This window comes from Ambystoma mexicanum, chromosome 5q (assembly GCF_040938575.1).
Source record: "Ambystoma mexicanum isolate Mex_15411 chromosome 5q, UKY_AmexF1_1, whole genome shotgun sequence".
Taxonomy (NCBI): Eukaryota; Metazoa; Chordata; class Amphibia; order Caudata; family Ambystomatidae; genus Ambystoma; species Ambystoma mexicanum.
Window position 1 is genome coordinate 1,208,888,851 of NC_090933.1, and position 72,089 is coordinate 1,208,960,939.

The window sequence follows — 72,089 nt, forward strand, 5'->3', positions numbered from 1 at the left end:
TGTTCTGGACAAAAAGAAACCAACAATGCATCGCCGGACAGCAACCCCGCTGACCTTTCTCAATAAATCTACACTGCTCCACCCACATCTACTAGGTTTAGAGTTGTGGCAATCTCCTCAAACAAGGAAGTAAAAAACATCTCTTGTGAAGAATGGAACAATGAATCATCCTTTGACCTAAAAAATGGGGCAAGCTTAAGGACAAAACACGAAGGGCCAAAAACAAGGTAAGGAGTCTGACTCGACAATGCCCTTAGTTCACCCATTCTCCTGGCGAACTGGGTGCACTGCTAACAAATACACCACCTTCAAAGTGAGCATTTTCAGATGCACCCTACCAGAGGCACAAAAGGGTCTTTAATCAATGCCTCTAATACTGTCGGCAGATTCCACGTTGGAATGCCTGGCTAAAGGGAGGCATTTCCTTCTGTAATGACTGAAACAGTTCGGAAGCATACATATTGATTGTTCCCATCTGTGAATGGTGCAGTGAGCTAAAGTGGGGCTGCGGACGTGTTCGTTCTCGCAGAGGGGCTCATATGGACTATGTTGTGATTGTTTGTGGTGCACTTGATAAAATGGATTACTTCGGTGCCTGGTATGGGAGCATGTAAAGTTTACCTTATCTTTACACAAATGCCCTATAATAGTTAGTTGATGACCCTCCTCAGGGTGTTCCTTTAAATGTCTTAATAAGGTGAGGCAAAAACGTGACTGATAAATATATGTAAATGTCATATATTTTGTTTTGTTTATTTCTAAAGCAGTATTTAGATTTATGTCCCAATAAACAGAGATCTTGTACCATGGCTCTGAACGAGGCTCATTGTGCTCCATGAGCCATCCATGTGATGCTGCTGAAAGAACGGCACGTTGCCAACCTGGGCTCCTCCCCCACGCATACCTCCCCCTCCTACTTCTCTGATGCACGATAGCGCCAAACAAACTTCCTGACCGAGGACACAGCAAGGGTGTTTGGCACTCAACCTCAGCGCAACAGTAAGGTTCTCCAGTTGCCTCGTCGAGTGCGGTGGTAATCACCACACGCCACCTGCAGTACCGGCTTTCGTCTCCCACCAATTCTCCCCAGCAGCGCTTCAAGAATTACCCTTAACCGAGCGGGAAGGGGAAAAGAAAGTTTGTCGGGCCCTTGTAGGCCCTGGAGTGCTAAGAAGAGGCCACACAACCTCTGGGTGGGCTGGCGTTCCCCCCTTCGGCATGCTCTCCACCCAATAAGCTCTCTCTCTTGGGCAGGCTCTCTCCCTTCTCAATCCAGCAGGGACTACTTTTATTCCTCTATGAGAACTTCCATCCCCGTTACCAGTGGGGGAACTTTCAACCCCACTGAGGTGAAACCTCCTCAGTCACTCACTTACTCCCCCTGTCGGTGGACGATACCACCTCCATCAATGTTATCAACGGTCACCAAACCGGTGCACAAGGTGACACAAAATGAATGGCATGGGCACTCAATACACGGAAAGCAAAACCCTAGAAAAAGAGATTATATTTCCAGTTTAGGACAGAAACACAAACAGAAACACAACATCCACCTACAGCAGGTTGGACACAACCCGCAAACTTTTGTTCATAGGCATGTTGTATATTATATACCGTATTATGGTTTCCTTTCACAAATCAATGTCACATTTGAGAACTAGATCCAGCAGTGAATAGTACTTTAACAGCAACTTTAACAGAACAGTTACAGACGTCATTTGTCTTTAAGTTGCAGTATTGATCATTGATTATTGTTTGTGCTGATTATTGTTTATCCTGATGGTGCCAACGACAAAATTCAATTTCGTGCATATTAAGTGGGGCTGTGTTTAAATCAGCCATAAAGAAAAGCGTCACTAATATTGAGGTTGAACAATCCATAGTAGAACTATCGAACAGAAGTCTCCATTGCTCATTTTAAAGGATATCATACATCACACAGATATATATTAGAGTTTCCAGATAATAGGCTCCATCGGGCACACATAAGGTTGACGTTCAATCTAGTGGAATCACATGAAATAGTGGGAGTCTGGTGAAATACTCTTAAATTGCTACGGACATGCCACTTATATGTAACACACCTGATTACGAGTCTACCATAGATCTCAAAAGATGTGAAAGTCTTCTCATATGAAGGAAAATGGTATTGGAGCATGTACACCCTGATGATACCAGGAGGTGTTTGGAACGCTTATAGGAACTATTCCATGAGGGCAATGATGTTAACGTGATATTCTATTTTTCTAAGCTATGGGAATGGATACAGGAGCACATATATTTTTTTATGTTATTGTTGAGTTGTTTGATTTCTATACATGCATGCCTTAGATTTACAGAAAATACAATCTAAATTCTAGTTATTTTTTAAATCAACTGTAGTCGACTGAAAGTTCCTGAGCTATTTTCAATTTCTATGTATGTGTACCTTTCTTTACTTAGCTTTTTGTAGTAATGTAGCTTGTAGTGTTGTGATGTCATGGGTTGGTGATGTCAAGGAACGTGAGGGTCGTGGTGTTCGGTAGGGGTGGGTCAGGACATTAAAGCACAGTAAACTCACCTCGACGTCCTGACTTCTCTTTGCCACACTTTTCAACCTTTTAAATAGAACCGCAGTCCGGTTAAACAGCACAAGGACATTTAACGGAGGTTGACCATGTCCGGACAGTACTTTGGGGAGAAATTGTTGAGCGAGGCATTAGACGAAGACTTTAGAAGTTGTGTAAACGCTGTTCGATGCCATGCATAGAGTGTTGTACGGTGGAGAGGAGCAGATGCCTTGTTTGCGTTAATTGCAATAGAGAATTGCCATTCATTCAAACCCTGGTACATTTCAAAAGACTTCTCGGCTTCTCGGGTTCACATTAACATGTTAATGATGGCCAGGCTGTCGACCTGAAATTACCTTTTTCACTGAGGGTTTTACAGCAAAGTCAATATTTTAATTTAGTTGGCCTTTCCCAGTTAAAACAAAACTAATTACTCAGCCTTAATCTGCGCATTGAATAAAGATGCTTCTGAGCGAAGTTGTTGGAACAAAATGCACTTGTACAAATGGGGCAAATGGAAATGAGCCTGAAATGGGCCATTTATCTTGTTATCAGAAATCACTTTCTGAGCCTGAGCCGCTTTAGGGCTTGTGCACTTTGTTGTTAAAGCTCTCATGATAGAAAAAAAAAACCCCAGAAAAAAGCAAAACATGGCTGCTTGTTAAGAAATAGAGAAGCATAATAAAGTAACTCGTCCAAAGGGACACTGCAATACTGAACAACTATAAAAATGCAGTTTATTCAGTGTACCATTATGTTTTCAATTGCATTGCTTTCTTGGAAAATCGCCTTGTGTACTTTGCTTGGCATCCTGTTTTCAAGTTTTAATATAAATCTAATCTGCATTGCTAGGAGCCATTCATAATGAAAATGAGCTTGCGGAGTAAACATGGAAACACAGCGAACCAGTCTCGTTTCTGAAGCCTGCACCTTTGTTGACAGCTTTCTGCTCAATGCTTCTTACTGACTGGTCGATGGAAGCGCCCACGGAGTGTGCGCATTCGCGTTCATTTGCAGTGGATGGTTAGGTCCCTTCTGCGCTCGCCACCCCAACTATGCTCACCCGGGGCCTGATTATTAAAGATTTGCTCTGGTGCTAAAAAAAGGGAGCAAATGCTTTCATAATGCAAAATGGTGCAAACCGATTTTTTCACAATCCATATTATCTAAAAACATATGCACTAGAGCTAAAAATAATCAGAACGTTTTTTGCACTACATTTGCTGCATTGCATACGACAAATGGTGTCTACTACATTTCTTTTCATTTTACGCAGCAAATGTAGCTAATCAAACAGCTTGCTCCCATTTTCCACTGGTGAAAATCGTTTTAGATAGTACTGTTTGAGGCTTAACCTTGAAGACACACCCCTAAATGCTCACACCAGAGAAAAATATAACCCGCTAGTGAAAAAAGGCCCATGTCGATTTAGTAAGGTTGACAAGTTTTAAACACAAAATGGGAGCAACAGCAAAAAACTCTGCTGCCAAGAATGTTCTGTCGAAAAAGAGTACAAGAAGAGGTTTAAGAGCAGACACAATGTCATTGTGACAGAATACCATACAGTAAAAACCAACGTGCCTGGTTGGTATGCACCTATACAGGATCCACCTGCTCCATAAGGGATGCCAGGTCATAGGTTTCAGCCCAGTCTGTCCGGCTTCCATCACGTGGGTGCTGCAGAGATCATCTTCTCACTGACGAAGGTCAAACAGCAAATGTACTACTCGTCTATAACAATGCTACTTCATCATTATACTGTGCACCTGGCAGGCTTTAAGACTGGAATAAAGGAGATTCTGCGGCACTCTGACCTACACACACACACACACACATTTCACTCGCTCCACTTCGCGCCATTTGGCTCCAAGGTCTCCACCCTCGTTTTGCACTATAATGTATCCGTCCGAGCACCTTGCAATACAAATCATATGATTGTAGCTCACAGATGTGCAATGTCCGTTCTCCTTGAACATTCAAGACTTGTAACTTTAGGGGTGATGGTTGAAGGTCACCTTGTGGGATGTATTGACCCACTCTGCTATTTTATGCAGCATCACTTTGATAGTTATGGTGCAAGAAATAGCAACAATGGCGGCAAAACTCTTGTGTGTGCCAAAAATCTCCAAAACCACGTATTTAAACACAAAAAAGATGGATGCATCACCTGCCACACATGGTGCATATGTGATGGCATAGAGCACACACTGCAGAAAATGTGCCAGTGGGCTCCATGACCAGCAAACAGAGTGCAGAGAGAGAAGCAGTGCTTTGCAAATTAAACCCCAAAATGTGTCTATAAATGACATTTGCTTTGTTGCTAAAAACTCCAAAATGCCTATACACAACACTTCTTAACATTCAAAATCTTGCTTGGCGCTTACATTCATGTAATCTAATGAAGCATGGTGAATATACAAATCCTAAAGTGTAAAGAGCAAAACATTTCCTCAGACAAACTGGATTGTCTGTAAACTGACAGCTCCTGTCAAAATATGTGTGCGGTACACTGGGCACCTGTGAATGACAGCTGTCAGATGAGCTCCTGATGAAACTTTAAAGTATCTAAACTAAAATTCTGCTGTATTAGCAAACATAAAAGGAGTGTTGCAAAAAGGAATACAGATATCAGTTGTGTTTTTGATCCCACAGATGTAAAGCTAAAAAAAGTAATGTATTTATGTTTGATGCAAGAAGTTTGGTTTCTGCTGGACCTTAAGAAATTAAGAATAAATTAGCCTGGCTGAGCTGCAAGCGGTGGAAAAACAGGTTTCTCCCAAGGGGAGGGAAATCCTCTCAGCAGAAACTCACTGATAGATGAAAATTGTGGGTTAGGCCACACTCTTGTCTACAGAAAGAGAATGAACAATGGCAGATCCTCCAGCCCAGGTAACGGATGTGTGAAAGTGTCGTAAACTGCTCCTCGAAGGAATTCCCCAAAGGAGGGGGTTGTTCCTGAAGTCCAGGGAGAGACAAAGGGGCGGACCATTTGCTGTTAAGAATGAACAATGAACAATTATTAGAGACTCATAACTTGTGATTCAAAGTGGTGAAAAATATAAAAAGGACAGAGTTGTTAGTTTAATTTTTGGCTGTACTTTTCAAGAGGTGGTAGAACTGTGTAACATGTTCTGGACAGGAATGGCAATATATGTGGTTTTATGTGAACTGTATTAATACTAGAATTGTGAAAATGGACACACACATCCCTATGTTAAACGCACACATTTGTGGTAATTTGCAGACGATTTGGAAAATGTGTCCATGGTGAAAAGGACAACATTCTGTAGAAAAGTAAAACAAGATCCCACAGCTGCGGGATTTTGATGAACAGATGCTACATACAATATGGAATCTTTGTGTGTGATTTGTGTAGAGATTACAAATGTAGAAATATGTAGTTAGGATAAAATCCGATTTTGACACTAGTCGCTGAGAGGAGGTTTCTAAGGACTGTAAAGCTAAACCATAAATGTGACATCATCCGGCCTTGATCCAATCACTCAGATGCAAGGCGGAAATGAGGCCCTGATCCAATCCCAGTTCACAGGGTCAAGCTTAGTTAAGCTGGCCCATACACCCATTTTGTGATGTCATTTGATAGGATAAATAGAGATAGCTGACAATACAAAGGGACTCACTGATTCACTCACTTTCCTGATTCCGGGGAAGCACTCTGATCCAGCATTCTACATCCAGCCTTTAACATCCTTCCAGATCCAGATGCCAAGACTCTTGCCAAGCAGTAGAGAACTATTGACTTTCAGCAAGGCCTAAATCCTCAAACTCTCACGCTCTGGTGTGGGAAGGCATTTTGAACTAGTATTGTGAAACTTTCAGGCTTGCTACCACAAGGCTTGCCTGGGGAACTCGCTATCCCGCTGATTTAAAATACTCAGAAACAAAAAGGGCAGATCCTGTGCAAATCTGGTGACGGGCCTAGCTGATCCAGTCCCGCGCCTGATGTGCTGTCCTTCCTTGACAGACCCAATCCATGACCAGAACTGATGGTCCAATTTAATAATGTATTCTGTAAGTATTAAAAGGAAGAACAGTGACCCATAATATATCTGCATTGTATGATCCCAATCTCAAACCTATCCCATCTTTAATTCAGAACCATAGTATTTCTAGAACTATCTTTGTGCTGACTTTTCTCTCATCTGTGTTACTAAACCCTAACTTCATATTGATTTGATTAAGAAAAGTAATTCCCAAACCAAACGGAAACTAGAGTATCACACATGACTTGTTATGAGCAGCCGTGAATAACTGTTTCCGGTGTGGCATTCTCTTTTATGTAGTCCTTAACATAGTATAAACCCGAATTTTTGTTTTCCATTCTCGCGCCTATTTTGCAAAAATGCCTCTTACTAAAAACCTCTATAACTCCCTCAGTTCATATCATAGAAGGGAATTTTCAGCTCCTACTTGTACCTAACATCCTTAGCTATCCATAGAACCCTGCAGTGTGAAACAGTGCGATTGGCCCGTTATAGCAAAAATCTCACAAGGAAAAGTTTACCGCAATTTGATATTGTGAGAAGTTTGACACGTGTGAAATAGCTTTACATTTTTTCCCACTTGCACTTTGAGATTTCAAATGTTGTCTTCAGACTAAATCATTGCTTGTGTTTGTTTGCATCTGTTCAGAGTGGCTCCCACAGAAATGTAAAATAATTTAAGTATTTTTGACCACATTTGGTGTTTTTGCTCAGCTAATTCCAAAGACAATTTCAAAGCCATGCTGACAGTTGAAAAGTCAATTCAATTTTTCTCTTGTGTTTAAAAGGGGGAAGGTGGGAATGATATTCTGTTTGATTTGTGTTATTCCTGAATACCTGCTCTCTCCTCACATCTATTTAATTGCCTATTGGGGGGTTGAGGGGTGTTGCAGGGGCAACCCCTAACCATAAATGCTATCTGTCCTAAACCAGTCCAAAAGTATTCTTTTCTTTGTTGCATTGTTTTTGGTGCTCATTACTTGATTCCTAGTGCATTAAAGATATTATTCAGTGTTCTGTCACCCCATTGGTGATTGTTGTTACCTATTAAAATATATTGTGATTTAAATTCTAAATACATACATAAATATTTACCTTTGCAAACTAGCCTGATTCCTGGTTCAGAGTGACTGGGGGGGGTCTCAGGAGAAGGGTGTGATATGAGTCGTATATCATTCAGAATATTGAACTTATAGATAAATAAATAAGGGTTTAATTTGCGCACTACATGCTGGGCATGACTTGGGTGTGTGCCAGATTGAAATCACTTACAACCTTATGCCATGAAATTCAAAGATCTTGGGATGTAATCAGTTATATGGGCTATAACTCGTGGTAGCCTGGGCATGGGCGGGGTCAGGCTTTGGCCAGTGTCAGATAAGATGTACACCAGGTGCTGGTCTATAATCGCGCTCTTGTAGGAAACATTTCTTTTGGTTAGAAAAACATCTTTGCAACACTGTTCGAATAATGAATGAGCTTTATGGCAGTTGGGGGTGTGGGTTGTCCTCATGCCTGCTTGGGCATAGCTGGAAGGTTTCCTTGTCTCACAATTAGGTCCTAGTGCATGGAATGCCATATTTGCAGTGCAGGCCTTCTCTCCTAACTATTTTTTACTAACATCTATGCAAAATGGCAGTCTTTGCTTGTGCCCTGCACTACACTATGTTAGATTATTATATTGGGGTGGGGTCCTACCACTGTCGCCCATCCCGTTGGCCCATCATAGTGCTTCGAATTTTGCTCACCTTACTTTAAAGTGCTTAGGGGGGTGGGATGGGTTCGCTCCCATCCTGACATTCCCGCCTTTAATTACTTAAACAGTTACAAACTCCTTAATGCTCCTGCGTTCCCGTTGTCTCCTCTCTGCCTTCACGTATGGCTGTGTTCTCTTTATTGGCATCCAAGCCCTGTATACTGATCGCAAACTGCTGAGCTGAAGAGTCAGTTCTCTTTCAGCAAGCAATGTGCACGAATCTTTGGATATGTATTTCAATATTTTCTTCCTTTTTAGTTGTTGGAACTGTCCTTTCACTGGCAGGTCTTGTGTGGACAACAGGTTGTTTTCTTCTTTTTTGAAATGGGGGGGGGCAGTTGGCTCCTTGGCATGTAGTGCTCCCCCTTCAGGTGTTCTTCTGGGATAACTAGAGTGCCGAGTGCAGCGTGGCTAGCGAACAATAGCCCCTCCATGATGCTTGGGGGTGCCAGTAAGCTTGTTGGCCAAAGACATAGTAGTAATCCACCACAGCTGTCATTCCCCTCTTCATGTCTGGAATCAGGAGAGTCTGATTGCAATGTTCATTCTAGCCTACAAAGGCTGTACCCTTGCTGCCGGAACAAAGTTTACATTTTCTTCTTCTCTGTGCACTCGCACCAGCTTTTCCATTGTTGCGATCCACATCAGCTTTGTGATATGCTCAGTCCATATTTTGGCACAGAAATTGTAAACCCGTGCTATCACTTCCTTGTCATATGTTACCAGTGCTTCTGTCAGGCAAGGTCGTGTGGTGTCTTGCCATTTGTTATTGACATATCTACGCCCTTTCAACATCAAATAAGGTAGCTCCACACACTTGATTTTTTGTGGATTGTAGTTGCACTTCACAAGATCTGGACCCACCATTTGCAGTTGCACACTATTTCCATGGTCATGAAGACAGTGGCACAGGCATGAAGGGGTCTCATGCACAGGAGACCTGGGTGGACACTGTCTTGGTGCCTTTGGCACCAAGCTCATGAACAAAAGTAAACCGGAACATCCATTTAACACCAAAAAGCTTTTATTATGGACATAGCACTTCAGATGCATTAACCTTGAACATTCCATCCATTAAGCAGGATGCATTTACCTTGAACATTCCATCCATTAAGCAACCCAAGTGCATTCTTGGGTGTGGCTGCTAATGGATTGCCTTCGCACGTCCTCACTCTCTAGGGGTGGCAGGGTGTGGCTGGTAAACCGGCCCTAATGTGCGTGCCCACAATCTCAGCTATATAAAATGCCCCAATCCTCAATTTGCCTTATTCTGCACTTGCAAGCAGCATACTGCTCTCCATCGCCTAAGGTCAGACTTACCTTTGAAGATCCTAGTTCCTGGACATCCTGCTTCCTGCCAGCATACTTACCAACTGGGAGAAGCTGTTCTTATCTGTACATCTCTTCAGCGAACCAATTATTCATCTTTACACTTTGCAGAACGCCGAAATCTTCATCTTGGCACCGCAGCACGACACGCTCCATTGTCGACAGCAGCGCCTGCAAGGAAAAACAGAAGATAAGGTTAGACATTGAAAAAACTGTCAGTTTAAGGTTGCGCTTCGCCATACTTCGCGCTTTTCTTAAACCATCATGTACTTGCTGTCGAACAATGCGGTAGCATCCATCTTACATCCGGCCGCGTCTCGCATCTCACAGCTGCATTGAGGCCGCATTTGCATCTAAGGGAAGAAAACCGAAGAGAGACATTATTGCAGGCATATATAGGAGAAACATATAAAGACATTAAACAGAACAAACAGCATCACAAGAGCTCAAGAAAGATTTACCAATCATAAGGAGAAACATAGTTGCATCTGGACTGGACTAATCCTTATCAGGGATCAGTGAAGGAACTAGATCCCATCCCATACCATCTTGGGAGCCCCTGACATATGTGGAATGAGTGAACACACATGACAGCTTCCTTTCACTACCTTTCTTCCCACCCCACCCATGTCAGTATGCCAACTGTTGGTAAGCTCAGGGTGCTGTATATCCTCAATCACATCCAAACCCAGCCCATGATATGTATCATACTTCTTCCGTACTTCACTTTTCTTTATTCTATTCTTGCTCTCAGGGGTGCCGGCCTTAACATTTCTATCAAAAATGTTATCATATTGTTTTGAATTATTAATTCTGAAGAGTCATCTGGAAGGATGTGCCCCCACTCCACCGGGGCAAAGCGTGGACACCCTTACCGAGCTGCATTGATTGCAGTGACCAGGAAACTCCATTAAGATGTCTGACAGCGTTTCTCATTCTGCCTGACCACTTCTCCCTGCCTGGAGAAGCACACCGGAGTAAGCAGCATTCCCATTGGCCATCTGATCTAGCAAATCAGAGGGTCCATGGGAGCCGAGAGGTAATCCAGGGCCTACACCAAGGACTTAAACTAAAGGTCCTGTCTTTCCCTGTCTTTACTGGGAACCGGTCCGATCCCATCTCTGCTACCACAATCCTGTCTCTACTACCTTGCCGCAGGTACTCATTAACGTATCACTACTCTTTAAAATCCTTTTCACATGAGTAGCCAGACGATCGTAACCATGGTTACCCACATACTGCCCTCTGAAACACTACTACTGCCCTCAGTTGCCTCGCTTTGTATAATTTGTATCATGCTCATACTGTAAAGATTTCACTGTAATGCTAAGTAATACTGCCTTAGCCGGTCCCTGCTCCATGATGTAGTCGCGTGTGCTCCCATCCCTCTGCTCATCTGTATGTAGTGTAAGTGTCCTCCCCCAGCCCCATGAACACATGCACTACACAAGTGATTGAGTAGTGCAGTGTCCACCCTCATGGCCGCCTATGCGCAGTGTATGTGTCCCCTCCTAGCCCCTCAGGGTCAGTGTGTAGTATGTGTGTCCTCCACCTGACCCCCTTGGTTGCTTGTGTAGTGCGTGTGTCACCCCCAATCCCCTTCGTCGCTTGTGTAGTGCATGTGTCCTCCCCCCACCCCCTTCGTTGCTTGTGCAGTGTGTGTGTCCTCCCCCACATCCACTTGGTCGCTTGTGTAGTGCACTTGTCCTCCCTTCCACCCCTTGGTCACTTGTGTAGTGCGTGTGTCCTCCCCCTCACACCCATGGTCGCTTGTGTAGTGCATGTGGCCACCCTCATGATCACCAGTGCGTTTGCTATCCCCCACCCCCTTGGTCGCTTTTGTAGTGCGTGTGTCCTCCCCTCCATCCCCTTGGCCACTCTCTAGTGCATGTGTCCTCCCTCCCACCCCCTTGTTTGCTTATGTAGTTCCTGTTTCATCCCCCCATCCCCATGGTTGATTGTGTAGTGCGTGTGTCTACCCTCATGGATCGCCTGTGCATAGTGCGTGTGTCCCTCCCACCCCCTTGGTCGCTTGTGTAGTATTTGTGTCCTCCCCCTCCCCCTTGGTTGCTTCTGTAGTGTGTGTGTCCTTCCCCCACCCCCTTGGTCGCTGTGTAGTGCCTGTTTCTTCTCCCACCCCCATGGTCGCTTGTGTAATGCATGTGTCCATCTTCACCCCCACATGGTCGCTGGTGTAGTATGTGCATCTCTCCCCACCCCCATGGTAGTTTGCATAGTGCATGTGTGTTCCCCCACTCCCATGGTGGTTTATGTGTAGTTTGTGTGTGTCCCCCCACCTCCTTGTTCGCTTGTATAGCACCTATGTCTTCTCCCACCTCCATGGTCACCTGTGCATAGTGTGTGTTCCTCCCCCCACCCCTGTGGTGGCTTGTGTGTAGTGCATGTGTCCTCCCCCACCCTCTTGGTCGTCTCTGTGTAATGTGTGTGTCTCACCCCTCCCCCTGGTCACCTGTTGGCTGCATTAATTGTTTGACATCACACCTATGCCACCGAATTTGACTTATGAATGTTTGTGCCGTCACCCTCAACATAGGGTCAGGATTCCTGTCTATGCCGCCTACACTCTCTGCACTACTTGCTGCCACCACATCTCAAGAGGAAACTGGCAATCATGCCTTAACACCAGACTGTCTTTTGCACTGTATGCACCGCCAACATCAATATAGGGTCAGGCTGCCTCTCTGTGCCACCTATTCTAACTCACGCATTACCTGCTGCTGCCACCCTTCAAGAAGGGGCTTGTTATTGCCACCAGATATGACTTTATGCATGTTAGGTACCCCCGCCCTCAACACAGGGCCAGGATGCCTATCTGTTCCACCTACACTGATTCCTGCACTGCCTGCTGCTGCCACCCTTCAAGATGGGGTTGGCCATCATGTTTTTGCCACTGGAATTGTCATTATGCTATGCATGTGCCGTCGCCCTACAACAAGGGGTTAGGCAACATGTATACTTATCTGTTCTTCTAAAGCACTTATGTAAGCAAGTAAGCCTTCTTAACAACGCCACGATGCCCGAGTTTAGTTGTGCGCTCTACAAATGCAAATAAATAAATAAAAATAAATAAATAAACAGTTCTCGAATTGCTAGAAAAAAACTCTTTACTATTAGCCTCATTTTCAATTGCGCACGCACGCTCTCTGTCTTGCTGTTCCTGCTATAATCATGACTGATACTTGTATCAACACTATTGCTACTCCGTTATGTATTTCCATTAGTACTGTTAACATTCATGTTGCTACTTATATATGTAAATCCACTAATATTAACATTTATATGTACTGTCCCATTTTAGCATACAGTCCCATACCCTCTTTATATGACCTCCCCCTATAACAAACTCTCCCCAATAAATTCCCAATAATACCATCAATATCAGTAATAGACAAAGGCCTGTGTATTATCATTTGTGCATTTACACTTTGGATGCATACTTGACGAACAGTTATTTATATTGGTGAGGTTCATCCTATTCTCTCCTGAAATGTAAGCAGAAGACACAGAACAAAAAAAGGAGAGATGTACAAGACATACTTTACAGAGAGAGAGAAAGAGAGCGAGAGTGCCCGAAAATGGAAAAATACGGAGCCAGCAGCTGAGCTTCAGCCCGTTAGTGGAGTGTGACACTGCACACTTCTTGTGCCTGGACAGGTAGATGAGGTAGATGCAAGTACTGCTGCCTCTACTTTAAGATAACTGAATTGCTGACGTGCTGTTTGGAGTTGCTCTGTGGATGTCGCAGAAGTGGACCCAATATCGCAAACCTTTTATCTTCACAGCAAGGGTAGTGAAAAACATCACCTCAAAGGGCCCGTGGAACTGTTCCAACTACGCACAAAATTGCGAATGTACACAAAGTCACCAGACAGCAGCGGTTGTGTGAGCATGCATCTTTCAGCATTGTGTTTGCTATGTCCGGTGTGTCTCATTTTTGGGAGGAGCAATCTGTCAAGAGACACATTTAATTTCCTGCTTTAGTTTGATCAAATAATCTTTGAACATGCCACCTAACACTGCTCCTGCCCTATATGTGTCTGAAGCTCTTCTTACAGGGAATATGGGGTGTGCATACACCGACCAGTGACTACCTCATGAGGTGACAAATGGTGGTTTTTGCTGGGCTTTGTGCATAGACTAAAGAGGGTCAGGGGCATGCCGTGCACCCAGTTATTTTTCAACATGGTACATAGTTTGGACAATTTGCTTTTGAGGAGCATGTTGATCCTCTCCACAATTCTGTTGGCCTGTGGGTGGTAAATTGAACACATCCAGTGCTTAATGCCAAGTAGTGCTGTGACGTGCATTGAAAAAATGTCTGCCATTGTCTGACCTTAAAATCTCGCACACACGCCACCGAGGGAAAACCTTGCGTACCAAGAATCTAGCAGCACATTTGGCATCTGGATGTGCGCAAGGCCCAGCTTCCACCCACATTGAGAAAGAACAAGCTACTACTATGAGGTACCTGGAGCCATTGCAACACTCACACATGTCGGCATAATCTATGTGTAATTCACGGAACGGCCCTGTAGGGCAGGGCAATGTGCCCCGTATCATCTGTAGTGTCATCCCTGTACTGAAACCTTGACATGTGGTTTAATGTACAAACATTTCTGTGATGTTCTCCTGAATATTTGGTATGATCCATTCCGGGATATCTGTTGTAATGTGCTGCTTCGAACTGTAAGATGGGTAGTGTAACTGTTCAGATTGTACTGATAGCCGTTCCTGGGGCATGACTGTCCTCCCAGAGATCTTTTGTCTCCGGAAGTAAATATGTTCAGGATTGCTTGCATCTCCTTCATAGCCACAATTATTTCTCCCTTTCTGGTGCCCTTCCCTGTAACTCAATTATCTGGTAGATAGGCAATGCTGTATAAGGTACTGGATGTTCGCTTTCTGGTGGGGTGGTCACAATGTACTCAGCAGGCATTTTGTTTGGCAGATGCAGCGCCATTTTAGCTGCTGCATTGGCGGCTGCGTTCCTGATTGATATATAATGTCCCGTTAGTGTGGGCGGCACACTTGACGAATGCCACAACAGATGGATTGGATAATGCTTTTATCAGTGTTTCTAGCAGTGCCGCATGCTGAACTGGAGACCCACCAGCCCTCTGAAACCCCTCCCTCTTCCAGCAGGATAGACCGGTGTGCACAGTTGTTGTGACGTACGCTCTGTATGAATATATTGTGACATGGCACTCTTGGGACGCTCTCAATGCTTCGATGAGCGCTATGAGTTCTGCCAACTGTGCAGAATAATGCATGGGCAATCGTTTCATAACCACCCTCTTGTAAACCCTTCTTCAAGGCATACCACTGCTGCTCTTGTATGTCTCTGTCTACTCTATTGGCAAATTATTGATGACCCATCAATAAAAAGTACCTCACCCTCTGTCAATGTGCAATCTTTCACTTGGGGATGTCATCCTCATCCCCCTCGTATGTGGAACAGTTGTGAACCATTATGTCTTCGGCAGTGGGGCATACCTGTTAGGACGATGGCACTAATCACTGTTTTGCATCTAACCACATAAATGTGGGATTTTGAAATAATGATATCCTACGCAGAAGATCTCTGTGTAGTCAGGGTGGATTTTGACCTCTCCAGGATGGCAAATAGAGAGTGTTCCACATACAATGTAACTGAGCCCCCCATCACAATAGTAGAACCTTTTTCTATTGCAAATGGAGCAGCTGTAAATGCTTGTTTGCATGCAAACTGCCCTTGCATCACATAATCCAGTGTGCCGCTGTAATAAGTCAATGGCTTATGGCACATAGTGCTCTTCTGTGTCAACACTGCGCTCATGAACTGGCCATCTGAATGTGGGAACAAGTAACATTCTTGTGTGTAGTCTGGGATGGCCAGTACAGGTTCTGAACTAATGACTTCATTTAGATCTTCAAACTGTTTGATCATATCTGCAGTCCACTATAGCTTATGATCCTTTGTTTTTTGTGCTTCCTTAAGGGCCTGCAGAAGTGGTCATGTGTATGCCATGTAATCTAAGATCCATGACCTAAAGTAGTTGCACAACCTCAAAAACATCTGCATTTCTTTAACTAAGGTGGGGCTGGGGTGGTGTGTATTGACGCTGCCCTATCTTTTAGTATTATTTTACCATTTGCTGATATGAACTGCCCCAGATAGAGCACCTCTTATTTGCAGTCTTGCAACTTGGCCTTGTCGATCTTGTACCCCTCATGGGCCAGCAATTTTAGGGGTGTAATGTATCACTTTGGCAGTGCTGCACACTGTCACTACACACTAGCAGATCATCCACATAGTGGATAATCATGCTCTGTACCTGAATGTTCCCTAAATCAGCATGTAGTATCCTGTTAAAGATGGTCGGCTCTCACAGTACCCGTGAGTTCACCTAGTGTGTTTGAAACACATTTAGCCATGTGTAAATGCTGGGCGGTACCTTGACTCAGGATGGAGTGGAATAGAGAAGAATGCATTCTTCAGTCCACTACAGTGAAGTAAGTGGCTTCTTTGGGGATACTGTATATAATTGTTGTAGAATAAGAATCGACTGGAAATGTTTTGTTTAACACATCATTGAGGGGTCGTAAGTCCTGAATCATTCTCCAATTGCACCCTGTTGATTTCTTGACAGGGTATATCACTGTGTTACACAGAGATGTGGATGGCATGATGATCCCCATGTCCAGTAGGGCCTGTTTTGGATTTCTGATACCCTCATCTTCCTCCCTTGAGAACGCCTCTCTTGATAACAGGTATTGTTTTATGCGCACACAGGTTACGTCTTTCAGTAAACCCACATCGTGTGGATTTGTAGTCCACAAATGCAGGGGCACGTGTCGTAAGTCTTTGTCAAGAAATAGAGGTGGAGTTAGTACTGCCATCAGGGGGCAGTGCACCCTTTGGTGCTGTACCGTAATGTCGCAGGGGAAACACATCTCTAATATTATCTTCCTATTTTTGTCATTGTTCTCAAAGAGCTCGACATCCGTCACTTCCTTTAACTGTACTGTTGGATCTATACAGAGCCCGGTGCGCCACTCACACTCATCCTTGTTTATTCCTATCACAACACTCTTGTCAGAGAACAACAAACCCTGTAAATCCAGCGATAATATTGTTCCCGCCACCGACTCAGGCAACACAACCGGACGAAAGATAAAATCTGTGGGCACTGCCTCCACTGCTTAGCAATCTGAGGCACTGCCTCCACGAGCACAGTAATACGGTTGTATACGAATTGATCATTTTACAACTGCTTGAATGACAATTGACCTTTTCACAATTGACCGAATTGTGAAGGTCAATTGCACCATATATGTGGGGGGAAACCCCCCCACAACCCCCAACCCAACGCCAACCCCCCCAAAACCCATATATATATATATATATATATATATATATATATATATATATATATATATATATATATATATATATATATATATATATATATTCGGTCAATGGTGAAAAGGTCAATTGTGACCCTTTAAATTCGGTCAATTGTTCATTCGAACAATTGTAAACGACCAATTTGGGTAATACCCAGTAATACCAAGGGAGTCCCACAAACACCTCTCTTGTCATTGTCTGTATTATCAGCATTGCCCTTATTGCACACATCCCAGGTGTGGAGCAAACTATACCGCGATCTGTGAATGATATTGTATTGTCTAATATGCTGAGCAGGTCCCCACCCAGCAAATTAACAGGGGAACTTTTGGAATATAGTAAGGGAGCCCGCACCACCTTCCCTGCCACCTTTATGTCCAGCTCCTCAGTGTATGGAACCGTGGAAAAAGCCACAGAGAATCCCTGCATGTCGAGATATTTACCTGATATTGCAAAATTCTCCTCCATGATGCATGATTTCATTGCACCTGAGTCCATCATAAATATGAACTGCTTGTTTCCTATCTCCACCCCCATCAAGGGTTCCTCTTTAGGGTTGATGGTTGTTGACAAGACCGGACACGCAAGTGCTCTATGTGAGCTGTCCTAATCAGGATATGTTTTAATTCCATGGAATGAGAAGGGGTCATCCCCAACCACTGTTGCTCCTCCAAAGGAGGCGGTGGTCCCACTCAGTACTCTATTGACTGGGGCAACACCACCCTGCTATTGTGATGGCAGGTGCCGCACTTGTATTTCAGATGCTTGAGGATGCTGGTTATATGTTTGGTTGTTGACCCTTTAGATACCCTTGATTCTGATACCCTTGGGCCTGTTGCAGACACCCTAGCCCTTGGGGCTCTTGGCCCTGCTGTTGTGGCCCGTAATTATACCACATTGCAGACCTTCTACTGCCTTCCCTTGCAAATGCCCCCACCTAAAATTCCAACCTTGTGATTGGTCCAAACCTGCCCCACTGGGTCCAAATCCCCCCTGCTGCTCCTTGGAAGCCCCTCTTCCTTGATGCGGTCCTCGCTGCCACTGTGGGACGTCATACTGTTGCCCCTGCCACACTGTCCTTGTCCTACTTCAGCCCAGAGCGCAGCAATAGTGGTGCTCACAACTTGCTGGGTGCTCTCTGTTCCCTCCACCCGTACTGGCGTCTATACAGGTGCCTGGACAACAACTTTTGCCAATTTCTTTTCTACCAGTTTTACTTCCTCCGGTTGACGCCTTTGAGCTGTTTTCTTGTCCTGCTCCTTGATTCTTTTGCAATGGTGCACTATTATACTCTGTATCTCTGGCCTGCGATTCCCACAGTCTTATCTAATGCCTTCTGCACTTCCTTTGGCAAATCCCACTTTACAATAAAATTGAAACATGGTATTGAACGTTCCCACAGCCCTCCCATTTCAGCTCCACACATCTCTTGTAATATAAGAATGAATTTAGCTGGGTCCTCATCATCGCCCATTGTACACTGCATCAGGGACTGTAAATGGGGGGTATGTGGGGAAGCCCTTCGTAGTGAACCCCCCACCTGTGCTCTAATTCTGATGAACAATGCTCCATTGAGTGCAGCATCCCAGTTCTAGTTCAAATATTCAAAAACAAAAGGATCAAATGCCTTTTTTTTGTAAATAAATAAATAAAAAAGCATTCAACCTGGTTTTTTCGATCCTTTTCGATTAAAAAAAAAGGTAATTCGATCCTTTGACTGGACACAAATCGTCACCCAGGGTTATTCCCAGATACCTAGCTTTTACCCACAAATCCCAAGCCTGATCCCAAATGATAGCAACCATCAAGCTCTTGATATCATCCACTTCCAGGAGCACCCCTGCTGTTTGCTTTTCAAACTCATATTTCCACGTACTTGCCCCTGCTGTGAGCTGTGGGAGGTACTTAATCAAGTTGTTGTTATCCATCTGTGGACAGTGCACCTACTGTGTCCTCCCTGCTTTCTTTTGTTTGAGGGGCATCTACATTTTCGACCCACATCCCACACCCTTCTCCATAATCCCTCTTCTCCTTGCTAATGCCATCTGGCTGACCCTATTCCTCAACCTGCCCCCCCATGAGCCTTCAACTTGGGGGGAACTCTGAGCCACCTCTTCACCCCTTCCTTCTTCTTCACCCTGTCCCTCATCAACCGTACCACTGTTGTCCTTCCTCTCATCGTTTCCCAACACTGTACTCTCCTGTCCCAAGAGTATCCACTCACCCTTTCTTCCCTCCTTCTCAACACGTACATTTCTTATTCCGTCATTATTCATCCTGAGCAAGTAGTGCTATGATTCCCATTCTTCTGATCCTTTTTCTGACACCCTCACATATCCCAATTCTCTTGACGATACCGACACCTTGTTCAGCTCTGCTTACAACTCTGCCAACATTTCTTCCAAGCTTAATTTCCTGACACTCGTGTGTGCCAATACTTCGGGCAAGTGTGGATACGAAGGAGCTGAAGCCTGTGGTGTTAATGATGCTGAAGGGGTCCCTATCATGGTGGGCACATAGGTTGTATTTATATACCCTTCTGTGGGACACGCTATCAAGGGATATAATCCCCTGTGCTCTGCCAATGCCCCACCCCCTCCTTCTTCGCTCGTGCATTTTCCATCTTTCTGTATCTGTGCCCCCACTCTGTTCCCTTGGTTGTCTGTGTCCTCAAACATTCGCCAGAGGTCTAACATGTATTTTCTCTTCTGTAGCCATTTCCCCTTATACTTAGCTACTAGAAATGTGGACATATGTTCCAAGGCGCCCTTATTGTGGGAGCCCTGCTCTGTCCACTGCTTATGGTATTTGTTCACCCTGTCATGATACAGTGGCAGGGCCTTGTACATATACTCAGTGGCGTCGCTAGGGTGGGGCCTGGGGGGGGCCAGGGCCCCCCCTGTTAAACCCTGTGCCCCCCATGTGCCACCCCTACCTAAGACGAGCAGTGACCATGTTCTCCCTTTACTTTTGTCTGTGCCCCTCTACTTTTGTCTTTGGCCCCCTCTGTGCCCCTCCTAATTTTGATTCCTGGCGACGCCATTGCATATACTCTATCTGTGTTTCTACCCCATGCTGGTAATGTCTATGTTTTACTAATCCCACAAAGGCCTGCTACCGCACCACGCACACTGCTGCTGCTTGTGACAAACGACAAATAAAAAGAAACTCAACACCCACCCTTTACTGTCCCCCTCCCCATGCACACACACTACTTCGCAAAACCATCCAACACCACACCACTCTGCAATACACGCAATTAGGGCCTGTGCTTCATCTAATAAAACACAAATACAATAAACTAGGGGACGCCCTGCCTTACCTTTGCCATAACTTTGTCTTACCGTATAGTGCCTTACTGAAATAATCCCTTTACAATACAAACAACAATAGGAAATAACACAAACCACACCCACGTCACATCAACAACCTTGCTCTCCATGTGTTCACACCTCTCACACTTCCACATGCATGTGTCCCCTCTTGTTATCACTTACAAGAGTCTACTCACATGTGTGTGCTCACCCGAACTCCTCTGTCATGGGGTTCCAACACTGGCCTTCACTCACCTCAGAGCTGTGCCCCGCTTCAAAGAGCAGAGAGGACTTTTCTTAAAATGGCTCCTGCTAAACCAATCTCACGATTGGTTGCTGTAGGTGGGTGCGGCTCCTTCTGGAGAAGCGTAATGTAAGCCTCTGCAAATACGAGAGGCGATGGAATCAAATCGGAGTCCCCAATTGAAGGCATGCCCCTAAACGCCTCCACCAGAGAAAAATACAATCTGCTAGCGATAAAAGGCCCAAGTCCATCTTGTAAGGATAACAAGTTTTAATCTCACACAAAATGAGAACGGCAAAGAACTCTACTGCCAAGAACGTTCTCCCGGAAAAGGGTACAACAAGAGACTTAATAGGAGACATATCATCATCGTGATGCAATACCATACAGAAAAAAAAGGCACGGCTCGTTGGTGTGTGCCTACACAGGATCCATCTGCTCCATAAGGGATGCAAGGTCATTGGTTCCAGCCCAGTCCGTCCGTCTTCCATCACATGGATGCTGTAGAGATCATCTTCTTCTCAATGATAGAGGTCAAAGAACAAATTAACTACACTCCTACAACAATGCTACTTCATCATTATACTGTGTTCCTGGCAGGCTTTAAGACTAGCACAAAGAGGGTTCTGCGGCACTCTGACCTCCATACACAAATTTCACTCACTCCCCTTCTCGCCATCTGGCTCCATGGTCTCCACCCTTGTTTTGAACTATAACCTATCCCTCCCAGCCCTCCCAATACAAATCAAATAATTGTAGCTAACAGACGTGCTATGTCTGTGCCCTTTGAAAATTCAAGACTTGTTACTTTAGGGGTGATGGTCGAAGGTCACCTGGTGCCATGGAATTCAAAGATCTTAGGGCTTAGTCAGTTTTATGGGCTATAACTCGTGGTAGCCTGGAAGTGGCCAGAGTCAGGCTTTGGCCAGTGTGAGATAACATGCACACCAGGCGCTACTCTATGGTCGCGGCCTTGTAGGGTATATTAATTCTGAGTAGAAAAACATTGTTGCAACACTGTTAGGACAATGAATGAGCTTCATGGTGGTTGTGGGTTGTCCTCATGGGAGCTCGAGCATGGCTGAAAGTGTCCCTCGTCTTGAAATTAGGGCCTAGTGCATGAAATGCTGCATTCGGTGGTACAGGCCTTGTATCCTAACTATAGTTACCAACATCTATGCAAAATGGCAGTCTTTGCTCCTACCCTGTGCTCCACCACGTGGGTTGAAAATATTGGGGTGGGGTCCTACCACCGTTCCCTCTCTCCCTGGCCCATCATAGTGCTTCAAATTCTGCTCGCTTTACTCTAAAGCACTTAGAGAGTTGGGACGGGGTCGCCGCATTCCCAACATCCTGTATGCCCAATTTTCCATTATCAGAACAGCAACATTGGTGCTAAATTCATGTTTTGCACTAGTGTAAATCTTTGATAATCCGGCCCCTGCCAGCATGCAGGCACAGCGCACTCAACAGTCCATTGAGGATGACTCTGACTTTACCTCACCATGCTTGTTCCCGCCTGGTGTCAGGTGTGCAGGGCTTCCCCAGCTGCTGGTCCGGCCACCTGTTTGCCAGAAAGAGTGTGGGAGTGGGCGAAAAGTGAGCTGGAGCATGCTGGACGTAGTAACGGAGAAGGAGAAGGAAATAGAGCATAGATCAATGAACATCAGAGCCACGCAGTCCCTCTAGTAAGATGGAATGCTGCTCACTTCATGGCCCTGTTGCACACAAGTTATGTTGATGAGCATGCCATATGGGTTTATTCTCTGTGTTGCAGCTTTTCCTTCTACCTATGGCATTTTATTTCTTGTAGTTTTGCATTTTACCCTTGAATTATCTGTGTCCTAACACTGGTTGAGCATTTTATCTATTGGATTTGTCTGTGCCAAAAAACACTTCCTGCTGCATTTCTTTTGAACTCTCCACGGTCTTTTCTGATCTATGGTACCCCATTTAAGGATGCCTCTCACGAGGTCTCATCAATCCAGGGACAACTCTGCATGTTCGATACCCCATATGAAAACATGGGGCGAGATGATGAATGCTCAAGATTCTTCAGCAGTGCTTATGGAAGCTAGGTCTGTTAGGTCTCGGAAACTCCCACAAAGAGTGAGGTAGAAAAGACTAAATCTCAAAAGACCAAATTCAGTATTCCGAATTTGACTGCCTATATATGTGAGGGGGGGTAAAGTTAATAAAAAATGTGGAGGGGGAAGAAAAAACTCAGTCTTCTGAGATATAGATCTCTATTTCAGTTTAAGATTAAGCCCTTATTAATCTTCGCTTATCCGCCTCCAACTCCCTCAGGGTCAGTCGCTTCTCCAAGCAACGAGTTGGTGGTAAATCTCTTTCTTTGGCTGGGGCTTCCCTCTGGAACAGCCTCCCTGAAACTTGAGGAGAACCATCTCCGGTTCCGGAAGCACCTCAAAACCTTTCTCTTTGCTTCTGCCTTTTCTCCTCCTCTCCACTGCTCACCTCCTGGCTGAAACAAAATCTGCACTGGTTACCTGGCCACCCTCTGATCCCGGGCACAGGTCCCCCCCCCCGCCAGTCACACACACCTGCACTGCCTGCCTGGCATCCCCCCACCCCCACACTTGAGGACTGTTTCTGTATCACTTCAGTCCCACTACCAGCACTTGACACCTGATGTCTGCACTTACCTCTGCACTTGCCCTCTGCTGGCCGTTACTTTCACTTATTGTTATTATTCTATTCCCGTGTACTGCACTGTCCCTTCCCCCTACCCCCTGCACTTTTCCCTTTCCCCCATCTCATGCACTTGCACGATCTGAATGACACCTGGCCTAGTAAGATCATTGTCGGTCCTCACCTTGTTCCCCCTCCCTTGCCTCGTCTCGCCTTGAAACACTTTTGTATAGGCGCGTTATACATGCCATATCACATCATATCATATCATTAACACGTTGAAATCGCCCACCTGTTTCCCCTGCAATGAAATATCCCCAATAAGAGCATAGTACATCACCCACAATAATTACCACTCCTATTTCCCCTATTTTTCATCCACCAACAGTGAGTCAGCTCTCAGAATTTCTGGATATCAACCAGTGTGCCTATAGTGATTTGTCGATGGTTCGAGATGGCAAACAGGGACCAAATGAGGTCTCCCAGAATTCAGTTGACAAAGAGTGTCAAATGACTTTAACTGTAGTTAGAAGCAAAAACAACGATGATGCAAAAGGAGGGGAGAATGGGCAGAGCGAGCATGTGCCCTCAATCCAATTTCCCTAGTCAGCCCCACAGCCAATTCCATTAAGCCATCCCAATGGCTCTGTGAAATGCCAAGTCAGTGTGGCCAACCCAAGACAAAAATCGCACACATTAGGAGACCCTCATCTAAGGAAAACACAAATGCCACTGGTTGCCAACAGAAAAATAAGAGCTCTGATCATGGGCACCAGAAACACCATTATTACCAACGTGGAGAAACCAACTAGTAGAGAACCAAGAGACACCTGCCTGTTGTGGGATCTGGCCAAAGCAATCTTCCCTATTTTATGAGCATCTCTAATAATCTGGCAACTATTGCTTCAGAATCCATCGTAAAAATGATGATTCACTTCCCATAGTTGCCAAGATTTTTTCATGCTAGGGCAGTCTTTACTCAACCTGTTTTATGGCCCTGTTGAGTATTTTTAACACTTTAAACTTGGAAGTATTTTCATTCAAACTGTTGCATATCTTAGGTATGCCATAGTCTCTCTTAGCTCTCCTATAGGAGCAGTATCTTGCACTGTCGCTCTGTGTAAAAATGAGAAAAATGGTGTAGTATGTATTCATATTATTTTCATGTACTGATATGTGTAAGGTCAATTGCTGAAGTGTGTTCATACAATTCTAAATTCTCGTTTCTCAAACTCATATTTAACATGGATGAAATGACAGAGAGAAAAAGCACTAATACTTCTTTATGGAAATATTTACAGTATACCGCTTGAAATAAGTAGAAGATACTACCAGCGCTACACAAAAGGGCATTAGAAAACATCGAAAGCCTGCCTCGAATGAATGATAGCAAAAAATAATTGCTGTGACAGACGCATAACAGTACATACCAAAGCAAACAACCAGCATACAATCGCAGACCCCTGAATACAAGACACATAGATAGTACCCCTCATTCAGGATGTAAGTACCACCCTCCTGATAAATGCCTCCTATAGGTGTTGTTATTATCCAAATTAATGGTGCTAAAAAATATGGACCATGAAAGGATGTGGGGCTGATCTGGTCCTGCTGAGAATTTCCAGTTACAGGCGGGCCCCATGTCTGAGGTGAGTACTTACCTGGGTTGCTTAGCGATGATGAAACTGGGTAAAATCAAAACATGTGCATACAACATAGCACCTCCTAACTCCCTACAACTCTCCATAATTTGCTGTCTGCCTGGTTTCAGATTCAGATCTGCCCCAATTAGATGGTCGATGCCATTACCCACAGGCAGAAGGCAGGTCTTCGTGCAACATGCAGGGGTAACCCAACATTAAAGAGGGTTTATGATGCATGTCTGGAAAGGTCCTGGTAGTATATGTGTATATGTGGGAGGTGGATTTAAATGTAACACACACAGGTGTATACAATACCCCGCGGGGACAGAAGCAATGATGCACAACTCATCTGCAATTCACCCATGATGTTCAACACTTAAATTCATCAGGACCCAGCAATGAGGTTCTTCAATAAAACAAGAGGTGCAACCAATTGGATCCCATGCACTATCCGCAGTCATGCCTCATCGGTCAGTACCAGTTTCAATGCAAATATCATTATTCTGATCAAAGCATACATACCAAGGTCAATGCAACAGGAGCGCACAGATCATCACATCCTAACATACTGCCTGCCGGGCGCATTGGAAAGTGGACCGTGCACTGCATGGATTGGTTGGTGGTCCAAAGAGCGGGCCGGAATATCTATGGGAATGTGGTACTCCTAAATGCATGACGAATCTCTGGGAACATGCACAGGTTGGCGCCATAGATCCAATGCAACCATAGTATCAAGGGAGCTAGGCACAATTCATCTGAGTAAATACTGAAGCATAGACAAAAAAGAAATATAGGTGTCCTCGGTGCCTTAACCCTAGAAATGTCACCAATAGCCACCAAGCACTTCTTACACCACCCCATTGGTGGAAACGATGCTAATTACATTACTTTACAATCATTGTAGGTGCTTTAATAATGGAGGGAGATGAGAAGGAGCAGCAAGCAGAATAGAGACAGGCCCGTCAAAGGAGGATTTCATTAAGGATGACTAGGCTGAGGGTGGACTATGCAGACATTTCAGAGCAGCATTGGCTTACCACCTACTGCCTGGATTTAGGTTAAATCCAGGACATCATAGGTATTGTCTAATGTACAGCTGGACCATATCTAAAGGTTCACCCACACCCCTCTCCTTCTAAAGTCCCCCAGAGTGCTGCCTGTCTATGCTATGGGATGATTCAAGAGCATTGTCACCATCACCCCTGGTATCACACATGTATCACAAATCCCACCCTTCATAGGTCCTAAGTCAAGTCTTTGGTGTCATGCTGTGTGGGTGGTACTCATACTGTCTGAACATGCCAGTGCCCTTTCATTCCAGACATTTGTGAGTGTCCAGCACTGTACACAAGTGGCCTTTCTGGCCAATGAATTCCAGGAAGCAGATCTAAAGTGGCCAGGACATAAATCAAAGAACACCCTTACTGATGAATGGAATGCAGAACTCTAGCTCTGACGTGTGTGCCATGTTCCTGGGCTACCCACATAACTCATTGTTCCTTAGGGCTTGCACTTTCTGTGATGCATCAAATCGAATCAAGTGGCACAAGGTAACTAATTTAAGGGCCACACAGTAACTCATGTACGCATGTGGGAAGCATGGCCACCCTCATGTGAATGAAGAACATGCTTATGCCTTAGTAATTGTCCAATAGATCAAAAATAACAATGAGGCTGTCAGGCATATTTGTAAGGATAGTTGAAAAGACCACGAACAACAGAAGTGAGCTTGAACATCCCAGCAAATGGTGCATGCATATGAGGCGTCAAATAAAAACACTATACTCAATAGGGGATTCACATCTCCAAAACCAGTCTGCTGACCACGTGTGTCAATCAGTCACACCCACACAGAAGCTCTACAACAGACACATTGAGAACTGTACAGATGAGTCATCGCATCACCATCTAACCAGTATTTGGGGCACTGACAAACATGCTCAAATGCCTTCATAAGAGTGGGTCTTCACATCAATGCTCACCATACCAGGTGCCTCATATGAGAGGTATGCACATTATGTCTGTATGGTGCCCTCGCTAACCCAGGAGAAAACGGAAGTGGAGGAGATGAAGGATGGGACAGGATGGATACTGTTGACATTTTTCAACTATTTCACCAGAGGCTGGTAGACAAAAATCAAGGAGTCATGAAAACTTATAGGATAATGCGCCTCATTACGAGTCAGCCGGTCCGGAAATAACGATGGCGGTAAACCCGCTGCCACAGTTGTTTCGGGACCGGCTGATCTTGAATTCTGCAGGCAGGAGGTGACACCCCCGCCAGGTCTGACCTGGCGGGTTTAACACCACCCGCCTGCAGGCGGACGTGGAATCACTGGCACCATTACAGCATGGTGCCGGTGTTTCCACTTCCCCAATCCCATGGAGTCCTATGGAGTCCATGGGACTTTTTTAGATTAGTATGGATCATATACTTCACGAACACCCTATCCCTGTTACCCTTAGGTTTTGTAGTTTGCCATGTAGGATGACGTTAGTACACACCTGGTTTAGACATCATTGGAGAAATATATTGCTTATAAAAGTTCAGTTTTTCCTTAAATGCATTGAGTTTGAAGATCGAGCGATTGCATTGATGTTCGTTATGCTCCCTTTTTTAGAAAGTTAATATTAAAACAGTCTTCCTTTTTGTCAACTTCCTGAGTCGGCTCTATTATTTGATGTATGAGTAAGATCTGCACGCCCATCCATCTGGGGGGTAATTGCTAATCATCAAAGGAGCTGGACTACCCAGTTCACCTTGATTTTGCACTTCATTGGTACTTCAACCAAAAAGCGATCTATAATGTTTTGTCACAAGTCTTCAGACACACTATTTTTACATTTACACAGTTCCAATGTCCCTGTGCACTTTTTAGTAATGATAATGAAGGAATCCCGTGTTATACTAATTAAGCAAATAACAGAGTGCTGCCCCTAACTATTACCGGGGTGAAATATATATTGTAAAATTGCAAAACATTAGTGATTATATTGTGTACTTCAACAGTAGACAAGGGTGAAATTGATTATGTAAAGACACAGGAGGTTGTCAACTTATTTGAAACAGCTAGTGGTAGACGATTCAAATTAATAAGAACTCAGCTTTTGGGTGGTGTTCTATCCTCTAGCTCGTCTTATTCCTATGTTTTTATACAAAAGGTTATGGCCTGTGCACTTTTTGGCATGTCCTTACATACTGATCAGGCAATAGTTGAAAAAATACACATATTGCATTTGTGACTTTTTGCGTTCTGGGCATTTCTTTAGCATTGACAAGCCAATCTCTAGACTCCTATCAATGCTTACTGTTCGCCTCTCAGGTGTGCATGCAGTTATAAACATTTAATGGGGGTCTCCAGTTCATCATGGCAGAGAGTAAGATGCACAACCCAACAGGAGGGATATTTCTGTGAATAGAGCCTTGTTCGCTCTTTCAGAAAGACTTTCTGTTGTGAGTACACTTTGACAGAACTATATGAACTGCATTTTATTCTACAGCAGTCCGTTGTACTCTATGGGGGAAACTACACAGGGGGGGTGAACAAATTCTTCAGGGTGTTGAACAGATCCTGCAGGTAGCTCATCTGGTCAGTGACGTAATGCTGATGCAGGTCCAAAACATACATAACAAGTAAGTTGAGTAAGCAAGAAAGGAAGTTGCTGATATCCAAGTCAAGGAAGTCACCTCAAACACCTGATCTCAGTCTACAGCCATCACTAATGAGGGTAGTCCACCGTATTCCACCCACATGACTCTAGCATCAATGCTACCTTTGTTGGGACCACATAATCATTAGGATGTGTCCCATGGTGTTTTTCTGTCTCCAAAGTGTTGATCAGGAGGATCAATGCAATGAGGGAAAACCTCAGTCATGTGCTACCTTGACTGGGCATGTTGAGTGAAACCTCTTCTACTTCATATATAATGTGTAACGATGTAAAGGCACAATTTCCCTTCCTTCCTGTTGCAGGTTCCAAGCAGACGTGTTCAGACAGGTACAGAGGGTGCCCATCAGTTTCCTCTGGTTGCACACCCCTATCCCCAAGGGCACATTTCTATGCCAATGAATAATCATGCTCAGCACGGTTGGGACACTAGGGGTGACACTGGTTGTAGGGTAGTTTGAGTGGACACGCTGGACTGTTCGGTTAAGGAAGTGGTAGATTTGTTGAGCGATGAACGATGGAGAATGCCATGGATAGGAAGTTGTTTTCGGATGAACACTGGGGTTGTTAAGGTTAGAGGGATTCTTGGATTGATTGGGATTACACAGGGAGGTGTGACGGATCACAGGGAAAGATAAGTGCAACAGAAAAAAAAATATGTGAATTTAAGTGACATTGGACCTCATTACGAGTCTGGCGGTAACCGTGCCAGAAATTCCACCAGGTTACCGCCGGACTCGTATTACCATTCTGCCTCCATGATTGCCGAAATCACAGGGGCATTACATCCCCGGTGACCCGGTAATTCCGGAGGCGGAATTATGTTAACACCCATTCCCATGGAGTCCCATAGGAATGGGCAGTTACCCCCCAGATGGATGGGCGTGCAGATCTTACTCATACATCAAATAATAGAGCCGACTCAGGAAGTTGACAAAAAGGAAGACTGTTTTAATATCAACTTTCTAAAAAAGGGAGCATAACGAACATCAATGCAATCGCTCGATCTTCAAACTCAATGCATTTAAGGAAAAACTGAACTTTTATAAGCAATATATTTCTCCAATGATGTCTAAACCATGTGTGTACTAACGTCATCCTACATGGCAAACTACAAAACCTAAGAGTAACAGGGATAGGGTGTTCGTGAACATCTAAGTATATGATCCATACTAATCTAAAAAAGTGTGAATATGTGATTGGTTACTTAACATCAGTTGGGGCAACTAAGCCCTCCCCCTAAAATGACAACTATGAACGTCACTAAATACCCAATGCCCATTGGTTTACACAACTATAGGACCCCTAAATACCCAGGTCCTCTCCAATTGGTTGGCACTCTACCCTCTCAGTGTTTTTCAATCTACGTTAGCAGCAAACAGACTGGCCACTCAGGTGCTGGTGAGGTCGTCTTAACTTCAGCTTCCCACCAATTAGCATATTCATCCATCATCACCTCAGTGGTCTGCTGTCAATTAGGCCTTTGAAATTCATCCTTGAGAGTGTTCTTAGCTCTGAGGAAATTAGGAAGTGAGGAGCACAGTCTGCCTCCATGCATAGGTGTGACCATCTTGTTCATCCAAATTCATGCTGCCATGTGACTAGAGACCATAAAATCGAGCTTATTTGTGTATTTAATATTATTTTCCAATAGACCTCGTGCGTCTTCCTTGTTATGTTCATGCCTTTTGAACAGGAGGTTTGTTCTTTCACACGATTTGTATCCAAAGTTAGTTTGCTCCAGTTTGATAAGACCTTGGCTTCTTGGCTCGTTCAACCTCGCCTTTGCTGAAACTCACTTGTAAATCAATTTCTGCTTTTTAACTGCAACAGACTAAATTGAGGCCTTTTGCTACTGTCCAGCCTGCTATAACAGGTAATGGAAACCATCCATTCATTCCTATATGTATACATTGGTGCTTGCCGCACTCTATTTAACTATAAGCTTAGAGCTAGCTTCACAATTACTTTGATGCTTGCGTTTCTTCCACATCTGTACACTTGTAAAACAACTTGATATTTTCATCTGTTCTGTGGCATAAGCTTTTTCACCTTGATCCCAAGATGTCACTTATTCTTGATACTTTCTTGATGCCTTATAGAATATCTGCATTCTCTGATCACAGCATCTCTTTTATGTTTGTCATCTCAGCTTCATGTAACATATACTAGTAATGGTAAATGAGGTCACCATTCATCTTTGCTGCTTATTGGCTCTTTTTCTTCACAGATTTCATTCAAATGAGCATCATATTTTCTTGTATTCAGGTATGGTTTTCTCAATGGGTACCTTGGCTCCCATATTCTCTTAGGTACTGGACCTTTCACTTGTACTGGACAGAGCCATACTGTACTCTTTGTCAATTCATTTGTTCTGTGTACGTCACATATTCTGGCTGCCAATCTATTGGTAACGTGGGCAGGACGGTTGAGGTGGGGGTATTTAGATCCTCCTCTACACTCCCCCCCTGTGGGCAATTCACCGACCACTTTCACAGCATCCTTCACATCCAGGCATCTTGGCCTGAAGAACAGCTTCTTTGAGACCCATATCTTTATGACTCCCTTCAGTCAACCTGCTGTTTTCACATGTTCATCTTTGTTCCATGTCATGAGCTGGCATTGTCCACTTGGACTACAATAGATCCATCTTCCCACATATTTCTTATGATTCTTGGGATACAGGAACTTTGTTCCCTCAGGTGCATGAATGCTAGCCTTCACAAAGTCTCTTATTTCTTCATCTGTCAGGTTCTTGGGCTTCCATCCTGATTCAACATCAATCATAATATTCATCCCTACGGCTTTTTTTGCTGTCTTTTTGCATTGCAAGATTATTATCTTGATCACACAAAATCCAAGCAATATCAACACGATCAGGGCTTCAAGAAACTTGAACATATCTGCCATATTGTGGGACCCATGAGAACATGGATCCAAACCAACTGTCATCAAAAATGTCTTCAACTTCATCTATCATTTGACCATGGACTTTCATCAGCATGTCTATGGCCTCCGTCAAGGTTCCATTCTCGTTGTCGTGAGAAGGTGTAAATGTGCAACATGATTCTCTGATTTCTGCGCAAACACCTCCATCCATTGCTGTAATCATATCCAGAATATATCTGTGCTGAAGAGTCATCAATGTTATGGCTTTCATCTCTTCTCTGATCGCATTTAATCCCTTTATTGTAGTGCTAATTGTCTGCAGCAATTCTCATCTGATGATTTGTAACCACTTGGTATTTGCTCCAACCTGGATAACCGGCATGAAGATCAACGTGAACACAGAGTAAGTCTGACTGAACAGCCTATGCTCATATGGTATGTCATCAAAAGCTTCTATTGACTTAGCTGAAAAATAGTTATCTCTCTTCATCCTTTTCATCAGCTCCACAGATCTCTTCTTCCTAAAATGAACCTCTGCTTTCGGGAAATTCTCAATGTGCAAATAACTTTTTGGAATCACCATAGCCGGAACATGGATATTCACTAGTGTGCATATTCCTCCACAATATGCAGCCAATCTGATGTAAACTCTTTCTTCACAAGCCAAATAATGATCCATGATCAGTACGGTGCCAAGGTTCATCTTGGTGCATCAAAGATTCTGTCACAGTTCTGACTTTTCTTTGCCATTATTTCTGAACCACAACTTTGTACTTACCAAAGGAATTATTTGCAAGGGTCCTCCTCTGTCTTCCACCCATTTCAGTAATTTTGCAATGCTCTTCCACAGGGGCTTGCATTGCAGCTGCACATTCCAAACAGTTATTCAGGACGATCATACACCATCCATACTCTGCAGATAACGACTCCTTATTCCCATCTGTCTGGAAACAACACTGATCCCCAGATCTGCATTTGGCCTCTGTTCTTCCAGTGTTCGATGTTTTCATCAGTTTTTCCTGGACTGTCAAGTTTCTTGTCCACTTCCCATCTGATTTCAGCTCTTTTTGCTCCAGGTTTCTCGTATCTAATCACAAGATTCTTTGTGTGCTCTGTCTCTTGTCTTTGTATCTTGCACATAGTCATCTTCATCTGGATCTGTCCATTCAGTTGCCCATTTCATGTAGGCATCTTGACCCATAAACTTGCCTCTGGTTTTTCAAAGCACTATATGTGAAAGACAATGAGCAGTCTGGACGTCTATTTCGATAGCTATGGAGATTTTAGACTTCCCCATACTATATGGCAGGAGTGCACACACACATAGCATTCCTCATTCAAGGTCATCCTTCCTACTTCTTTCATATGCTGGTACCAAATGTTATTTCCCAGGTGAGCTGTACTGTCCAAGGTCTCATTCTTCTCATGTGACTCTCCATAATAATTTCATGAAGTGTCCCAGCATAACTTCTTCTAGCTGGATTAATCATTGGCACACCTATCAGTGTTCCCTGAGAAGGAGAAAGTTCAGAACGTCTTATTTGCTCAGGAGACCATTTAGGCATGACAATGTCTTGCAAAATCCCCATGTGTGTCTTTCTTTTAGGAATCAACTTTGGGTTACTTATCATAGAACCAGGTGTACTTGCATGCATTACCTGTATAGGCACATTGTCTGGCAACCTTGTGTCTTGCCCATTTTGCCAAGCCTGTTTTTTGTGTCCAAAAATAATTTCTACAACCTTCCTTGCATGTGAGTGATTGCTAATGACACTTATCTCAGGCTCAGGTAATTGATCATCTTTCTTTGTAACAGGAATAACTACATAAGGTCTGGGGCGCCTAGTAGTTGCCACAATAACTTTTTCCTCTTACTCAGGAAGAGTCACTGGAGTCTTAGCTCCATGTATATCGAGGTAGTAGGATGTACGAACTGTGAGTGAAAGCAATATGATTATGAATACAATGCAACCATAAATGAGGCCGAGGTTGGTTGACTTACAACATCCAGTTTGTGGACATCGTTGACGTCTTTCCACATTTGGTATTGTCATATTGCTGTTTATTCCTGCCATTTATTGCCCAAGGAAGGAAAAACTAATCTTTAATACATCAGCATTATACACTCCTTCTGGAAACTGCTGTCCTGTCTTTGGCAATCCTGTCCTTAATTCACTTGTCTGCTTTCTGGACAATAAGAACAACCTCTTGACCTTTTTATGGAACCTGTTTTTTAACCATACAAATGCCTCCAGCAAGAAGAAAACTGCTCTCAGTATATCTAGACCAGTTCAACGATGTACACTAGCTCCCAGTCAACTCCACAAACCTGCTTGAGTCCAGACGACATGAAGAACTTTCTTTCAGCATAAGATAAAAGCTTATCTTTATCAGCAACCCTTCGATCTGTCCCTAGAAGGAAAGTTTCACACCACCGTCCTGTGGGTTCTCTCGGAATAAAAGTACACTTGCAGTGCGATTCCTACCCGAATCTCATTCAATTTTGTAGTGTTTCTAGGATCCTTTAGAAAGGTAAGCACATCTGTGCGCCTACCAACAAGATTTGGGTACTCTTCACTTAGACAAAATTAAACTCTTATAACAAGTCTGCGTATAGCATCAGGTGATAGGGGCATTTGTGCTATCTCCACTGTACTCATGTAGCTCCAACACTTGCTCAATGATTGCTGCAAGTAATCTCCCTATGATTGGGCAATTTTTAGGATCTTGTAAAAAAGTACGTACGCTAGAAGTTCTCCCCACAATAACCAGATATGAACACAGCACATAGAGAAAAACTTAAAAAATGATCCTTAAAATGTTGTCATTGGATAACACCATGGGCAAAGCCGAACAAGAAGTCAGTGTGGAACGAGTCAGGATACTGGACTCTCTTCCAGTTATCAAAGCCATGATCAGAGTCTGGCATATTCCTTTTCTTATCAAGGCTTAAGCATGCCTCAGTCCAAAGTCTTTAACAAGTTTTTTGTGGCTTTAAACAAACAATTTTTTTTCACCCTGAAATTACAGCACAGAGTGCCCACGTCAGTTTTTCCTTACTCTTTCAAAGATGGCTTAAAAGAGTGTCCCGAACCAAGCCACAGTCCAACAAAGTTTTTATCTTTCTACTTGTCAGCTTCTGCGTCCTTCTTCCTCATCATAGATCTTGTCTGCACGTGCTGTGGTTCAGCCCCAATGCTTATAATTTTTTCTTGGTGGAGTGCGGAGGGCAAAGGGATTTTTCCAGCAAATATCTTGACGTCTCCCAGAGATATCCAAGCACGCCTGCTTTGCACTTTGACAGAAGATGGCGTGACGTCTTCCACTATGAATGGGCCGTTGAACCTGGGTTCGTCGCACCTTTTCCTCGTGTGGTTACGAACTAGGACCTCAGCTCCGGAGAATAGTTTTTGAAGACAAAACTCTTTAGATTTATTTGTTGAAGCATCTCCTTATGAGTGCTGTACTGCCCTGCACCCTTGTCACCCATGTGTCCTGAAATGACAGAAATACTGGAAGTCATACAGTTCAAATATCACGCATTTCCATTCCAAACAAATCTGCGGTTGACTGAGCATCATTTCTAACTCTGGATGGAGGCATTAATTGTGTTCTCATCCATCTCCCAGTCACGATTTCATGAGGCATGAGATGGTGGTCAGAACCTGGCTTGTTTCCTAAAGCATATAATGCCAGTGGTAGGAAATGCAACCACCCTTTCTTCAGAGTAAGCTTCAACTTGGCTATCCTTTACTTAAGCAAGCCATTGAGCCTATCACAGATCCCATTTCCTTACGGATGATAAGCAGAGGAAAACTTTATACCAAGCAACAAGCTGATCTGCTCAAACGTTTGAATAACAAAGTGTGGGCCATTATCTGATCTTATTACCTTGCATACTCCCCATCTGAGAAACACTTCTTGCACTAAGAATTTAGCTGCACAGGTGGAATCTGGATGCGTACAGGGACTTGCCTTAATCCACCTTGAGAAAGGACACACTCCAATGATCATATATCTGTATCCATTACATACTTGGATCATATCGACATAGTCGATGTGCAAATACTGAAAGGGACTAATGGGTCTCGGAATAACCCGCCTAACTGTGCGCAGTGTATGCCCAGCCGTGAATTGTTGACATTCTATACAATTTGTCATTAAAAAAATGCAACGAGCTCTAACAGATTTGGTACAAACCAATCCTCAGCAATCATTGCAGCAAGATTCTCCCTGGTTGTGTGCGCGGGGTAGTCTAGCTGCTCCAGCGCCACCCTTAATAAGGCTACAGGCATCACCAGTTCACCAGTGCTTGTTGTCCACATAATGCTAAAGAGGGGTTTGAAGAACACCCTCTTCGTGTCCACAAATACTTCTCATCTTGAGGTGGTTCCCCCTGAACCTTCATAAGCGTTCTTGACAAATCACTATATTTTTCAGTCACATTTATCAACACAACCATTTTCTACTTTACATCAAGTGTTACAAAGCACATTATATTTTCTAAACATGCAGTGATTTTCACTTTATCGTCTGCTGCTTGGTTTCCGTGTGAGATAAAATCTGCCCTTTTAGTGTGAGCTGCACATTTACCGACAGTGATGGCCACTGGGAGTTGCAGTGCCTTGATAAGCCTATCCAATAAGGCAGCATGCTGTACTGGCGTGCCATCCGCTCAGAGGTAGCCCCTCCTTTTCCAACATGCTAATCCTGTGTGCACCGTTGAAGTCACATAGGCAGAGTCACTGTACACTGTTACTTCCTGGCCTGCATGATTCTCAGGCGTGGCAATCAGCGCCACTAATTCTGCAGCCTGTGCTAAATAGTGAGACAGTAGCCATGCACTTACCAATGTCTGAAAGTCTCCATTGGCTGTTTGTTTCACCACAGTGGCACCTGTATATCTCTGCCCATCATTTTGATCAATTCTTGAAGAACTGTCAATGATAAAAATGTATCCATCTGTCAAAGCATTTTCTTTTATCCTAGGGATTTAATCATAGAACTCTTCATATTTCGAACAGTCATGCACATGCTCATCCTCTGCCAGTGGTTCAGCTACAAACATGGCAAGATTCACTACTCTACATCCCAATATTTTTATCGCTGGATTTTATTTGACCACCTCATATGCAGAAGCCCTTTGGGAAGTCAACGTGCCTTTTGGTTTTTCTAAAATGGCAAATAGTGCGTGCTCTACAAATATCGTCATGGAGTATCCCATCACTATGCTTGCAGCTTTCTCTCTAGCGAATGCGGTGGCAGTCAAAGACTGTTCACATGGAAAGTAACCTCTCATTACTGGTCTAAAATGTCACTGTAATATGCAAGGGGCTTGTACCCCAATGCGTTTCTCTCTGTAAGGACTGCTGTCATAACAGTGCTATATGTATGCGAGAATAAGAAGATTTTCTCTGTGTAATTAGGACTCCCTAAAACTGGAGCAGTGCAAATTGCTTTTTTCAGCTCTTCAAATGCCTCCTCAATTTCCTCAGTCCACACAATATTTTCCTGCATTGCTTGTGCTTTCTTTAATGCCTGTAATAAGGGTCTTATATATGAGCTGTGGTCAAAGACCCATGGTCTGACATAGTTACATAATTCTAAAAATCTCTGCATGTGCTTTATTGTGTGGGGCTATGCAGTTTTCAAAATAGCCTTAGCTCTTTCAGGAGTGACCTTCTTTACTTCATGTGAAATCAACTGGCCAATGTACAACACCTCTTGTTGACAATACTGTAACTTCTCTTTGTCAACCTTATATTCTTTGTCAGCAAGTATTACCATTAACTGAACAAAATCGCGTCTGCACTCTTCTTCTGTAGTGCTGCAAACCAAAATGTCATCCACATATAGCAGAACAACACTTTCTGATTCAATATTGCTCAAGTCCATTTGTAGAACCCTATTGAAAATCGATGGAGACTCACAATAACCCTGGGGCAAACAAGTACTTTTCAGGTGAATTTGTCTGAACGTAAATGATGTCACATCCTGTGAGTCTTTGTGCAATGGGATTGAGAAAAACACATTTTTCAAGTCAATCACAGTGAAATATCATGCTCCAACAGGTATATTACATAGAATTGTAGACAGGTTATGAACTAAAGGAAACTTGGCTTCTACAATTTGGTTTATTGGCCTAAGGCCCTGTATTAAATGCCACAAACCCCCCTTAGATTTTTTTTATAGGGTACTTAGCAGTATTACAGGGTGACTCTGACATCACCATGATGCCTTGTTCCATCATGTCGGAAAATGTCTTAAAAATACTAGAAATGGGATATTGTCGTGCTCGAGGTAAAATTGCTCCTGGTTTCAGTTTAATCTTCAGTTCTCTGACATCCTTCAACATGCCTACGTCATAGGGGCCTGTGTTCTATAAGGAAGCTGGCACTTTTGCCATGTCCTCATTAAAATACTCGGGACGTTGTTGTGCTATCATCATTTTCTGAGGTACCTCTCGTTTGATTGCTTTTACCCAATAATTAATACTCATTTCAAATATTTTTTCGTCGTCAAATGGATGATCGCCAAATAGGTCTTCATCAGTGACGTCAGTCAATCTGTAACCTTCTCCGATGGCAATTACTGCACACCACTGTATGCCTTTGTCATCATTCCCACTATGGCTGCTTGCATTTTTAAGGGAAACACTTGCGCTTCTTCTTCATGCATAGGTATCTTTGGCCTAAACAGAAATTCATCAGGTATTCTTATTGCTCTGCCCGCCAAGCCTGGCAGATGTGCTAATAAAACACGTACTCCATAATAAAAAACCTCTGGCTCTAAAGGTATTGCTCTCATAGCTACTTGTCCTGCAAATGCTCTAATGATTTTGCATACGTTAAAATAATGCATTCCTGTTGTTGAGCATATTACGCCTTCATCAATAAACAAGATTGTCATATTGATCTTTGTCATCAAATCTTGACCCAAAATATTGACAGGTATCTGCCTTGAATATAGCAAAGGCACCTTCATATCGCATTCTCCTATAGAGACTGGTAATTCTTCTGTGAAAAGAACTCTGCTGGTAGCTCCTGAGAAGCCCTGAGTATTCATGGCGGTGACGAACAGTAAAAACGTTCCCTCACATATGCGTGAGCGTGTTGCACCCATGTCTACACATTTTTTTTATTACCCCCTATGGGTACATCTATCCTCAGTTCCTTGTGAGGATTCAGTGTCACAGATAGGACTGAATACATCAAGTCTCCCAGTGAGCTGTCGGTTTGTGGATACAGACTCATTCCATTACCTGAAAATGGATCCCCTCCACTGACAGTGACACTCCCTATTCTAGGTGTCGTTAACTGTCCTGTGCTTGTGCTCTTCTGAATATGCATGGGCGTGTGTTGTGACTGCTACCTGCTGTGTCTGTAAGCCTTGCTGCATTCTCGGCGCTTGCTGCTGCTGCATTGTTTGATTCTGAACAAACCCGTCATTGTACTGCTGTGAATATGCGGGCAGGTTTGAAATCCCCGCTCTTGAAAATGGGTCGTTTTAAACGAACACTTGACTTCTACACATACAAGCAAAATGCCCATTATGCCAGAGGTCCAACATATTGATGGCCTCCTAATCTGCCCATCCTGCATGTTCAGACCCTCATTCTGCATATTTTGAAACCCACCTTGGTTATTTTGAATGTTTCCCTGGTTGTTCTGCCAATTTCCTTGATTATTCTGAAAACCTCTTCCTCGAAATCCACCCCTTCCGCACATAGTAAATCCATTGTTACTCTGGTCAAACTGCCTTTGGTTATTCACCTGTGGCATACTTGCAGTCTGCTGTGAATTTGATCTGTCTACACTCGTCAACATTGCCCCTTTAATGGCATATTTAGACAGTTTTTTCTGCACCAATTTTACTTCCTCACCTTTCCAAGCATCGTCTTTTTTGCAATTCTTTTCCTGCAAAAGCCTACAATAGTGCGCTGTGGTCAGCTGAATTTCTGACCATGGTTTGGCTTCTATACCCACCAACTTCTTGAGCTGCTTCTGTATGGGTTCTGGCAGCGCCTGGCATAATATATGATAGAACACAGCAATTGATTTTCCCCAAGATGCATGCGTTTCCAGGCTCCAATGTTCTTGGAAATTCTGAATATAAACAAGCGTATCATCTCTGTCTTTCATATTTCTCGTCATTATAGCTCCCATATCGGATGTGTCTGGAAATGGTACTCAAAACACTTTCCAGACTGCTGCCCTACAGTTTTTGAAAGGTGCTCCACGTGAGCTTTGTTGACCATAGTCACACTGGCATACCCTGCTCTTGGCCATACATCATCAGCTCCCTCACCAAGTATGGCGATTAGGAGACCCTTAATATCCCCTATAGCCAACATATTTCCTCTCGTCATTTTCTCTAGCTCATGTATCTATTTTCCAGCTCCCAAAGTTAAACTGGGGAGTTTACAACTTAAGTTATACTTATCCATCTGGGGCCACGCTATACACTTTGGTCTAGCCCCCCTTTTTCTAACAAGGGAAACTGTGATGCCCCAAATTCATCTTCATCTCTCATCATTTGTCTGTCCACTGCAGGGACAATATTACCACATCGCCTTCTACCTGGTAGTGTTCTGAATCTGCGTACACAGGGCTGTGACTCCCCCCTCTCATCATGGAATTGCCCCTAAGGTGGATCTAATTGTATCAGTAATTCTGACACCCCGGTTATGGGTACATTTAAATCTGACCATCTCCATTGAGCGACATCTCTCAGAACTGCATACATTCCCTATCTCTTCCTCACGGAATGTGTCTTTGTCTTTGTCTGACATTTCCTGTGCCCAACTCGTGCAACTTCTCTCCTCGTCATCTCTGCTCAGAGTCAGCCTATATAAAGACAACTTTTTTGGCCTCGTACTGCATGAAGCTCCCTCTGTGTCGTATAACTGTGTACTCTAAAGTTGATCATTTTTAACCTTCCCCTTTAAGCTTTTCTGAGCTTTCATGTCATAATAGACTTTGACAATTGCTTCCCCAATGCTCCTAGAGTCAAACTCGTATTCTAGATTTACTCTAGACAGGCCTGGAAATGACTCGTATTCTGGGAAGAATTCCTCTATATCCTCCCATGCCACTTCTGGCTCAGGATTTATTATGTCTTTTTCCAGGCGATCAAGATCGCATGCTCTCTGCCTTCTTTTACGTTCCATATCATCCTTGTGTCTCTGTATTCTCTTATCGCATCACTTCTGCTCCTCTGCTTCTATTCTTTTTTGTTCTACTCTCACTTGTTCCTCAATCGCCCTCTGTCGTTATCTCATTTTCTTTGCTCTTCTGCTGTTTCCTGTTTTCTCGACTGGTCTTCTTGATATAACTGCTCTCGTCTTTGCCTATCCTTCCTTATTTCTCCTTCGTCTTTCAATCATTCTTCTCCCTCCTTATCTTTCTTGTCTTTCTTGTCTTGATCTTCCCGTTGTCTTACATCCTCAATGATTTTACCATTGAGTTTAAGCAAAATCTGACCACCCATCCATTCGTTCTGCAAAAGCGCTATCTTATCAGCCTTGTCTCTTCCTCCCTTCCATCGTTTTATCTCTCTTCCTATGTCTAGAGATGTGCTCATACTTACTAGATCACTTCTCTCCTTGTCCCTCAGGACCTTAGATATTACGTCTTTCTCAATATTCTTTCTGCTCCTTCGTCTACGGTTTGCACAGGTGACTCATATGCTGGGTTACTATACCCTGTTGCTGCTTTAAGCTCCCTCAAGGGGTAAAACCCCTCGTCTTTCTTGCTCTTGTCTCCTGTTTCAATCAGGGTGGGGAGAGCAGTGGGCTCCTCTCTGCATAAATTAAGTATCCAATCTACAGGAGGCAGTTTGTCTCGCTATATTTGGTACATTTTCCAAAGCTCCAAACGAGCTAATCGCTTCTCTAGCTTCTTTCCCGTATATGATGCATGCAAATATGTCGTCATGTGCTGCAAACTGCTTTCGATAGTGATCCTCCTTGTGGCCACGGCATAAACATTTTATCTGCGGTTCCTTAAACCCATTCTGCACTGTATTGTCTAAGCTTAGGTGCATGCTTTGCCAACTGCTTGCAGATATGTACAAGTGGAGTAATATCCTCCCTTCTCAATTTATCTACTCTTAACTTTATGTGACACCCCTTTATTTTTAAGCACAGATTTAAAAAGATGTTTCTTAAAAATAACATAATATGAGTGAGCACCAATCGTTGCAAGCTCCAATTCCACTGTCCACAATTGTTACTTTAATCTTGCTAAAAAACAACAATCCGGTTCAATTCTAACCAATCAAATCATTTTTCCACTTATGATATCATTGTTCAGAAAAACCACATAAAACAAACAGACAAACTCAACCGGTTACATAGATTTCCTATAATCCTCTTCTTAATACTTGTTAGCCCTCTAAAAATACTCCGACTGGAGGGTAAGTTACCCCTTTGGAACCGCCTTTAATGGGGACTGTCTCCTAGTATCCCGCTATGGGACTATGGGTTCAAACTTCTTCTGTTATGTCATAAAAAACATAGGCCAGGGTGTATTCTCTTATCGTGGCCTCTCTCATGATTTCTGTTACTCGGCCACACTCAAGTTAATTTCTTATTCCCCACATATATATTATACTCTTACTCTCACGTCATATTTTTATCCCGCCTCCCTCCGTTACTCTCTTTTTTCTTCATTCATCAACCGCTTCTTTTGTGAACGCACTCAATTTTTACTCACCGAGATCATCATTTCCTATTCTGACCCTCGGGATGGTCTGCCTTTTTTATCTGCCTCTTCAACATTCTGATCGATCTGCTTTGTGTAGACGTAGAAGGGGATTCTATGGAAACTAAGGGACCTGTCACACCTGGTCTTGCAAGACACTTTTTAGATCTCATACTAACCAGTATCTACGGTGCGATTCACGTTCTTTCAGACGAATGGCAAAGGTTGTTCGATATTACGGAGACTCTAAAGTTTACTCAGATCGATGGCTCTGAACCATCCTCTCTCTGCTACCAAGTGAATTGGGTAGTCCAGCTCCTTTGATGAGTAGCAATTACCCTCGAGATGGATCGGGATGCAGACCTCACTCATACATCAAATAATAAAGACGACTCAGGAAGGTGACAAACAGGAAGACTGTTTTAATGTCAACATTCTAAAACCGGGAGCATATCAAACATCAACGCAATCGTTCGATCTTCAACTCAATGCATTTAAGAAAAAAGTGAACTTTCATAAGCAATATGTGTAATCAATGACGTCTAAATCGCATGTGTACTAACATCATTTTACGTGGCAAACTACAGGGATAGGTTGTTCGTGAAAATCTAAGTATATGATCGATACTAATCTACAGAAGTGTGAATATGTGATTGTTTACTTAACATCGGGTGGGGTAACTAAGCCCTCACCCTAAAATGACCACTATGAACGTCATTAAATACACAACGTCCCATTGGTTTACACAACTATAGGACCCCTAAATATGCAGGTCCTTTACAATTGGTGGGCACTCTACCCTCTCAGTGTTTTTACATCAACATTAGCAGCAAACAGACTGGCCACGCAGGTGCTGGTGAGGTCGTCTTAACTTCAGCTTCCCACCAATTAGCATCTTCATCCAACATCACCTCAGTGGTCTGCTGTCAATTAGGCCTTTGAAATCTGTCCTTCAGAGTGTTCTTAACTCTGAGAAAATTAGGAAGTGAGGAGCACATTCTGCCTCGATCTGTAGGTGTGTCCATCTCGTTCATCCAACTGCATGCTACTCTTCAATCACTATTGATAGCATGCTGATTCCTGTACTCAAACAAGTAAAAACCATTCAGACTACTCTTCAATCAACATTGTTGGCACACCAATTCCTGTACTCAAACAAGTTAAACCTTATTAATGCACCTAGATGCCAATGTTACCATGGCTAAACACATATCTGCACACTCGTCATCTATATCATATACTTCGAAATTAATTGCCTTAAGCCGCCAGTACCTGAGACCCAAAAATTGTATTATGCTGGCCAGGGCTCTGATTCTATCGAAGTTGGACTATTGTAATGCTCTATTACTAGGGACGTCCAACACCAACTTAAGTAAATTACAACTAATGCAAAACAAAGCATTACGGGCAGCCCTAGGAATAAAAATAATTCTGACCATATCTCAAACATCAGGAGGGAGACCCACTGGCTACACATTAAGGCCAGAAATATATTTAAAACATTATGTGTCACCCACAAATGCCTAGCTTTTTAGTGAGGCATTTGTGGGTGACACATGATATAGCCCCGATCTATATGAATAACGCCATGAAGAAATAAATATCCAGCAGAACGCTTAGATCCAACAACAACTCGTTCCTCATAGTCCCTCGCTGCAAAAGTACGAGAGCAGGAGGTAGTAGCTTCCAAGTTTTGGCCCCCAAACACTGGAACTCCCTCCCACTCAACATTAAAAATGAGGATACCTTCCCTGGATTCAAAAAATCCTTAGAAACCTCTTTTTTTAACCAATTTAAGCAAACTTATACAAAAGCCAACTTCAGTTAGCCTCATCAGGGTTAGTCAGTCTCCCTAGGTCTGGCAAGTTGCACACCAATTGGAAACTCGAGCCAGATCTTGTAAATAATTATGATTACTGTATTGTGTTCATCCTATGTATGCTGATAGTCCATGCCACATTGTTTATTGTGTACAAGTATGTATGTGAATATTTAAAATCTATGCCAAAGATGTCTGTAACCATGCCGTGATACCCCAGGGTTTGGCCATGTAACAACTGTAATAAATAAATAAAATAAATGCTTCCATGTGACTAGAGACCCTAAAATTGAGCATATTCATGTATTTAATATTATTTTCCAATAGACCTCTGACATCTTCCTTGTTATGTTCATGCCTTTTGAACATGAGGTTTGTTCTTTCACACGATTTGTATCCAAAGTCAGTTTTCTCCAGTTTGATAAAACCTTGGCTTCTTGGCTCTTTCAACTTTGCCTTTGCTGAAACTCACTTGTAATTCAATTTCTGCTTTTTAACTGCGACACACTAAATTCAGGCCTTTTGCTACTATCCAGCCTCCTATAACACATAATGGAACCATCCATAGTTCATTCATTCCTATATATATATATATATATATATGTATTACATGGCCACAGTAGTGGCCATGTAGTTATGGTTAAATTGCTGTTTCCATAGGAAGAGCACTTTTTGGGCGGCTTATAACTTCGCTCTCCCTGGACGGATCCTCACCAAACTTTGCAAAACAAAGTATTTGGGTCACTCTGAATTTTTTTGCTAAGTTTGGTGAGGATTCGTCCAGGGGGGGAAAAGTTATAGGGGGGGTCCCAAAACTTTTTTTTTCCCCATAGACATAATGGGAAAAAACTTTGCTCATGCCTACAGTCCAAACCGCTGGACGGATTTACACCAAATTAGCGGCAGGAGCTTTATTTGGTGTAAATCCGTCCAGTAGTATTTAAAAAAATGACAAAAATGTAAGTGAAAAAAATTAGTGATATCTGTGTTCGCTTCGCAGACACACTTCCCTGTTCGCTCCGCGGACAGGACAGTGATTGGGCAAGCAGCTTGCGTGATGTCCGCTGACATCTAACGTGCTCTCTCATTGGATGCGTGAAAGCGTGCAGTGAGTCTGGCTTCAGAGACGCCCGCCATCTTTGTTCCTCGCATGAGAGGCTTTGTATCCCGCCTGCACAGTAAGTCCCCCACCCCCGCTCATGCCCGTGTCTGTCTCCTGTTCCTCCCACCCCCCACTCATGTCCATGTGTCTTTCTCCCTCCCGCCCACCGCCGGCTCATGTCCGTGTGTCTTTCTCCCTCCCTCCCGCCCACCCCCCGCTCATGTCTGTGTGTCTTTCTCCCTCCCGCCCATCCCCCGCTCATGTCCGTGTGTCTTTCTCCCTCCCACCCACCCCCCGCTCATGCCCCGCTCGTGCCCCGCTCGTCTCTCCCAACCGCCAGACCCCCGCTCTTGCCCCGTGTGTCTCTCCCACCCCCGTGTGTCTCTCCCACCCACTGCTCATGTCTGTGTGTTTCTCCCCACCCGCCACCCGCTCATGTCCGTGTGTCTCTCCCCACCCGCCGCCCACCCCCCGCTCATGTCCGTATGTCTCTCACCACCTGCCGCCCACCCCCGCTCATGTCCGTGTGTCTCTCCCCACCCCCGCTCATGTCCGTGTGTCTCTCCCCACCCGAAGCCCACCCCCCGCTCATGCCCGTGTGTCTCTCCCCCTCCCGCCCACCCCGCTCATGTCCGTGTGTCTCTCCCCACCCGCCGCCCACCCCCCACTCATGTCCCGTGTGTCTCTCTCCCTCCCCCCACCCCCGCTCATGCCCCGTGTCTCTCCCCCTCCTGCCCACCCCCCGCTCATGCCCCACATGTCTCTCTCTCTCCTTCCCCCCACTCATGCCCCGTGTGTCTCTCTCCCTCCCCCCACCCATGCCCCTTGTGTCTCTCCCCCTCCCACCCACCCCCCGCTCATGCCCCGTGTGTCTCTCCCCCTCCCGCCCACCCCCTGCTCATGCCCCGCGTGTCTCTCCCCTTCCCCCACCCCCCGCTCATGCCTCGTGTGTCTGGCTCCCTACTCCCCACCCCCGCTCTTGCCCCGTGTGTCTGTCTCCCTCCCCCCCACCCCCGCTCTTGCCCTGTGTGTCTTTCCCCCTCCCCCCCACCCCCGCTCTTGCCCCGTGTGTCTTTCCCCCTCCCGCCCACCCCCGTTCTTGCCCCGTGTGTCTTTCCCCCTCCCGCCCACCCACGCTCTTGCCCCGTGTCTCTTTCCCCCTCCCGCCCACCCTCGCTCTTGCCCCGTGTCTCTTTCCCCCTCCTGCCCACCCCCGATCTTGGCCCATATCTCTTTCCCCCTCCCGCCCACCCCCGCTCTTGCCCCGTGTCTCTTTCCCCCTCCCGCCCACCCCCGCTCTTGCCCCGTGTCTCTTTCCCCCTCCCGCCCACCCCCGCTCTTGCCCCATGTCTCTTTCCCCCTCCCGCCCACCCCCGCTCTTGCCCCGTGTATCTTTCCCCCTCCCACCCACCCCCGCTCTTGCCCCGTGTCTCTTTCCCCCTCCCGCCCACCCCCGCTCTTGCCCCGTGTCTCTTTCCCCCTCCCGCCCACCCCCGCTCTTGCCCCGTGTGTGTCTCTTTCCCCCTCCCGCCCACCCCCGCTCTTGCCCCGTGTGTCTCTCCCACCCCCGTGTGTCTCTCCCACCCACTGCTCATGTCTGTGTGTTTCTCCCCACCCGCCGCCCGCTCATGTCCGTGTGTCTCTCCCCACCCGCCGCCCACCCCCCGCTCATGTCCGTATGTCTCTCACCACCTGCCGCCCACCCCCGCTCATGTCCGTGTGTCTCTCCCCACCCCCGCTCATGTCCGTGTGTCTCTCCCCACCCGAAGCCCACCCCCCGCTCATGCCCGTGTGTCTCTCCCCCTCCCGCCCACCCCGCTCATGTCCGTGTGTCTCTCCCCACCCGCCGCCCACCCCCCACTCATGTCCCGTGTGTCTCTCTCCCTCCCCCCACCCCCGCTCATGCCCCACATGTCTCTCTCTCTCCTTCCCCCCACTCATGCCCCGTGTGTCTCTCTCCCTCCCCCCCACCCATGCCCCGTGTGTCTCTCCCCCTCCCACCCACCCCCCGCTCATGCCCCGTGTGTGTCTCCCCCTCCCGCCCACCCCCCGCTCATGCCCCGCGTGTCTCTCCCCTTCCCCCACCCCCCGCTCATGCCTCGTGTGTCTGGCTCCCTACTCCCCACCCCCGCTCTTGCCCCGTGTGTCTGTCTCCCTCCCCCCCACCCCCGCTCTTGCCCCGTGTGTCTTTCCCCCTCCCGCCCACCCCTGCTCTTGCCCCGTGTGTCTTTCCCCCTCCCACCCACCCCCGCTCTTGCCCCGTGTGTCTTTCCCCCTCCCGCCCACCCCCGCTCTTGCCCCGTGTGTCTTTCCCCCTCCCGCCCACCCCCGCTCTTGCCCCGTGTGTCTTTCCCCCTCCCGCCCACCCACAGGAGAGACACGGTTTCCCTCGTGTTACCCCCCGCCCCCGCTCATGCTCCGTATGTGCCCTGTACCCCCCCCGCTCATGCCCTGTGTCTCCCTCGTGTTCCTCCCCACCCCCTGCTCATACCCCGTGTCTCCCTCATGTTCCTCCCCACCCGCTGCTCATGCCCCGTGTCTCTCTCGTGTTCCCCCCACCACCGCTCATGCCCTGTGTTTCCTTCCTTTTCCCCCCGACCCCCTGCTCATGCCCCGTTTGTACCCTGTTCCCTCTCACCCCCCGCTCATGCCTATGTGTCTCCCCTGTGCCCCCCCAACCCCGCTCATGCGCCGTTGTGCTCTTTATACACCCCGCCTTCCCTTTCCATGGTGGCCATCTTGGTAAAAGATTTTCCTTCCCACACCGAGACGCCGCAGGCGTCCCGGCGTAGGAAAGAAAATCTTTTTGTTTTTTTTACCACCCGGCATTCCCACTTTGAGGACATAAGATGTTAGTGGTCTTCATCTATTGAAAAGGATGTTATGGTCACGTTGTACTGATAAAAACCTATGAAATTCAATGAAAAAACTTTGTTAAAGGGACGTTATGGTTAAGTTGCGCTACTAAAAACCTATGAAATTCAGTGAAAAAACTTTGTTAAAGGGACGTTATGGTAAAGTTGCGCTACTAAAAACCTATGAAATTCAGTGAAAAAACTTTGTCAAAGGAACGTTATGGTTCCAAGTAAAACCGAAAAACCCTTGAAATTCGCCAGTTATGGTAAACTAAGCAAACATAACTCGCCACCACCGTGCACTGCTAAGACTAACACCCAGGACATCAAAGATGACATCACAAATGTCATTGTTGGTCGAAGTCAGCATTTCCTTATTTTTGACCTGAATACAAGATATATGTTGCATTTTAGCCCCAAAACATATCATTTAAAAAAATCGACTACAAACTTAAAACAAATTGTAGTGTGTAGGTAAAATAGTTATGTTTTGTCCCCACCTAAAATATTCATAGTGCATGATGAGAAAAACATGTAAAATGAGGACAAAACATTATCTTTGCAAATACATATTGTACAGGGATATTATTCATCTTGATTTGTGCTTTCTGATCCAGGGATCATAATGATCCTTATTTTATTGAATTCACATAATCATCCTCAGAGTTACAATAAAATAATATAACTGTTTCTTCATAAGTTTTTGAATGTCTACCCCTCCCTTCTGGGTCACAAGACTGGTAAAAAACCACACCTATTCAGAATATCTGGAATGCAGATGATGTTTTTAAAATAGTTTGCGATCAGATAGAGAGGAAAATAATTAAAAAAATAATAATATTTAACAATATCTCTGTCTATACCTGGAAGGAGATGGCTTGAACGCTCAAGCCAAATGTAAACTGGTTTTCAGGCAGGATGAAGAATTGAGACCTTTGAAAAAGAGAGATAAGCTAGCCATATAATGGGGACTAATTGCCAGATTGAGAGTCCTTGCTGACTCCCCACAAATTAAAAATGTAATTGGAGACCTGTAATTGGAAAAATGTATAGGGACACAAATTTGTCCCTATACAGTATCCATTAAGAAATACTGGGATTCAAAGGTGCTGGGAGCCAAAGGTGATACTAATGTAATAAAAATACAGGTGCAGTGTTAAATATGGAACCATATGCCTCCCATTTAAATTTAGTAGTGAGTAATTTCCTTAGAGCCTAGGCATTATTGTATTAAGAATCACACTTTAAGTCATTCTGACAAATGTATGTGTTCTATTAAGAAGTCAATACAAAAAATAAAAAGAATCACACTTTAAAACTGCCACTTAAATCTTAAATGCCAGGTGTTTTTGTAAAATTAAGCACCATTTAAAATAAAATCATGCAGACCATTGTATCATCATAAAATACCATTGTTTGACAAGATATCATGCACATTTGCAGCCGGTGGGAGTCTATTCATAAATTAGATGATTGCGTAACACACATTATCATTCATTCTATTCAAAATTATGCAGCGGTTTAAACCCTTGCAATCCATTATCCCGAAATGCAAATGCAGACCTATGTGTAATGTGGAAGGGCAAGGGTGCTTTAACATGGTACCTTTTAATTGATACATTGGGAATATCTCTATCACACAATATGAAAATAGGAAGGTAAAACAATGTAAATAAAGCTGTGCCCCAATATATAGATTGTAAATTGCCCACATATGTTCATTGACAGTGGCACATGCATAGTCTGAGAACTGCAAACACATGTGTTTAGAGAACAGTACACAATAACTTTGATTATTTTCCTAATTCAAACCTGAAGAAGGTAGATACAATTTGTTATTGCATATATTTAAATCACCTATGCATAGCTTATTCATTCATACCCCGCACTCATATAGGGGAACAACCTAAAGTGAATATGGTTTTATCAATGCCATTTGTCAAGTAACTTCTCTCTAGTACAATACTTGCTTTGATAAGGGAGAAAATCAAGTGTTTCAGAGGAATTTTGAAATGGTTCTATATAAACATATGAAGACACTGGAAGATAAGCAGCAATGTCATTAATGAAATATACAGTATTGCTTAGCTAGAAGATAGAAGCAATCACAACCCATTTGCCCATCTTGATCTAACAATGAAGATTGTACCCCTACCCAGGCATGACTCCCCCCTACCCTAGTCCACTTCAGACCCTTGCTAATACTTTATGCACCATCACACTAAAAATCTTGCCTAACCTCCCTGACCACAGTACTATCGACCCTATACATTTCCTACCTCCAGCCGATACACATTTCCCCAAGCCGCCTTTACGGACATTCCAACTAACAAACCTTTTCAAAACCCCACCAGGACCCATTAAGCAGTTAACCATGCTGCATAAACCATGCCTCGCTTTACCCTGCCCAACAGACATCAGAAATAGGAGACTGGCCACTCGTACTGCTAGCCTAAAAAAGATCACAAATTTAACTAACATCCCATGGACATCCTGGAGGAAGGCTCATTTAAACTCTAGAATGCCTATACATACCATTGTGACTTCTAAACAACACACTTCCAATGCTTATGCTAGCAATTCACCCACTGATGGCCATCCCACCATCCCAGGAATGAAATGACCTTGAAAACTATCAAACCAGACTCCCAAACATCTATGAAACCACACATTGCAGACTCTGCTTGTATCCCATCTCAAAAATGAACTTGAAAGTAACCTCTCTCCAGGGCGCCTTCATCAATACCAGGTCACTCTCAGCACATGATCTAGATATAACAGACTTAATCACAGCCAACAAACTCGATTTCCGATCCATTACTGAAAACAGGCTCAACCCAACGGCAGGACCAGCTCAAACTCTTGCAGTCCCAGAAAACACTAAATAAAGGTCTGGCAGACCTGCAGACAAAGGTGGGGGAGTGGCAATCATATGTCAGGGTATTACCCAACCACACTACAAACCTAATTCTCAAACCATACTACTGGGAGACTTCAATCTTGGCTTCAATTACCCTAAGGACAACAATGCCCTAGCTTTACCCTATATTATTACAGCACTAGGCTTCACACATCGAATAAACTACCCTACACTTATTAAAGTGTGTATACTCGACTGGATTGTGGACCACAACTGTAACACAAACATAATCTCTAATTCCCAAAGCCCTTGGTCTGACCATCACATCATCACATTCAACATCGCCATAATATCTGGACCAGTGACCCCACCAACTATGGCACCAGCAGCACTATCGAGAAATCCTCGAAGAATCACTGTGAATATTATCTTGCCTCTGCTACTACCTATCACAGCACACTTTGACCTGCAGGCAAACAACCTCTCAGCTATGATTGATTTGTACAACAAAATTTGATAGGGCCAAAATGTTTCAGCAAGGTGGAGTCCATCTGACTGATGCGGGTAATCAGTTTTTTGTGGAAAACATTCAAAATGCGTTAAAGCAGTTTTTGTGAAAGTGAGTACAAATAATTAAATTCAGTGAAATGTTTTCTTAGTTCAGTTTCTAAAACAAAAAATAAGAATAAAAATATAAAAGCCAAAAACACAAAACAATGTTCTTTTAAGAGCCACCCTTTTTGAATGGAAAACAGTAACAATTATTTCAACTGTCCAACACCTGGAAATGTTTAGCTGTCCGCAGACTACAATGCTGTCTGCAGACCACGCAGGGTGCACAGGGGTCTGTGAATTTTTTTCACACTTCTATTTTTTAACTGTGACAGGTGGCTACTAAAGGAACCTTTTTGTGTGTTTTCAATTTTGGATTTTTTTGGCATTTTCTTCAGGAGAGTCAAGGTATGGGAGGGATGAGAGGGAAGGGGCCACATGGATGAGGGTGCAGTTGGAGAGAGGGAAATGTTGGGTGGGCCTTAATCACGTAGGTAGCAGTGTTTCTCATGCTCATTGACCGCAGCCTCGAAAGCACTCCGAAACTGCTCCTCCGAAAGATTGGTGCTTCACAGTACATGCATAGCACTTAGACCCTCGGAATGTAAGGGTCAACAGCATTCTGTACGACCTGTGAAGGAAGTGGAGGAAGTCAACCTGCCCTTACCTGAGAAAGTTATTGCCTTTCTCAGAGCAGTCACGTGGGTCGGTTTGATGTGGTGCCTCATGGAAGTAGTCCCATAGGAATACAATCCAGGTTTAATGCGACTGAGTACAACTTTGCACTCAATGCATCAAACATTGTTTTCTTGAGCCTTTGGGACATTTCTAATGGTCTTGAAAAATTGCCACACCCAGGTCTCACTCTGAGAATGGGTGACAGGGACTTCATCCACTACATTCTACTCTTCCTCTTGATCCTCCTCTTCTGTATCACTGTGTCTGTTCCCCTATCCAGGCCCTAAAGATGATGCTGGTGGTGGTGGTTGTGGGGGTGGCTAGGAAGAAGCAATGGCCATATAATATGTCAGGGTCTCCAAGAACAACTTCTGCAAAAGACAGGAGCAAAGACAAAAGAAATTTGCACAGCCGTGATGCAGATGCTCTCTCCTGAATAGCCAGAATGAGAATGATGAAAAGTAATGGGTGGGTCCCTTTGGAGGAACCGTCCACGAACAGTCATATTGTCCTCAGACTACTGAGGAAAAATAAACCTTGAAAAGTTGTAAAAAGTTGCCAGATTAACGTAGAATGGGACTGGAGCTGTGCAAGTTTCTGATTGCAACATCTTAGATTGGCTGAAAAAGCACTTTTAAACTGTCGGCCAGGAAACACAGGGTGCATGCACTGGTTGTTCGTTGTCCACAGACTCATTAAAAGTGCGTCACCTGAAAATGGACATCAACACCCCTGACATTCGTAGTGTCCGCGGACTCATAATGGGAGTTTAAAAAAAATAGAAAACATTACACAACAAAAAAAATTGTACAAAAATATATGTATTCAAGAAAGGGATAGGGTATCGAAATAGGAGAATCAGGAACTTTTGTACAATAATTAAAAGGGGAGGAAGGGAATGAGGGTTCATCAAAGCATCTTTCATTAAAATGTTCAGAATTCGCTGAGGATGATTGCTGGGGACAAGGAATTGGGTATAATCAAACGGGGGACTAGTTTCTTCATGAAAACTATGTACTGGAAGAAAAATAGACAATATTATTTTAGTAAGGTGTGTACAAAATACAATCTTTGTTTACATTAAAATATCTACTGTATACCAGTGAAGATGTTATCGTCGTTCATGTCTTCTTTTGGGAAGTTCTCCTCTAGCCATTCAGATGTGCTTGTCATTTCTGTGAGAAAAAAAAGGGCTTCTGTCCTATAACACAATTTTATATAATGAAAGGTAATAATAGAGAAATAAATTCAATGCACCTACTATTTAGTGAGAATTTGTTGTCCAAAAAGGACATGGTGTTTCTCAATCTGTATGTAGAGTAGTAGTGAGGAGATTAGAAGAAGTGTACATTTATGGTATGTGATTGGAGCATTCCATTGTAATGTGTGCTAAATAAAAACATTTTTTTGAATGTGTTTGTACAAAAAATTATATCTGCATGTTGTTAAACATTAGTTGTTATTTTATGTACATATGTTTGTTGGTTGATGGGTACATCTTTTTTGAGTCTCTCTTATGATTCTGAGCCTTGTAAATGCTGCCTGGTTGTAACCGATGTTATTGAAAATGCCAATAAACAAATTTTAAAATAAATAAAGTAAATGCTGCCTGATGTCCACGGACTACTGTGCTGTCTGCGGACTCCATATATGCCATATTGGTGGGGGGAGTATAATATAAGGGATTTGTAGCAGATTAAAGGTGCACTAGTTAAAAAACCTATGAAATTCACCGAAAAACATTTGTTAAAGGAACGTTAAGGTTAAGTTGCACTACCAAAAACCGATGAAATTCCTTTAAACAAACTTTTTTAAAGGGACATTATGGTTAAGTTGCACTAAATAAAACCCATGAACTTCAGTGAAAAGACGTTATTAAAGGGACGTAATGGTAACAAGTAAAACTGAAAACCCTTGAAATTCACCAGTTATTGTATGCTCTGTGCACTGCTCAGACTAACACCCAGCACATCAAAGTTGACATCACAAAGATCAGCAACATTTGTGATGTCATCTTTCATGAACTGGGTGTATGTCTTTGCAGTGCACGGTGGTGGCGCGATTTATGGTTGCTTAGCTTCCATAGCTGGTGAATTTTTGGGGTCTTTCGGTTTTGCTTGTAATCGTAACATCCCTTTAACAAAGTTTTTTCATTAAATGTCATGGTTTTTGTCAGAGAATATCTATATATATATATATATATATGTAGAAATACTTTATACCACGGTATAAAGTTAAGCGGAGTGCACTCCGAAAAGCAGTCCAGTGAAATAGGGCCACACCAAACACAGAGTCCAGGAACCAAGGGTCTCCAAGAATCCAAAATATACTTTAATTAATTAAATGCCATGGACAGGTAAAAAAGTAACACACAAAATTACGCGTTTCACAGCAAACTGCCCGCTTGTTCACGTTTTTGGGTGCAAACACAAAGGAAGGACATATAAACCAGCATACTCTCTATGATTCCAGTGTATAGAGCTACGTGCACTGACATTAAAACTCGTTTTACAACTCGTTTTACAAAGTCGGCCATATTTGAACATATTATAAAACTCAGTAAGTCGTATTAGTTACACTGAAATGTGTGCAAACAAGCATCAAATGAACTGTCAGTTTTGTTTTTTCCTAACATATAATACAACTAGTGCAAAAGTTAGTTTATATTCACAGATTGCGTAGTGTGCAGTGATGTTATTGGCATATGAAAAATACCGAATTGGGCAAAATGATGCTGTATGCATTCAGACATGCCTAGTGTGTGATACTAATGACACTATTATATTGCCCTGCATGCCCAATACATGTCCGATATTATATCAGAATTAATATCCATTTTTGCATTCATCATAGATAAGGCTGCATTTGTGTACATGTGAATAAGTAGTTATATTGATAAATGGCCAGTAAACCCTGTAAAGGGAAACTATGTCTATTGAGCAAACAATTTATCGTATAATGCGATCTTAAATGGTTGGAGTACATAGTGTTAATGGAAATGGCATGTCAAGCATTATAGAATGCGGTGGGGTTATTTATGTAATGTGTTATTACATAACAAGTTATTGCTCACTTAAAGTGCAGTTGCCTTAAATATGCAATAGCCAGTCTATTACTAATGAAGTGCAATGTGCATCAGTAGCAGTAATTTCATTAGCAGCAAATTCAATTTTACCCCCTGTGGGGATACATAAAGTACAAGTGCCTAAGTGTGCAAATATGCAATAACCCGCTATGGGTAAAGTGCTAATGCAATTAAGCAGCCAATAATATACCCTGTATGGGTTAGTAAAGTGCTAAGTGCATACACTGCCTAGACATTAGATAAACATAAACACACATTGGCAAAAATATAAAAGCAATAAATTGCATAATTGGAAGATATAAAACCACTAGATTAAAGACACATAATTGTTAGCTGGCCAAATGTGCAGTTGTAGAAAAACACGTGCAGGAAGGGCACGTTTGATTATATGAATGCTGGTTGACTAGTGTTCCTAAATAACAAAGCAAACACATTGCTCATCCATAGAAAAGAAAGAAGATTAAGATAAGATAGCTGAAATGGAGAGATTCTAAAATTCATTACATATCTCATTTGTTAATAAAATATTAAATTGATAGTTTCTCTGTCATTTAAAAGCTAAAATGAAAACTAAACCTGTGTCAACTAAATTACAAACTCTATGAATTAACAGTAAAATACATACGGTGCTACCAATAGAGCCCACCTATATTAAACCTACTAACATAACTGAAGATTAAATAACCAGTAGCCAAAAACTCATGCAAGATAGGGGAATCGAGGTAAAAACAGTAGCAATAAAATCAATAACAGTTTCAAATCTACAAGTGAATTGCCTTCCTTGCAGATCCTAGATACGAATGCAGTCAATGAGCTCAAGCGCCCAGAAACGTGTAAAGTTCCTCGTCCAGATTATGGCCCTTTAGCTTCTTTGTTTCCAAATCTAGAATGTACTTGGTCTCAGATTGTCTGAGGAGGAGCTCCCAATTGCCTCCTCTCCGTGCCTCGAGAACTGTGTATATGCCAAAGTAAGCGAAACCTTCTAGCTTTCCTCCATGCTTTTCCTGAAAATGTAGAGCCATCGGGTATGTAGGATCAGTGTTCTTCATGGCTCTTATATGCTGGAGAATCCTAAGCTTCAAATTACCAATCGTACTCCCCACATACCATTTGTCACAGGGACAAGTCAATACGTACACAACATACTCAGTTTCACATGTGATACGTGATTTTATAGTCATAATTTTGTGTAGTATCGGATGCAGGTAGTTTTTGGTATTTTTGGCAAATTTGCACGCCTTACATTTCATGCACTTCTGAAAACCTTCTGATGTAACATTCATCCAACTTTGTCCTACTGGAATTATCTTAGGGCTCATATAACTGGATACAAGGTTATCCCGGAGTGAGGTAGGGCGTGTAAAGGTGATGTTTATATTATTTCCCAGAATGCTTCCTAAATGTTCATCTTGTTTTAATATATGTCAATGTTTGTGCATTATGTGGCGTATATTCTTGGAAGCTTTACTGTATGTGAGAATTAGTCTAGTATCTACTATATCTGGGCTTTTCACTGTAGAGACTTTAGACATCTGCAATTTAGAGCGGTCTTTTTCTTGTGCTTTGCTGTGTGCTCTCTCTGACACACTCTTTGGGTAGCCTCTTGATAGGAACTTTACAGCCATCCTTCTGCATTCATTGTCGAAGGTTTTCGATTTGGGACCAATTCTGTCTTATGCGGATAAATTCGCCATAAGGTAAGCTCCGTTTGAGGGCTGTGGGGTAGTTGCTTTTTGCATGTAGGGGTATGTTGGAGCATGTAGGTTTTTGATAGAGTTCAGTCACTAATTCTCCTTGTGCCACAGTAACAAGAATATCTAAGTAAACGATAGCAGTCTTGCTGTGGCACTCAGTGAATTGTAAACCAAATTTGTTTACATTAAGTGACTTAACAAATTCCAACCATTCGGTAATTGATCCATTCCACATTACAAAGAGGTCATCTGTATAGCGTAACCCAAGTACAACTTTTTTCTGTGTTGTGACTATTGGTAGATGTCCAAACTTTTAACTTTTCCCACCAGCCCATTGTTAGATTGGTGTATGGTGGAGCAAAAGTTGTTCCCATCGCCGTACCTTGCAGCTGAGTAAAGAAATTCTTGTTGAACAGAAAACTATTATTTGTCAAACAGAGATTTATCATTTCCAGAATCATCTTCCCATGTTCTAAGTAGTTTAGTGATCTTTTTTGTAAAAAATATTCACATGATTTCAGGCCATCCTTGTGCTTAATTGATGTGTAAAGAGAGACCACATCCAGTGTTGCTAATACATAAGTATCTTCCAAAGGTATCCCATCAATTATGTTTAGGAAGTCCTTAGTATCTCTTAGAAATGACGGTAAAGTGGTGACGAATTTGATTAAAGTTTTGTCCACTAATTTCGATACATTTTCAAGAAGTGCACCGCACAACGTGACTATTGGCCTCCCTGGTGGTCTAGTTTTGTTTTTATGTACCTTGGGAAGAAAATAAATGGTGGGCATCACTGGAAATTTGGGATGTAGGTATTTACACATATCCTCATCGAGTAGGCCTTTCTCTTTCCATTTGATTAGTAATTATAAAAGTTTTTCATTCATCTCCGCCGTAGGATCTGTAACCAGCAGCTTATAACACCCTGTGTCTTTGAGTTGTCGATCCGCTTCATTGATATAGTCTTGCCGGTCCATAATGACTATGTTGGTACCCTTGTCCGAGGGTTTGATAACATAATCATCTAATAAACATATGTCAGACAGGGTCTTCTGCTCCCGGCGGGTGAGATTGTCTTTGGTGTCTATTTTAGTTTTTCTAAATTTCTTCAGGTCACTAATTACCCGGTCTTGAAAGGCCTCAACATTTCCTCCTGGGTTGAACATGGGATTGAAACATGACTTCAGTTTGAGATTACTTTTACTCGGCCAGTCAGTATGAATATCCATGAGGTCCCATTGTGGGTCACTTATGTCTTCATAGTCTTGCCATTCTGTTTCGAGATGGATGAGATCACGTAATATGTGTGAATCCTCTATTGTTACTGGGGTATAGCCACTCAGAGATTCGTCTTTCTTTGGCTTTGGTGGGTCGATAGCAAAAAACTTCTTCAGCCGTATTTTACGCATATACCTATCAAAGTCTATTCTAGTTTCAGCGTAGTTATAGGAAGAGGAGGGACAGAAATTCAGGCCCAATTTGAGTACTGATTGTTCTTCGCAGGTAAACTCTTGTGATGTGAGGTTGATGATTGACATGTCTGGCATACTACTTTCCACTTGCATTGGTGTTTTGTCCCAGAGCGTGTTTGTCTGTCTGTCTTGCCTGTTGCTGCGGTATCTGTGGCAGTTGCTCCTCCTTGTTTTCTTGATCCTCGTGACCTGGTTGATTTTCCTCGTCCTCTTCCTCTAGACCCTCGAATGCACATTCCTTTATTTTTGAGAGTGCTACAACATAGCTATTTGTGTTGCAACTGAATCACATTCACACTCCTTCCCTCAGCTCACGTCATGGGGAAAGGCTAAGGATGTATATCTCTTAACTGGGCCTGTTTTACCTTTATGATTGAGTTGGATCTTGGTTTATAGACGTAAGAGGGCTGGATAGGTTCTTTAGCCTCTCCTCATCTTTTTACTATTGCACCTGCAGACGTCAATTCATCAAACAGTGACCCAAGCAAATAATCACACACTATCTTTCTTATAAATGTGTCCTTAGAATTGATTTCAACATTCTTCTATATGTGTTGATTATGTATTTGAAGTATTTGGAATTTCAAGAGTAAACTCATCACATGTCTAAATAGTGTATGGACCTCATTACAAGAGTGGCGGAATGGGTTAACGGGTGCCACAAAAGGATGCTGACCCGTTAACACCATTCCACCACATTACGATGTCCCCTCGCGGGACCCTTTATGCACGTCTGGTTTCACCAGACGTGCAGAGCGGATCCCGCGAGGGGAAGAGGGAGCTAACAACAGGCCGGTCGTAATCGGCCCGTTGTTAGCTCCCTCCCCCATTCCCATTCAGCCCTATGGGGGCTAAATGGGAATGGGGAAGGCCCGGGCCCGGGTTCCTGGAGGGAGGAATTACCGGGCCCTCTGAACTTGGAATGGCCGGTAATTCCCCATTCTGGGAACCCGGACCCGATTTTGGCAGCAGCCATGCCACCAATAGCAGCATGGCTACCGCCAAAATCTTAATGAGGCCCTATGTCTCAAATGCAAACGTGTCTCCTTTGGTCATCCTGTTGTGTGCTTTGCTGCCCACTGTTCTTTCTGAACTTGAGATGAATGTGGTTCTCAATGCTTTTACAAAGACATGTTGTGCATGGTCAAGAGTTAGGTGTGTGAGGCATCAATGGGATTATCATGTCATTAGTTTGGTGTTGTTGTCATCAGATATATTTGATGTGATAAGTTATCAATAATGCATGATGTCATCATTCAACAATCGGTTCAATCAATGACATGTGAGGTCATCAGTTAACAATAGCTGGTGTCAATGATATTTCATGTCATAATTAAAGTATGGATGCTAATTTTATGTTGAATTTGTTTAGCTTTACATTCCAATGATAACTTTAACATTGCTTTTAGAAGTTTGCTCGATCATTTTTATGGCAAAATACAACTGGCAATATATAACGGTTAAGAAGAGATGATATACACTGTTAAGAGTAGACCCTGCCCTCGAGTGACATTCTGTGATGGGAACCTTTACCTGTCCCATCACCCAAAACAAAGCAATATGGCTTGTGAAAAGGTGATGAGGAGACAGTGACAACAATGCTGATCAAATTAAAGGGCAACAACAATCGTGCATGCAAAGGTTATCTGTTTACGGATGGACTGCGGCTGCGAAACTCCGCACATTTTGACATTTAGAATCATCAACAGACGAGGAGATTTTCAAGTGAACTACTTGGAAGAGTTGCAGTGTACGTTTTCTTCTCTCCATTTTTTTTTAATGTTCTTGTTCAAATTGTGCAAAAGGAACAAGAAACATATGACGAAGAAAAACAGAGAATACGACATACATTAAAACGTCATATGCCAGGCCATCATAAAATGTCCACGCCAATGCAAGGCCATCATAAAATATCCATATTAAATGTAACCAAATGGGACGAAACAATATCCAAATTATATACAGATATAAAGAAAGAGAGAAGGTAATCATCAAAGATTAGAAAACAAAGAACATAATTTATAGCAATAATGCATATTATTTTAAATACTGCAATGACACACAAGAACTATACCTTTGTAGAGAGAGGGGGGGGGGGGGCTTTATGTTTAACCAATTCACCCTGTGTTTATGCATGTTGTGCTCTTTCTGTTTAGATTAAATAGTGCACACGATCTTAACCTAAGGAGAGTTGGCTGTAAGGCTTTGAATAAATCAAAACCTTTAGAATTGCCCCAGCGAACTTTATTAAACATCATATTTCAGACTGCTCGTTTTTTCTAGATTCTGCCATCCCTGTTGCAATGACCACCTGTGGTCAGGACTCTGCAGACCCTCCTTCCCAGTCGGCCAACCCCTAGTGGGGTTGCTAAATGCCATGTCCTTGGAGAAGATGGGGATCCTGCAATCACTTCGAGTAACATAACTTGGCAACAGTGTTACCACAAAATGTCATGTGGGTTGGCTGGTATTCGTTGAAAAAACAAATTTAAAAAAAACGAATGACAGATTTGATCGAATTTCGGCTGTTCAAAAATTTTGAACAACCAAAGATTTTGATCAAACATACCATTCGGTGCCATTATAGTGAACAAGGAGAGCAAAGGTTGTGGGGGTGTCACCCACCCTTGTTCACTTTAATGGCATCTTGGGTTGCAGGGATTTCAATAAAGTAAAAAACTAAAAGTGACCCTGCAGTGCTGGTTCCCATCCACAGACATGGTGGTAGAACTGCTGCAAATGTATTAGCAGTCTACTAGTTGGAAGGTGCACCCTGAACCACATCACAAAGGTGTACACCCAAGGATCTCTCTCTAGATAGCGTTCGAATAAGTTAATCCAAGATTCACACCGACCATTTCCTCAATAAAAAAGGTATACACTTCACTGTAACAAAAAGGCTTCAATTGTTAAATGTTATATTCATGAATCTGTTGGCACAGCTACTGTCTCATTGAACATAGAGACAGTGTGAAAGTAAAGATAAAACTATATGTGAACAAATGAAAACAGTAGTGAATTAAACAGAGGGAACAGCCACTGACTGCCCTTCTGTGGGAGAAAAGCAATCAGTGATCTCTAGCTAGCATTCTGCTGTAAAAGAGGAATGCAAGATGGGTGAAACCGTAGCTTCAGACCTGAAGGCACTGCCAGACCTGATTGTGTTTTCCTCCTCTGAAGGTCCAAGTCAGGCTGACTTCTGCAAGGCACACAAAGAATGTGCCACGCTAGAAGCTCTGTGAAAGTAGGTGGCAGATCAAGCTCAGGGTGTATCAATGCCCTAGTTCAGAGTCTATTGTGATGGTGTTCTCTTGTGCACTGAGCCCAACATGTCTAATGCTGGATGCCACCAAAGACTGGATGTTCTCCAAAGCCACCCGAAGTAACCTATTGGACTTGGTCCATGGCATAGTTTTGGCTGGGTAGATAGTGGTGACTAAGACCTCAGACATGTTGTCAGCTTTCTTATACTAACCTGAAATGGGTGTCAAAGTAAATGAGTTCATGGTACTGTCGTGAATTTGCTGATTCAGTGCTGTCCAGGTTAGTGCACTTAAAAGCTGCATGAATAACTGCGGGTTCGAGGGGGCATCCCATACAGGAGACAAGTTTTAATTGAAGTCTGTAATAAAGGTGTCTAGGGCGCACATGTATTTCGAGAAGCCAGGCCCGAGACTGGGGTGGAGGAGCTCAAGGGGGGGCCTGAAGTGCTACAGGTGTGTGGGATAAGAGCGCAAGATAAATATGGTGGCATAACGTGAGGGATGGTGATGTGCCGCCAGTGTTGGTGAAAACACAGGTAAGTAGATCACAAGGGTTTAACACAGACAGGCCTTACATGGCAAGCCACATAAAATAAAATTGGGTGAATGCTCTAATCCATCAGGGTGCGAGAAGAACGATACAGGCTGGATGTTCTCAGGAAACAGCAGTCAGGGAACGGAAATAGCTGAAACACACAAGATCGGTGAGCCAGGCTCACTGGCACTCATAGCGACCAGGGGGAATTCAATTCACAAAATGTATTCAGGAAGTCACACTCACTGCACGATCAACAGTTTCAAATTGCCCTTCGGCATGTGTGCCTGGAAAGAAGGATGTGGCATGAAGGGATGATCCGGGAAAGGGCAATAAGAAGGTGGTTCTTGGTGTTCCCAAATGTCAACAAGTATATTGTGTCCACGATGATGTCCATGAGGCCCGTCATTGCTCGGATGCCATGTGAATGTCTCACTTCCCACCAGCTCAGGATGCCTCATGTTTTTCCCATATGTGCTTACCAAAGGCAGATGAATGACGATTTAGACCTCAGCACTATTAAGTATTACACATTAAAATTAACTCATGGGGTGGAGCGGGAAGAAATGTGGCACCACAGGGAGATGATAAACAAGGGGGTAGTCAGGACGGTTTGCTCCAATCATCTTCAAATAACATATGTCTAGCTATATGGGACTGACGTGGTCCCTCCAATCAGGTTAGAAGAAGGTTTGACAATGTGAAACAATAATAGAAACTGTTTTTCACTATGCAAATAATGTTCTAACCTCATAAAAGCTTCAACCACAGTGGGTGGTTTTGTCGGCTGATTTTATTTACAATTTTAGATGTACATTTTGTTTTTTGGAAAACTAGCCAGGGACCAAGTCAGGCAGGCATCATTCCATCCTCAAACCCTTAATTCAGGTGGCTAATTTGGAAGTCAATTCACCTGTGCAAACTGGACATCCTTATATGGGATGCTCTGGCTTCCTTTTCTCAATGGACTGGGCTCAGGGACTGGTCTAAGTGTTCAGCTCTACATATCCTATGGTCATGATTTAAAATCATTACAGAATGATTTCCAGCACGGAACAAGCGCGCAGCATGATGACGTCTATTGTTTACATACAACGTCATCTCATGCCCGCGCACATACGTCATGTCATTTCATCTAAGTACCGAGTTCACCCATGTTTCTTTTTACTTGCGGTTTGAGAGAACGTCCTCTAGGAGCCGACTTCACCAAACCTAGGTAAGACACCTACTTAGATAAACAATAACTGCATTTGAGGTATCCCGCTAAACATGCGAGCCCAGAGTGGACTAACAGGAGTTTATACTTATATCCAGGGCGCATATATCCATGGTTTGACCCGGTGGGTGTTCCAAGAATATTGACAACTGTGGCTGCACCAGAGAGCCATATTAGAATAAGCATCTTCATCCACATAAGAGCCACTGTAAGGTAAGAGCCTTTCACATTGGAAATATGACATTTTCCATTAAACTTCTCCTAAACCTGGTAGATAGGCTTGATTCTAAATATGTACCATTGTATTGCCTTTAGGATCACCCCCGGCACATGGGAAGGGAGTGGCCATCCTAGCTACACTACAAGCAAGGGGAAAAGGGAACCCACTCATAAGGTAAACATTCAGTATGAATGTGCTTATTCATTCTTTGCACATAAGACTCAGTTTTCTGAGATACTAGCATTCCCATGAGGTTAGAAGCAACATAATACCAAGCAAATGTATTTTTCCTTCACAGACATTGGGTCTAATTCCATGTGGGCTTGGAAATACATTTACTCCGGCTATCACCATTAGAGACAACAAAGGCAGGAATTATCCTAACACAGAAGAGGTACATCTTGTCCAATCACATATATCGTTAACTTATAGGCCCTTGGGACACTTACCTATATCTATTTAAACTACCACTATAGAAGACCCGAGATGTGAATTCCATATCCGGTTATACAGAGTTACCTCCACTTCAACTCTAACAACCAGAAAGATCTTTGGGGCACTGATGAGAGGTAGGGTAATCAAACTATTGAGTTGGTAGTTACACATGTATTGAAAATATGATGCTTGAGTTGGAAGCTCACTAAACGGGACTATGTTTGTTACTTTTGTGTTGAATAGATATCCTTGATGAATCTAAGAATCAGAACAACACACCTTACGAATACAACATTCACAAATTAACCTGCTCCTGAAGAAGGGAACTTGATAGTATAGATTTGCTACATATTACAGTATGAATATAATATTGTAATCACATGAAAATTATGTGTACCTGGCATGGCATGAACCATTAAATATTGGATATCTTTTATATACTTTTGGAAATTATTGTCAAAACTTCATTCAAATTACTGAATGAGCATTATGGTCACACAATTTACACTTGATTGTCTTGCAATTGACCTAACTACTTTAGTTTAATATTGACATAAGATAATTGAACAACTTAATTGCTTTCAAATACTAGTTCTGCAAAATATAGTAACTTATTGTTTCTCCTTGACAAAAACCCGAGTGTGTAGGGGACGCGAGTGATCCACAGCCGGTGGACACTTTCTGTCTTCTCTATTACCACAACCTAGTGTCAGGGTTGTGCTTTTCTACTCTGCACCTCACAACTTTTCTAGAATTCCCTTTTACATATCTACATACACCAGAGTGCAGCAGTGTCTATCTTCTCCCTCAGGGACTGGTCTAGCATCTGCTAAGAGTCATTGCTCATGTTTTGCAATCTCCAGTCGCCTCCATCCTGTCTCTTCATTGCCCAATATTCCATAATCCATTGCTTTCTCATGGGAATGGTATTCTTATAGGCCTGTTCCCCACTCCCGCTCTTAGCATATGAGTGTGGTTTCCCAACCATGTGACCAAAAAGGAGGGGACTGCTGCTCTTTCTAAAAAGTAGCTCATTGTGTTTTATGATCTAACCTCTGACTCATTATTGCTACCTTGATCGATTTGATGACAATTGTACACATTTTTGGCATTGTAAGCCATTTAAAAAATTAGAACATATCATTTCATTTCAATATTCTCTTGGAGCTTCCTTTAATCTATGGCATTTTAAAAGCTCAAATCAATTGTAGCTTGCATGGCAATTCAAGGCTTAATTTTGTTTTTGCACGGGTAAATTGAGATTTCTGCTGCATTTTGATTTTGTTGGTATGCTATTGCAGCAATTCTTCACAAGATAGCAGAGTTGATACATGACCAATATGTTCCTTCTCTGTGTCTCCACTAATCAGAGTAAAATTGTCTTAGTTGTGCACTTTCTAAATAACCTTTAACCTTATGTAATCCAGGCAAATGTCTTGAGCCGTCCATCTAAATATCAGAAACCCCTTAGGTTGAATTTTCACTGCTAATGAGTTTTTGTGAAATAAAGCATGTGACATTTCTTTGAAGCAAGGCCCGGTACCATGGTCATCATTTGGGGGTCACTATGGCAACTCTTGGCAATACAGCTGCGACCCCCTGCTGCCGCAGCTCCAACCCCTGACCTCTGGCATTTTTTTTACATATGTATATGGGCAAAGGTGATACTTTATTTTAGGAAGGAGCGACATGTGACACTGAAACTAGGTATCCCAAAGCTATCCTAACGTTAACCGATGCACTGTCCAAGTATATGTTGCAGTAATCAGACAAACTATACCTTCATGCATGTCTCGCTTCTGTGCGCAGGCGTTCTCATTCCTGATCCCAGTAGGCAGTGTGTCAAAACACTGCCCATATGTGAAAAGACTTTTTCTGCTCATGGGTAGTTAAAGACTCTTAGGACAGAACACGAGATCAGTAACCTGTCTTGCACCGGACCCTTCTGATCCACGCTGTGTGGTGGACGAAGGCTGTGAGGCTCTGAATATGCTCCTGTATCCTGGAGGATAAGCTCTTCCCCAGCACCCGGAAGATGAGCGTGAAGACCAGAGACCCCTGGCCAAGCAGAGAGGGTAGGCTGTTGTGTACCGTGGCCAGGGTAAGGTTCGCATTTTCAGAGGCGGTTTCCATTGCATTTCAATTAACAGATGTTACTATTAGCCACCGAAATGGTACTCATGGTATTGACTTTGCAAGGATGAAAGGCGGGAAGGGCACTGCCAGAATTTAAATTAATTGATTATTTGTATGGCGCTATCTGTAAACATATTCGTATCATAGTGCCCAATGACATGTGAGACACAGTGAAGGTCATTGTATGAAGTCCATTTCTGCCACGTGCATCCTTTTTCATTCAAATTAATTTCAAATAAAACAAGGGGCTGCGCTCTTCTCTCGTTTATTTGTGTTTGTCCCCTCTCTCGAACAGGCCCAATTTCCCCCCTTTTTCCTTCAAATGAGATACATGGGTGGCCATCCTTTCCTCAAGACTCTATAACCCTTCCTTTATTGCCATTTGTGTTTTGCTGCCACAGTTTTTCTGAAGGAGTCTCCACTTATGGAGAGCATATCTAAACATTACAATTCTGTTAAATTACAATTAAATACACTAGAGGCTGATGGCTAATTTGAAAGTGAACATGGGAAGAATGTTGCATTTATTAAACATGAACTTTTGCACACATCATAGGTAGGTAATCCAAAATCCAGAAGACAGATCGTCTTCCTTGCTTTTGATGAAAAGATAATCTACCTTCCCACTCTCCAACTGTGTATCACTATACCAATATGCTCAATGCCTGCACCCTGTTATGACTCAAAATGAGTAATTTGCTTGATTGAAAACCAGGACATTTTGGAAGGAGTGGACACAGAGTCTGTGAAAAAGAAGCGTCAGACTCACAGGGATAAAGTTTAAAAATAACAGCCTCATTCTGACTGAGGTGGGGACTGGAGATGCACACGGAAACCATTGGTTCTGTTTGTTTTCCTTCTGATGTGGATTACACAGAATGGCAAACCCTTGCAGAAAATTCATACTGGAGGGTTTCCTGCTCCGTGTGGTAAATCCAAAGCATTTGCATTATAGGCTCGAAAAATGCACAGACTGTATGTAAAATGGTGAGGCATGTGTGTTGTTGATCAGACAGCAGTTGTGGCAAGGACAGGGTGTGTATGTGGATAAGAACATGTTGAACTAATTGTTGTGTAATATATACCTCCAGTGGTGAAAGGGGTGGGATTATTCAAAGTGGGTTCCTGCGAATGAGGTGGATACCTCAAATGCAAGTACTGGGATGAGGAAGAGGGATGTGGACGGAATGACTGAATGCATACATGTTTATATCCTCTGTACTCCAATGGGAGCCATGTGCATCCAAATTATGGCAGATAATAGTCCCATTCTCACTATTCCAGCCCACTCCCCAAAAGGGATAACATGACACTCTGATGGGATACTCATAAGAAGACAATATTAAGTTTTGTGAAAACGTTGACAGCAGGATGCCAGTGCCACCTACCTGAGGCCCAATTAAGTCTGGCCCTTGCGCTCTTACAGCCCTGCCTCTCTGCATAATTCATTAAGGATAGATTATAGGGTGGGAACACAGGACAATATTATATGATATGCTGTATAAGATAAGCCCCCAGGGTCAATACACCCTTCTTTCCACCTACATACAGCTCACAAGTTTGAATTCTGGCAAGACCAAACAAACAAATCCTCACTCTCGATGTTGTTTAAATTACCCACACATGCGGATCCATGCCTATATGAAATGAATATCATATTACAGTGATATTGTAACCATATGTTTTTAGTGTACAGATGAACAATGCTATGTGATGCCACTTCCTGTTTTTTCTAAGGGGTGAAAGGTTGTGTGTAATCACTTCCTGTGATGGCACTTGTGGGTGTTGTCAAATGACATCACATTCTCTGATGTCATCAGAGATCAAGAGTTGTGTAATGTCACTTTCACTATCCCTGGCATTCTGGTTAAATGACATCCCTGCCTGGTGCCATGAGAGAATGCCTTAAGAAGATGTATTGTGTTAACATATCCTGAAAGCCTGCATTGAATTCAATGTGGGAGAATATTTGGTCTTAAAGGCATTTGCCCTGACCATAACCTGTAATTATTTTCTTTCCACTTCCAACTGTGAGAATAGAAACATTAATGTGTTGTATTGTGCTCTTTCATTCTATGTTCCTTATGTTTAATATCTTCACTTATCAATGCAGGCCTTTCCTTTCTATGTACTCAAGCACCAAATGAAATTCAATAGCATTTCCATTCCCATTCTTGAATTTCAAACAATGACAGTTAAATGAATTATTAACATGGCAGAATTAAGGAACACATTATATATTCTCTCACATTAACTGAAATGCAACTTTTGCTGGAATGGCTTTATCTCTATATAGGCTGTTGGAAATGCCAAATCCAATTATAAGCCTTTAGTAAAATGGCTTGCAATATTCCCAGCAAAATAACAATATTAACTCTAGGACTGCCTTTCACATGTAGTCTGGTTCTGAAAATAAATGTTGTTTACATTTTATTTCTCAAAATCTCCTCACGCACCACAATCTGAGAAGTGCCCTTTTTCACGTGACATCAAGCAAAGAAACAAAAATTACTAAAAAGCAGCAAAGTTGGTATGTTTATTTCTCTTGCCAGGAAGAATTTTCTCATTTATTCAATTAAGGCCTCTTTATTACAAAATTTCTGACTTCATGAAAGGTGGTTTGGAAGAGAACCTGAGTATGAAATGGGATTGTTTTTAACCATATATTGTGTTCCCTTATAGAGACATGCCACAGAAAAGAGTAGGGTTCAGTCACTTTCATCATCTGTTTGGCCATCCTGTAAGAAGTCCCTTAAGTCTTGTGAGGGAAGGGTGGTAAAGTAACCCCCGAAGCCCAAAGAATGACTTGGTACTTTATGTACTTGGGTCAAGATCTAAAATGCTAGTTTTAGAAGAATTTGATACATGACAAAGTGTCAGAAAGGTCCGTAGAAGAGGTGTAAATATCTTCTGGTCTGAGAGAGCAAAAACTGCAAGACTGCCTGTGGCTGCTGTAACAGTTGAAAGGCATGTTCTCTCCTACTCCTCGTCTTACTGACTAGTATGTCCATGATATTGACACAGAAGAGAGTTAAACCAGTAATCATAATATTCAGACAGTATAAGGAACAGTATTAACAAAGATGTTTCACAATTATTGGGTTTTAGGAGTGGTTTAGCTGTTTCAAAGCCAAGTGGCTTGTACTGTGATACTGGTTCTTACAAAGTCCAGTATTGGGACTGTCACACAGTTCTGGTACCTCTTCACCCATGCAGCCAGGAATTAAATTAACAACTATGTTTTATATTTTTCACAATTTTGGATAACAATTTATCAGTGTGTTATTTGTCCTTCTTAAGTAACAAATGGTCACTTGGCTCCACCCCTTGGTCTCTCGCTGGAAGCCCAGGAGCCATCCCCCATGTTTGTTCCTTGCAGAGGCCATTTACGACTGTCTTCACACTTCGAATTTCCTGAGCTGCAGCTTGTCATTGTTCCTTTTGCCTCTGTAGACCAGGTTCTTTCCTACCTTGTAATTAACACTTCTCCTTGATTTCCTGCTGGAGGACAGACCTTCCTTCTATTCCAGTTTGGCAGCTTCAGCCAGGTTTAATTAATTGTTAAATTCTTTTTAGCACAAAACGAACTTGTTGTATCAAATAACAAATAGAATTATCATTCAAGATTTTAAACCCATGGGATCAAAACAATTACAATATGGGTTACTATCCGCCACAGGCCTCTTAGATTGCAAACATTTGACTTTCAGTTTTTACATGTTAAAGTTTACTCAGGCGGACCCCTGACAGCTGTCATCAGAGCAGCCCTCTGCTGCACAGAGATTTTTTTGACAGATCCACAGACAGGCCGCTTTTGCTGTGGACATCTCTTTATGCTCTCAGCTTTTCAGGAACTTGTAAGTTCAGCATGATTTCTTGAATTAAGTTAATTGTAGCACCCAAAGAGATTTATGAATATTTGAAGGTGTTCTGTACCGGCCTTCTGAAGTTTCAGCAGCAAAGAAAAAGTGATTTAAAGCAATATTGGAGTTTCCTTTAGCAAAGCACTGCTTTTTCCTTCGGCACTCCACTTTCAATTGTTGTGGAGCCCAGTAACACATTTCAATAGTGAGAGCTCTGTAACACCACTGACAACTTGCATGGCAACTTGGGCAGCCATTTTTTTGTGCGTTGAAAAGCACGATTTTCTGGGGGTTTGGAACGCACAAAGGGTTTGCAGCAATTTTTCTATTTCTGGCACCACCATAACAGAGTGATGCAGCATAGCAGAGCAGAAGTGGGTAATACATCCCACAAATCCCCCCTCCCGACTTGAATTTGACCGCCCATCAAGGGGAAGTCGGGAGATTAGGATGTTCTTTATTTTCTATAGTCCAGGTGGAGAAATTCAGGCGCTTCCCCCTCAGTGCTGGAGGCACACGCTCTCCTCGCCGGTTCAGGTCAGGAATATTGCTGGTTCTTTTTGGGAGTATGGAACGGCACTCTGGGCTCCTTGGGTCTTTTGTCCCAATCGCCGACCGGTCCTCCTTGGTAATTATAATTTCTTAGTTCTAATGATAGGAGGCAGAACATAGCATGGTTATGGACATTTCCCCACTCCTACTCCCTGAGGGTGTAGTGGGGCAGATGCATGCAATGAATACAATTTACAATATTCCCCGCCTGTAAGTACTAATGGGTTTAACAGGTGAATTCTTCTAGGTTGCCGGAATTTCCCCATCTAGGTTTCCGGTTGGCTCCTCTATTTGCCGCAAAGTAAGCCTGGGATGGCGACTCTTTAGCCGATTTATGGGTTCCACTTGTCTTCCCCTTCTGCCAAACTGCCCTTGGGGATGCGGATTCTGTAGGCGATTGATGAGATTCTGTCCACAATTTCAAAAGGATCCCGCCAACTTGGGAGTAATTTGCACTCTTTGGCTTGGTCTCCTACTTGATATTCTTTTCTAGTTTGTTTTAAGATCATAGTGGGCATTCATATTGTCTGCAGATCTTTCTAGATTCCGCAGAGCATAGGCAAAAGCATGTTGAGGGTGTTTTCTCAGATTCTCAACATACTCATGAGTTGTGGAGGCATTTATCAAGGTCTGCTTTTGGGTTCTGTAGAGCAGATGTTGGGGTAGCACAATCCTTCGTCCAGTCATCAGCTCACATGGAGATATTTCAGTTGCAGAAGAAGCGGTAGAATCTGATGGCCATCAGGACAAGGGGTAAAAGATTGTCCCAGCTTGGCCCAGAATCTGCCACAAACATTTTTAATATGCTTGCAATAGTTTTGTTGTATATCTCAACTCCACCACTAGAGGCTAGCCGGTAGGCAATGTGTAGTTTCCTTTTGACCCCAAGTATCTCCCACATCACTTCGCTAGTGAAGTAACTACCTCGGTCTGACTCAATCCTTTGGGGAAGTCCAAAATGCAAGAAGATGTGATTGATCATCAGGGCAGCTGCTGTTTCTGCCTTGCAGTTTTGGGCCAGGAGACGTTCCACCCATTTACTGAACAGACATGTTACGGTCAACATGTACTTGTTCCCCCTAGAGGAGCGAATCACGGGCCCGGTAAAGTTGACTTGCAAATCTGACCAAGGCAGTGTCATCCCCTTCTTTCGGAGGGGAGCACAGTGTGTAAGTGATATTGGCTGAAATTGTGCACACACAAGACACCACTTCAAGTATTGGTCGAGGTCCTGCCCCATGTGTGGCCAGTATGCAACCTCCCGTGAGATTTCTAATGTCGTATGAAACAACAAATGGCCAGCTGTGCCCGCATCATGGGTGTGACTTAGCAGCAGGCTTCGGAATGATTTAGGGTCCACCCACTGGTCATGTCCAGTTATGGATCTCCTCACCAACAAACTGTCTTGGATTCGGAACATTTTTGGACATTTCATCAACACTCTGAGGTCCTCTTTCCCAATGTAATCGGTATTCGTCAGGGGAAAGTTCTCAGGGTCCTTAATGTGTTGATAAAACTTACTAATTATTGGATCCCCTTTTTGAGCCGCAAATCAAATCAGCATCAGGGTCTCCTTACTCCATTGGGCAGTTGAG